This window comes from Nicotiana tabacum, chromosome 7 (assembly GCF_000715075.1).
Source record: "Nicotiana tabacum cultivar K326 chromosome 7, ASM71507v2, whole genome shotgun sequence".
In the NCBI taxonomy this organism is placed as follows: Eukaryota; Viridiplantae; Streptophyta; class Magnoliopsida; order Solanales; family Solanaceae; genus Nicotiana; species Nicotiana tabacum.
Window position 1 is genome coordinate 96,268,228 of NC_134086.1, and position 72,089 is coordinate 96,340,316.

The window sequence follows — 72,089 nt, forward strand, 5'->3', positions numbered from 1 at the left end:
TTTAACTCTCCTTGCTTCATTCATCGGCTCTTCGATTTGCTCAACGTCTTTGCTCTACTAGGGACGAGAGTCACACTAAGGTAATATTCAACATGACATTCTTTCGCTTTTAACTCTCCTTGCTTCATTCATCGGCTCTTCGGTTTGCTCAACGTCCTTGCTCTACTAGGGACGAGAGTCATATGAGGTAATATTTATCCCATCCAGGCTTTCAGTGCCTATCTTCTGATTTTTTTCATGCTAGTATTCACATCTAATTGTAATATTAATATTGCGCCATCTGGGTGTCTCACAAAAAGATCTATTGGCACATTTGTAATACCCTTCGGAAATGTAAACTAACACAAACAATCCATTCACCATTTTGGGTTACTCTAACCCCAACCGGATCTTGATGTTCCGTCCTTTTCTTAAACTACACCTGTTAGCCCCCATAGGGCATAATTGATATGGGTATGACTAATTATACGTGCCTCTGTTACTGTTGAATATAACTCAAAAAGCTTATATTCCTCTACTAGAATTATAAATGTTGTTAACCTTCATTAATTGGGCGCCTCGTACTCTTCATCATCTTGTTTCTTTTGCTTGTTGAAACTTGTATTTATCTTATGAATCACTCATTGTCTTTCACCATTAATGTGGATAGGTATTCTTGCCTTAAGGCTTCTTATCATTAAGCTTACACCTTTCAGTACACCCATGATCTGCGAAAGACCTCACATTTATTTATCGTAAGCATCATACAAAAATCCAATTCCTTTGACTTAGCTCTTCCACAACTATCTCTCTTTCCAACCTTTTTTTCGAAGGTAGGTATTGTCTTTTATGAATAAAATAGAATTTCGGAATTTGAATTCTTATAAGTGAGCTCTACTACACGATCTAGAGTAAGAAGAAAGAGTGACAACCCTAAATGCCTTGTAGCCTCCTGCTTATAAGTGTGGTGCACGACACACCCATAAACAAGACTCTACTAGACACGGCTTGTAGATTCCCTAGGATAGAACTACTCTGATACCACTTTTAATCACGACCCAAATCGATGGACCGCGATGCGCACCTGATACCTTACTCAACCGAGTACAACACATAACGTATCTTTTCATTTCATAATATCATGAATAACTGAGCTAGAGAGGTTGCCGTGAAATAGGTATAATACAACAGGTAATGCCAACTTATACATAAGACATATAGGCCTCTAAGACCAAAATAACCACTTAAACACTAAACATAGGCTGACAAGGCCATACGATCTTTTACGTACATGACATCTATCTACAAGTCTCTAAGAATACATAATTTTCATAAAGATCAGGACAGAGTCCCGCCATACCAAACATTACATATCTAATTCATACTAACCAAACAAGTAACTCCAAAACAAATGGAGCACACCAACATCTTCCGCTGAGCTTATGGCCTACTTGGAGGGCTCTCGACCTGTCTATCGGGACCTACGGGCATGAAACGCAGCGTCACCAGGCAAAAAGGACGTCAGTACGAATAATGTACTGAGAATGTAAGGTACATAAATAAGTACATAACAGACATGGAGGAGATATAGAGTAAATAACTTCGCCTGTAAGTCTGGATAACTTTGTAAATCATGAAATAATTATAGTGTCATGCATATGCGTATGAATGTCATGTCATGCATCGGTACATGTTTCATAACATCATCAGCCTCTAAGGGCATCCCATCATATCATCTCAGCTGTTGTGGGCAAATTCATCAACGTATACCAGTTGATCAGGAGGTGGTGCGTATATAACACCATAACCTTTTTCATATCCCATATACATATATATACATACATATATATGCGTATATAGCAGCATTTGGTCATGGGTCAATGTACACGAATGCAATTCATGAAAAGTATGTTAATAAAATCTTTCGGAATGTCATAAGACCATTTTGCCTTTGAGTAATATCGTAAAGTAAACTCTTTTTAACTTTCATATTCTTCTGAAACCCATGAACATATGATTGAATATTATGACCTATGGAAACTCAAGAACATAGATCTCTAATACTTTTATGAATAGAGTCATTTATGAAATTTGTGCATTTGCTCGTTTCGTTTGTGTCATATAGATCATGCCAAAAAGAAAGAAGGGATAGCCTTAACATACCTGGGGTAGGGAAAAATCCGTCTAATATTCTTGGAAAAGGTTGCATCGTACTCCTTTAGAATCGCAAAATTTTACGTTGCTACAGTTCTAACAATTCTCGTTGGAATTGTTTGGTTGCAAGAAGTTTGGTTGAAATCTTGTAAGAATTGCTTGAAAGAATCACGTTGTTAAGGTAATGTTTTAGAATCTCATTGTAGAGTTTTGGTAAGGAATTTTATAGGAATCTGATGTATTGTTTTTAGAATGAAAATATTGTTTTTGTTATTCAAAATCCAAAAACTTTGCTGAAGCTTTCCTTGTGATTGTAGAGGTTTAAAATGATTTTAGATAGTCTTTTTAAGTCCTTGGATATGGGTCCCACTTATGTGGTGACTAAGCCATCATTCTTTCTTCATTTTCCATCTTATAACACAAATTTAAGAGTCATCAAATGGACTTTGATGTGCTGCCACATTGAGAGATTTAACTCCTTATCCAAAATGTCTTAATTTACTCAATTAGCTTAGTTACATAATTAATCTCCCACTAAAAATCCATAATTACCTAATTTTCCATTAATTAAGAATTATCGCAAATTACTTAAAATACTACTCACTTTAAATACACCTTATACACCTTACTATCATGGTCATGTACTACCTTGTATGACACTAGTCCATAAATATTGGGTATTTTATCTCGAGTCGTATTTTATACAACATGTCAAACTTGGATGAAAATTCATTTTCCTTGACTTGCTTCCCATCTCACCTTCACGAATTTACTCATCACTTGCTTGAAATAGCATAATCCTTATAATCTCCAAATAATCTTTTACTTGGACTGATGTCAATTACCTTATGACAAAGTCAACGTACAATACTATAGGGTGCAACATCATCATAACTTAATACTGCGAGCGTAACATTACCGTAATGTAATACTGCAGTGTACAACATTGTCGTAACTTAATACGGCGAAGCGTAACAACATCGTAATGTAATATTGCAAAGCGTAACATCAACGTAATATGATACTGCAGGACATAACATCATCGTAATATTACGGGGTGTTACACTAACCATTCAGGATATTTTACTTCCTGAATGGACCCTATTTTGAGAAGTTTGGTTACCTCGTCCTTGATTTTTGTATGCTTCACCTTGGACCGGGGTCTTCTCTGTTGCTTTACTGGATGGAACTTCGGGTCCAAGTTAGTCGATGGGTGGTGATCTCTGGTGAGATCCCTGTCATATCTCAAGATGGGACTAAGCAATAAAATCTATGTTATCTAAAAGGAATTGAATAAGTTTTTCCTAAGCTCAGGAGTTAACCATGCGCCCAGGTATAACTTTCAATCGGGCAGATGCTCAATCAATATGATTTGTTCCAGCTCTTCGACCATTAACTTCGTTTCGTCAGAATCAACAGGGATTATGAAGGTTCAAGGTACCATATAAACATCATCCTCAAAATTTTCCTGCTCTTCCGATCGAGTCGAGGCTGGTAACTGTGATTGCTATTTGATTTCCTGTTTTCCCTTCGACTCTAATCCATTTGTTGATAAAAGTGCCGATATCGGTATTACTTTTTTGATTGCAAGCATTTCTTTGGCTGCAGGTTGCTCCCCGTATATTGTTTTAATTCCCTCCGATGTTGGGAACTTCAAAACTTGGTGAAGGGTCGAGGGTACTGCTATCATGTTATGGATCCAATGCCTTCTGAGCAGGGCGTTGTACCTCATATCACCTTCAATTACATGAAACTTAGTTTCCTGTAGTCCCAACCACGTTCACTGGAAAAATAATCTCACATTTGGTGGTTTCGCTTGCCATGTTAAAGTCATTAAGTACTCGGGTTGCGGGCATAATTTGATCTTGTAGGCCGAGTTTTTCTATGACCCTTGATCGAATAATGTTGGCCGAGCTACCTGGATCAATCAACACGCGTTCAACTTGAATTTTATTCATAAGGATATATATTACCAGTGCGTCACTGTGAGGTTTTTTTATCCCTTCTGCATCCCCATCGTTGAAAGACAAGGTCTCTTCCAGTAAGTAGTCTTGAGTCCATTTTTCTCTTGTGATTGTCACCTTGGTGCATTTGAATACTGGTCCTTGGGGAATATCGACCCCTCGAACAATCATGTGAATCACGTATTGTGGCTCTTCTTGCTCGTTCTATCTGTTTGAATCTCTATTTTTGAAGTGGTTCTTGGCCCGATCACTTAAGAATTCTTGAAGATTCCCCTCGTTGAACAATCGAGCTACTTCCTCTCTTAGTTGTCTGCAATCTTCTGTTTTATGGCAATGGGTGCCGTGATACTTGCATATTTCGTTTGGGTTTCTCTGGGCCGGATCTGTCTGCAGAGGCCGAGGTCACCTGGTATCTTTGATACGCCCAATGGCCGATACTATGGCGGATGCATCTATACTAAAGTTATATTCTGACAATCAAGGTGCTTTTTTGGACCGGTGTCCCTATCGAACCCACTCTTTCTCGTGAGCCCTCGGGAGCTTTATCCCCAATCATCCATTCTATCATTCCGAACGGGGTTTCGTCCAGGCCCGTTATTTCTTTGATCTCCACCATATGGCTGATATCGGTCTCTGTTCGATCGTGATTCCTGATCGACATCCTTTTAACTCTGTCCACGGGCCTGTTGGGATAAATCAAACCAATTGGAGCCCCTAGTTGATCGTTTTTAACCCTAATCTTTGACTGATATCGATTATGTACATCGAACCAAGTGACGGCTGGATATTCGATCAAATTCTGCTTTAATTGTTGCGAAGCTATGGAACTCCATTTGTTGAGACCTTGAGTGGAAAATTGAACATCCCAATCATCGGTGACCGGTGGCAAATCCATCTGTTCCATTTAAAATTGAGATACAAATTCTCTGAGCATCTCGTTATCTTTTTTCCTTACCTTGAATAGGTCCCACTTTCTTGTTGCAACCTTAATGGCTACAGAATGTGCCTTTACAAAGGAATCTGCAAGCATAGCAAAATGAATCAATATAATTAGGTGGTAAATTATGGTACCATATCATGACACCCTTTGATAGAGTTTCTCCAAATTTCTTCAGCAACACGGATTCAATCTCGTCATCTTCTAAGTCGTGTCCCTTAATGGCGCACGTATATGAGGTGACATGTTCGTTTGGATATGTCATCCCATTATACTTTGGAATCTCAGGCATATCGGCTTTGGGGCCGCACTCGGGGGGAAATATTTTTGGACAAACTTTTTGGAATCAACTCCTTTCAATACCGGTGGTGCCACTAGGATTTGGTCGATGATGTCTCTTAAACTCACACCACAAATATAGGTAGTGAGGCACTCGAAGCAATAATAAAAAATCAACGCAAGTCGGGGTCGAATCCACATGGAGTTAGAATTGGGATTAGGTATATATTTAGAGCAATGGTATGATGTGCCTCAAATTGCACTTCCACATTCTTGTTTGTTATTTCTACTTCTACTTTAAGTTATTGATTGCAATTATCAAACTAGAAAGCAATACTTTTGGCTTTGGTTGTTTTTAAAATGATAAAAGATCTAGGTTCGTGGCTTCCACCTAGGTGGTTACCTAACGGGTTGTAAACTCTAGGGAAAGTTTGATTAGTTGGGGTTATAATATAGCAATCACACACAATTAGCCACTCTATACCTCTTGGTAGTTGAGTGATTTTACCAGTTTGGATTTCTCAAATCCAAATGGGTATTGCACAAAATAATTGATATATACTCAAGTCGGGTCTTACTATCTCTAGATTTGACCCTTTAATTGGGGCTATCAATTTCTTGAGTTCACCCCAATTTCTTGTTAGCCAAGTTTTCCTAGACTTAGCCTTTCTTTCTCATGTACAGACTAAGTCAATTAGGCATAAATCAATGTTTGCAACCATTAATTCTTGAATTCAAGCAAGAACTAGGCTAAATATCACTAACCCAATAACAAACAAGCCCTAAATCAAACATCCATTAAGTACCCACACTAGGATTGGGCCACAACCCTAGCAAGAAATTTAGCTACTTATGAAAAATGAAGAAAGTAAAGAAGAAATTAAGATAGAATGCATAAAAATTGATTAGGGAAAGAAAATCTAATGTTTAGACCCTAATCTAGTACAATATTACTCAAAGAAGTAAAGAAAAACGACTCAGGTGCTCTCCCAAAACAAAACTTAACCTAACAATGATAAAAAGTTCTATTTATACTAAGCTGAAAATATTTAACAAAAATGCCCCTGTGGAGGTTGTGCAGCCGCACAATAATGTGTGTGGTCCCCACAAATAGACTTGGCTTGATAGGTCCATCTCTGCGGCCGTATAATTTTGGGTTGCAACCGCACTCCTTCTTCTTGTGCGGACCGCGCATTTATGAGTGCGGCCGCACTCTTGCTTCTGTACAATTATAGTACGGTCCGTACTCCTTGACTTTGTACTTGAACCCAGCTCTCTGATTCTTCTCTTTGCGGACCGCATAATTGTGAGTGCGTCCGCACTTGTCATCCTGCGGCCGCACAATTATGGTACGGTCCGCATATCTTCAACTTGCCCAAAACCAACTCTTTGAATCTCCTCTTCTGCGGCTACACAATATTTGTGCGATCCGCATACTCTGAAGAAAACCTGACATGGCTCTTTCCTTGTTTTGCGATCTCACAGTATTGTGCGGTCTGCACTGTGGGCCTTTTTTCCTTGTTTTGGTCCTTGTCCACTTTTGACTCTTTTATGAGTTGATTTTCATTTCTTTGGCTTATATTGCAACACTCCTGCAAGCAAGCACATTTCATTAGTTTTCGGAAATACCTTTAAGCATTTTTGAACTAAAACGCAAGTAAAAAAGAGCAAATAAGCGGTCAAAAACCCTACTTATCAGCCGACCCTAGAGTTATAAGTTTCCACCTTCTTATCATTTTCCTCGATCTTTTTTTCCCCTGTCTCGATTCGCTTCGTCAGTTCCTTGAACATTTTTGCGATAGCGGGATTAGTCTCCGATTCTCCTTTATTTGATCACTTAGGCACCGATTCGGCTCTATGAACAACTTCTTGTGATGGCTCGAGCTCGATCGTTCTTGGTGCACGATTCTAAATTTTGGAGTTGTGCTATTGCAGCTTATTGAGTCTACGACATCTCAAATATTATTCGAAGGCTAATTCTGCCTTCTTCCCCGCTCTATGAGTTATGATCTGCTGTTCGAGCGTCTCTGCGGATGCTATTCTCAGGGTCGACGCCCAAATTCCTGTTAATGGCAATATGGGAGCTGACATCGATTGGTCCACGGCCGGATCTCCATCGGGGTTAGCTGGAGGTACTCCGTTCCCAGGGGCGGCTATGTTTTCGTTCTCCCCGTGAAGACCAAGGTTGTTGTCTCTGTGTGTGGGTGCTGCTTGGGAGTTTGACATGTTGATCCTGAAATCAAAGACACTTTAAAGAACAAGCGTAAAATAATGTGTGTTACGAAGATTATACCAGGCAATCACTATTATCCTTAGCTTCACTGTGGGCGTCAAACTGTTTACCCTTAAAATCGGATAATAATTAAACTTATAAGTGGTTTTAGGGATCTGTGATTTCACTTGGCACAAACTGGTAAATATAAGAATTAATGCTAGGAATTACAGTAAAACAAAGCAAACCAATATGATGAACAATTATGGCCCTTGAGCTAATTGCCCTTGAACCAGCTGAACTAGCTATTGGAAGTATGGGCTGGATAACAGAGCATGCAAAAGATAAAAGTGTGATATATTGCTTTGATATGCGTGAATGTTAGATGCCTAAAAATGATTAGAACCCCTCCCTCTCCCCTCCCCCTCCCCTCCCTTATATAGTAGATGAATTCCAATTATGGTACAATTCTAATTACAGAAGGAAATCACATGATCAACTAAATAACCGTGCTTGATTTGATCCGTTCCGGGATTTTCGCCATGATTCTCGACCAGTCACGGATATTTCGTCTTTCTGTTATTATGCTATCTTCAGCCTTGTTTGATGTCTATCTTGTTTGGTCTTAATCATTTTCGGTCTCGATCTTCATAGATACTTCGAATTCCGAAGTTAATACCTTATCCTCATGTCTCGGTCTGATATACTATGGGGCCGATCTTCAATTCATCCCCCTAATCTCGAATAATCAATAAAATCGGATGGGCTTACTTATTCTAGCTTTTCTATTTTCCTATATCTTGTTGCATCTTATATGATCTACAACTACTACCAAACAGCTCAGAGGAGGGGTTAGTAAAGGCGGGGGGGTTATTAAAGGCTCCTGAGCCATAGCAAATTAAACTGTCCTTTTCCGTTGTAGGTCGGCATAAAATATTAGTACTACCAAAAAGTAAAGCAACAATTTTTTAAAATATCTCTCTTCGATCCAACAGCTGGCAGCTCGAGAAACTAAAATGTGAAGAAAAATCACTTATTCCTTACAACAATATGCACACAAAAATTAGCTGCTCATAAACATTAAAAGGAACAAAAATAACAGCTGAACCCCACCAATAGTAATAATAGGCAAACTAAGAAAGGAATAAAATTAACAATAATAATACAAAGCACTGCCTCTCGCCTAGCAGATGAACGCAAACACAGCTCCCAACACAACTGAAAATCCGACCATAGTTTTGCCCATAACTCCGGCTGCTCCATTAGGCGTTACCGGTGTCGACTTGGACGGCGTGTTACCAACCTCAGGGGTGGGTGTGGTGGGTGAGTCTGAAGGAGTTGAAGGAGTGGTTGATGGAGTTGAAGGAGTGGTTGAAGGAGTTGACGGAGTGGAGGAGCTATCTTTGACATCGACGGCTAACTTCATGCCAGATTGACAGTGACCAAATGCGGAACAAGTGAAGTACATTGGACCGGCCTTGGAAAGTTTGATGGTTGTCTTGCCGTCGCTGTAAGACTCGAGGGCGTTTCCGGTGTTGCAATTGTCGTAGTCATCTTTGCTTATTACATCCACGCTGTGGCTTGCACCATAGTTGAACTCTGATAATCACCATGCAATTTCAAATTACTATTTTGGTTTAGTCTAAAGAAAGACTTATAACAATAATAATTAAGAACTCAAACCCTTGAGTTTCTTTGTTAATTATAATTCTCTAAGCTAAAGATATATAACATGTTAAAAAAGAAACTATATCTTGTCAATTTTAATTATATAACTAGTTTATCTCCTCTCAAGTCTACTTTTGATGTTTCCTGGTATATATAGACACAAAAATCTAGTCATCACGATATAGTGTGGTAGAATGGTTGGAATCTTTTCATCAATTAATCAAAAGTTTAGGTTCAAGTCTCAGGAATGAAGTAATTTATAATCCCTTAGCGAATCTATTCATGCGAATTAATCTGAATTAATAAGGGCAATTGGGATAGATCATCTAGCATTCTAGCCGGGGGGGGGGGGAATTAATATTTCATCCTGCACATATTTAGTTGACTTTTCTTGGTAAAAAATTTTAATTACTGACTCTGGTCCTGAGATTATGTGCCACATGATACAATATTTGGGATGTTGCAATTACCCAATGGTCCCTATTTTGCTTTTGGATTTTACATTATTATCATAATAAAATTACATTGTAACTTTTGATTGTATATCAACCTAAAAGTATCTAGTTCAACTTCTATGAATGGAAAACATTTTGGTAAAGAAAATTATATTTTCTTAGTGAGTCTACCTAACGCATATTCAAATTAGTCGGACCAATAACTTTGGAATACTGAATAACTAAAGAATAAAAAAATGATAGAAATTGAAAGACGAACCAAGTGTGTCACCAACGTTGAAGGTTTCACCAGCTGCCCAAGTGGAGTAATCTCCGGCGGTCTGGCTCCACCCGCCGCTGCCTCCAACGACGTGGTTTGCGGCAAAAGCCACCGGAGAAGCAACAAGAAGAAATAGGAGAGTTGCTACAGCTGACACTGCCATTACTTAATTTGATTTCTTTTCAAAGTTAATAAAATTGAGTTGAAGAGTAAATGGAAGAAAGCAATTATGGTACACATTTAGCAAATGATGCTAGCCCTACTTATATAGAGAGTTCAAGATTATGAAAACTTGGAATGTCATGTAGTTCAATGCTAGAAATTACCTTTTAAAAAATTAAAAAACTCCAGACTTTTATTGCTTGTGATAATATTAAACTGGAGATTTGGTGCCTCTACTTTCCCATGTCTACCTAATTTATTAGGATATATTTGAATGTCTTTCTCTATCCTTTCGCTGACTTTGTGGCGTCTAAGTGTCGTGGCATTACCCCTTCTTTTATCTTAACCTTGGAATTTAAGTTTTGCAACTTACTTGGCTTTCTCGCTACAAAATTGGCTTGTTTTAGTCATGAATCAAATATTTGACTAACATAAGATTTTGGCTTAAGATTATTCTCTAGGACGAATCAAATCACAAAAGAATGCAGCAAATATGCTTAAGGGACTTTGTTTTTCAAAAGTATGTATGTATAATTAAAGAATAATTCAAGTTTTCTTTTCACATAATTAATATGGGAGTAAATGTGTTATCGGACAACATAAAGGGGTCACAATGCAAATCAAACGAGCTGGGAGTTTAAATCTCAGTGGTCCCTTTCTGTCAATATATATTTGATGCCAAAATAAAAATACATATATGCTTAAATTGTACTCCCTCCGTTCACTTTTTAATATCCAGTATTTTAAAATAGGTTTTCATTTTTACTTATCACCTTTTAACATATCAAAAGACAACAATTTTTTTCCTATTATACTCACAGTATTAATTATTCATTTCAATCAATTTTCTCAAATTCATTAAAAGTACGCATCAATTAATATGGGTATCAAGGTAAATTATGCACTTTATTTATTATTTCTTAAGGGGTGTGCAAAGTCCATAGTGGACAAGTAAAAGTGAACGGAGAGAGTATATTACATTTTAAAGTTTTTTATAATTTCAAAATGTCTCATAAGTTATCTCTCAATATTTTTCATAAAGGAAGAAGTTAATTATCATCTATAGCAAACCAGTAATTTGAAAGAAATTAATCTTCTGTTAGATCAAGTTGAATTATGTGCTACTACAAGTTTAAGGTTACATGAAGTTGTTGGTAAATTTTACTAAGGTGAATTCCTTAAATATGAAGGGTTGATGGGAAAAAATTCTTTAAATCATGAAGCTATCCCACTAACAAGCCAATAGCTAGTTGTGGGTATTATTCACATCTCAGAGACTTTTCATAATTTGGGACGACGACGACAACAACAACGACCCAGTATAAATCCTACAAGTGGGGTCTGGAGAGGATAATATGTACGCAGACCTTACCCCTACCCCGAAAGGTAGAGAGGCTGTTTCCAGGAGACCCTCGGCTCAAAAAAAAGCAACAGGAGCCGATATATTAGTACCATAAAAAATGCATAATACAATAACAGCAATATAAGAGATATGAAATACAAAATACGAAATACGAAATAGATGGCTGGTATAGTAAAACTAGCAGGTAAAGCCCTGCATCAATAGACGACCAATGACATTCTTAGTCTAACTCCTAACTAGCTAGTCTCACTCTATTGTGCTGTAGAAATATTCACAACTTTCCCCTAACCTACAACCTTAATGCTCGACCTCCATAATTCCCTGTCAAGGGCCATGTCCTCAGTAATCCTAAGTCGCGTCATGTCCTGTCTGATCACCTCTCCCCAATACTTCTTAGGTCGCTCTCTACCTCTCCACGTGCCCATTACAGCCAGTCGCTCACACCTCCTCACAGGTGCATCGTGCTCCTCCTCTGAATGTGCCCGAACCATCTGAGTCTTACTTCCCGCATCTTGTCCTCCATGGGGGCCACACCCACCTTCTCTCGAATATCTTCATTCCTAATCTTATCCATCCTTGTATGCCCGCACATCCACCTCAACATCCTCATCTCTGCTACTTTCATCTTCTGGGTGTGTGAGTTCTTTACCGGCCAACATTCAGTTCCATATGACATGGCAGGCCTAACCACTGCTCTATAAAACTTATCTTTTAGTAACGGTGGCACTTTCTTGTCACACAAGACTCCCGACGCTAACCTCCACTTCATCCACCCCACCCCCATACGGTGTGTGACATCCTCGTCAATCTCCCCGATCCCCTGAATAACCGATCCAAGGTACTTGAAACTACCCCTATTGGGAATGACATGAGAGTCTCAAATTTCATAATTTGAGAATTTACTTGAAAAGGCGCCACCTAATTTGTAATAAAATTATCATCATGTAGAGAGTAGGTTTAGCACTATGAATAAGATGCACATGATAAATATTCTCTTATAATATTTGATAACTATTAATGTGAGAAAATGATTGTCACGTATATATTTGACTTGGACCAATCAATTATATTCCATTGTGTTGGTTGGGTTTGTTACTTGTTAGGCCATGCGTTAGTTGTCCTCTAATCCAATCAGAGCTAAATGCAGATTAATTAGCCAAAGGAACAGTTTGCATTTTCACGTCTTTTTTTTAAAGTTTCTAATAATTAATTTTGTATTTTTCTTCCCCGGTTAATACCAACCTCTAGCGAAACACACGACGAATAATACGTTGTTTGGGTCAACCTATGTTAATTTTAAGCCAGCTTCCAGAATCTGAGTTAGTTATAAATAGTAAACTAGACGTCAAATTAAGTTTCGTGTATAACTTGTGCTAAGTATAAAATAATCAATCTAGTTGATCTAACAATTCAACAAACGTTAGTTAAGAGATTTTGATATATTAACTCTAAAAAGAATAAGAAAATATTTAGAGTAGTGAAATTCTTTACTTAATACTTTTGACTTTATCTATCAGTTAAAGCCAAACCAATGAAAAGGAAATCTCATATTATTTCATAGGAAAACTACAATGCCGAAATTATTGCACGTCCGATATTGTTAGTTGTTCACATTAAAAGAACTAAGACATTTCGATTGTTAGTTTAATATAGACATCACAGAAGAACATGGAAATGAGTTGGTTTCGATTTGAAACTTTTCTGATTGGAACAGTTGAGAAAGTTCGTTTTTCTTTTCCTTTTTTTTTTTTTTTTTTTTTTTTTTTTTTTTTTTTAACTATTGATGATGATTCAAGGCACAACGAGGAGATCAATTAATACAAGTTGAATAGTTGATCCAGGTAAAAATCATATAATGGCATGTCATTAAATTAAAGGTGAAATTAGTGGTAAAGTTAAAAGAGCTTCCAAATATTAAAATATATTACTACTCTTTTTGGAACAAATAAAAAAAGAAAAAAAAAAAGATTTTGAGAAAAGGAATATCTTGAGTGCAAATTCAGTGCCGAGCCGAGGGAAGCGGGCATGGACGTGAGGTAGAGGGCGGCCCAAAAAGTATTGGGAAGAGGTGATCAGGCGGGATATGGCGAGGTTTCAGATCTCCGAGGACATGGCAGTGTTGTGTTTACACTACTCTTCCGTTTTTATAGTGTCGGACCTTATTTACTGGTTATTATTTTGCTTTCTATCTATTCTCTGGTTCTTGTGATGTTATTATTTCTGTAGTTTTTTGTTGATGGTATTGATATATTGTCTCTTTTCGTCTTTTCGTCTTTTTGAGCCGAGAGTTTATCGGAAACAATCTCTTTATCCCATCGGGGTAGAGGTAAGATCTGCCTAAACAGTATCCTCACCAAATCTCACTTATGTGATTTTACTGGTCATTAATGTTGTTGTTGTTGAATCCTTAAAAACGTGATGCCAAGTCTTTTGACCTGCGGCATGAAATCTGAGAAAATCTTTATCTCTAAGGATTTGACTGCTAAACATGCATATTGTGAATAATGAAAACATTTTAAAAAAATGTGCATCTTTTTTAAACAGACGTTTTGATCTTTCTTTGATACTCTATTTTTGTTTTTTGTTTTTTTGGGTGTTGAGATGCACTTCTAAAATGTAATTAGCTGACGGAGATACCATTCCATTCTCTGGGTAGCTGCTATACGACGGAGATAACGTAAAGCTTTGAATGATTTGATTTTTTTTTTAATTTTTAGAAAATAATTTTAGAGATTAAAAGCAGAAGATTGGATAAAATATAGGTGCAGATTATTATTATTATGTATTTATAATTATTTTATTCTTTATAAAACAAGAATATTAGTTTCTGGAAGAAGTATTGTTTCTTATAGCTTGTTTTACGGAGAAATTGAAAAATAGTCGGATTTACAAGTGGTAATTGAAAAATAGCCACAATTTTAAAAGTAATCGAAATTTAGTCACTTTTCATGTAAAATAAAATTTGAAACAAAACATTGTTCAATATCCGGAAAATACTCCAGTATAATATACTAGAATTCCAGTATATTATACTGGGGCATAATAGCCTTTTTGGCCAAGCTTTTTTTTGGGGCCAAAAGTACTTTTGGCCAAAAATTGAGGTATTTGCCCAAGCTTTTGGAAGGAAAAAAAGTGTTTTGGGGGAGAAAGAGAAGCATTTTTTGAGAAGCAGAAAAAAGTAATTTCCCTCCAAAAGCACTTTTCTGAGAAGCACTTTTGAGAAAAATACACTTAAAGCTTGTTTGGCCAAGCTGCCAAAATCTGCTTATTGTAAAAAGTATTTTTTTCAGAAGTACTTTTTCCGAAAGTACTTTTGAAAAAAAAAAATAATTTGTATTTAGCCAATTCATTTAAGAAGTATTTTTTATAACATTTGATAAACAAATTGTGTTTGGCAAATCTTTCTAAAAAGTGCTTTTGAGTGTCAAATTACCAAAAAAGACAGTATAAAGGTCTTATAATTATTTTAAAGAGAAAAATAAACTTAATATTGATTGTAAGATACTTTTATTACTTTATTTTATTTAATTAAAATATGAAACATAACGTAAACATACATATTAAAGATTTAAATTAATTTTACATATATAGTTATACCAAAGTATATAATATTATCTTGTATAATTACTTATTGTTACATGATGACTTGAATAATCAAAATACATCATTCAGTATGAATTAGAAGTCTATTCCACAAATTACTATATATTGATAATCCACCATGAAATAATAAATAAAGTCACTTACATATGATAACATTTCTCAATAATTTCATCTCTTCTTCTATCGCACAACGCCTCCATATTAGTAGAAGACTTGCCTTGCATTTCTAAAGGAACAACAAAAGGCTCTGCAGTAATGTCTTTATTAGCATAATAGTTGAATTTTTTATCGGTAGAAGACTATTGTCGGATGAAATTACGTATAGCCGTGGAAGTTATAACTAGATGATTCTGAGTGTCAAAGTTGAAAGATGACATTAAGCGTTAAATAAAAATATAATTTTAAATATATTTTTAAAAAAATTGTTTTCGTAAAAAAAATGGTTTAATTCAAATTCAAAAAGAGTAACTAATTATTAACAATACATAATGTATAATTTCGTTTTTTAAGAATTTAAATTCAAAAAGAAATTAATTATTACTTAACCTAACTAACTTTGTACTAAATTGATTGTCGGATGAAATTACGTATAGCCGTGGAAGTTATAACTAGATGATTCTGAGTGTCAAAGTTGAAAGATGACATTAAGCGTTAAATAGAAATATAATTTTAAATATATTTTAAAAAAATTGTTTTCGTAAAAAAAATGGTTTAATTCAAATTCAAAAAGAGTAACTAATTATTAACAATACATAATGTATAATTTCGTTTTTTAAGAATTTAAATTCAAAAAGAAATTAATTATTACTTAACCTAACTAACTTTGTACTAAATTGCCAAATGGCCTATTGTGAGGCTATCGGTTGGCTTAACATGGATGTTTCTTCCTCTTCTTTTAATAATAATAAAGATAGATTATGCGATGCTATTATAAATTTGTTACCTATTTGTAGGTAATCTTTACAAATTAGATTTGATAAATGTTTTAAAGATTCGGGAACTAATAGCATATAATAGAAGAATTATAAATGATTATTTGTAGGAAGAGAATTGATAATCCAAAGAAGGATGTAGATAATTTGCTTTAGTATGAAAAAAGAATAAGATAAATTGGAAAGTTACAAGACATTACACAAATAAAAAATCAAAAACAAGAAAAGTCAATAAAGAATTTGGAAAGTTATAATATGATTCATGTATATGATATCTTTAGTTTTAAAAGAATGGTAAAAACTAGAAACAAAAATGAAAAGAAAAACTTAAATCAGTAAGAGATAATTTGGACAATATATATTTATGGTGAGGCTAGTTTTGTTTTGAATAAATTAATTCTCTGCTTCTCGGAAGAAGCTAGAATTTTCTGCTTCTTTCCAAAAGCAGAAAAACTGCTTCTGCTGCTGGCCAAAAGTACTTCTCCGTCTTGGCCAAACGGATTAAATTTTTTGAATAGTACTTTTTTGAGAGAAAAAAAGTTCTTCTCGCCTCCAACAAGCTTGGCCAAACAGAATCTTAGAAGCAATTTTTAAAAGTTTGGCCAAACACTAGTTACTGCTCAAAAGTGTTTTTCAAATTAATTAGCCAAATACAAACTACTTCTCACCAAAATCACTTTTTTGAAAAGTACTTTTGAAAAAAACACTTCTCAAAATAAGCTGATTTTAGAAGCTTGGCCAAACAGGCTATAAGTATGGCAAATACTGCTATAACGTAATGCCATTCGGATATAATATACCGAAGCCCCAATATATTATACCGGTTCAGTATAATATGCCGGAAGTTCATACACAGATGCACCAATTTCCAGTATATTATGCTGGAACTTTCCATGTTGTAGCAAAATAGTGGCTATTTTTCAATGAATTTGCAAAACACTGATTATTTTTCAATTGTCAGTCTGAAAACTGGTTAGCTCGTGCTATTTTTACCTTAGTTTTATGGCGAATGGAATAACTTTTGTATATTTTATAAATGCATCTTTTTAAACTTTTTTCAAGAATGAAGTTTGTAAGAAAAGATAGTAGATCTTATGAGGGTTGGTTTGGATAATTATATTTGAGTTCCTCAACAATTATTTGCACATATCGCCACTTTTAGACATGTTATTTAAAGCATCTAAAAGCATAGTCAATCTTTATAATAGTTTTAAATTTTAGCCAGATGAAGGCAAACTTCAGACCGCGTGCTTGTCCTCCTTATTCTTCACAACAACGTAGACAAAAATAATTGTTCTTTTTCTCCATAACAACAAAGACAAGAAGAATTATTACCTGGATTCCCTTTATAGCTATATATAACAAATTCCATAACAACATAGATAAGAAAAATTATAATCTGGCTTCTTTTATACCTATACGCCAAAAGAAAAATTGGGTTCTTGGAATGAAAGATTTGTTACATCCTATTACCCTGAATATCAGGAATCTAAAATTTAAATCAGAAGTTTGAACTTCAGACATTTAAAACAGCTATTTGTATGGGCTGATATTGGCCAGTTAAGAGTTCACATATTCAGAAGATGAAAGTACCAGAGATGAGGATGTTAAGGTGGATGTGCGGGCACACTAGGATAATGAATAAGATTAGGAATGAAAATATTCGGGAAAAGGTGGGTGTGACTCCTACTGATGACAAGACGGGGGAAGCGAGGTTCAGATGGTTTGGGCACGTACAGAGGAGGAGCTTGGATGCTCCGGTAAGGAGGTGCGAGCGGTTGGCGTTGGTGGGTACAAGAAGAGGTAGAGCGCGGCCTAAGAAGTATTGGGAGAGGTGATCAGGCGGGATATGACGAGGCTTCAGATCCCCGAGGACATTACAGTGTTGTGTTTACACTACTCTTCTGTTTTCATAGTGTCGGGCCTTATTTACTAGTTATTATTTCTGTTTTCCATCTATTCACTGGTTCTTGTGATATTGTTATTATTTCTATAGTTTTTGTTGATGATATTGATATATTGTCTCTTTTCGTCTTTTCGTCTTTTCGAGCCGAGGGTCTGTCACACCTCCTTTATCACCTACACCCCGGAAAGGGGTATATATGGGAGTTTTTTCAATTAAAGGACAATCGAAACGGGATTTATTATTTAATTCAGAGTCGCCACTTGGGAGATTTATGGTGTCCCAAGTCACCAGTTGAATCCCGAGTCGAGGAAAAGATTAACTCTATATTACAGTCCGCGAACCAGAAATCTGGATAAGGAATTTTGTTAACCCGGGAGAAGGTGTTAGGCATTCCCGAGTTCCGTGGTTCTAGCACGGTCGCTCAATTGTCATATTCGGTTTATTTATCTGATTTTAATTCATATTGAACCTATGTGCAAATTTAAACTTTTTACCGCTTTTATTATTATTTTTTTTAACGAGAATTGCAACTTCGTGAAAACACATCTCGAACCACGTCACATCAATGCACCCGTGGTTATTGACACATTTCGACTCCGTTGAGATTTGGATTTGGTTCACGTAAATGTGCACCCGAGTTTAGGGAGGTAATGTTATTAAAAGCGCGCCTAAAATGACTAACGTGTTATTATGTTGGGGAAGGCCATGAAATTTGCTAAACGGCTCATCCCGAATTCTATATATTCATTATAACGATTTAAGAAGACCCCACAATTTATGTATTTGTTTTGACTGGCGAGGCCCATCTCATGTGTTTTTAAGAGGGCAAACCTAAAAGCAACTATGATTCTCTACTTTATTCGTCTTTAAAAAAAAATCCTAATTTATTCACTGAGATTATCCAGATTATTCAAACGTGCTTAACAATTAGAATCAAGGAGAAACCGTATTTACTTATTAGAAATTAATGAAATAGTGATCCCTAGAATCCTAGTTTAAGACTCAGAATACTTATGTATTAGCTACTGGAAATACGATCGTAAAAACCCGGTTATTTTTAGGTTGATCCGAACTAATATTACTAATTGGCATTAATGAACCTGCTATTGAAATAGAGAACACGATTATCATATGGATTCAACTTATGCTACCTACATCAAATTGACCAACTTATTGACCAAAACTTAACAGACTTGACCATTGCTTCACTGACTTATACTCAAACACTAATATTAATTTGGGAGGACCATTTGAGTTCACATGCCAATCAAAATAAAAGAAACTTACTCATGAGAAATGGTTTAAGCCCTGAACTAATATTAACCATTATGTCAAAATTTCAACTACTGAAGCACGTTTGGCTTAGAAATGAACTTGATGTGGTCAGTGCCTCCTGCTTTCAACTTGGTTGCAATTTTAAACTGCTTTTGGTTCTTAAATTTTAAACAGCCAAATGATCAACTAAATAAATACTAACCATACTAAGTCTAAAGCTAGAATAACTATAAAATAACAGTCCAGCAACCTACATAATTCAACTTAATCAGTCCAGTTATACACCCCAATTAATTACAGCATACAGCAAACCAAACTACATTAGTTATATAAAAACATAATGAAACTATGAGGAACAGATCTACGGCAGAAACTTCAGTTTCATTTTCGCTATTCCGACAGGAGACAATACATTGAAACAGTCTGAGATGTGTACCTGGAAATCGAATCAAATAGAAAAGGAGAGGTCAGGAGCAGGTAGTCAACTGGTATTCAACAATCAACAAGCAGCAGTAATGGGCAGAAATCAAGAACAGCCCAGAGCTTAACTCGACCAAACCAGGAATAGTATGAACCCAGTAGAAACCCAAAAAAAACACCCAAATACAACCTTGACCAAACCAACTGGTATTGAATTTTGATTCAAACAAACAGATCCAAACCTATAAACGACTCCAAGTATAGAGCAGAAGTAAAAGGAAGAAAGGTTCTAGCTATTTCAGATCCTAAGCGAGGCAATGAAACAATAGCTATTCTTTTTCAACTCCCAAAACTCTCCAAAATAAATTCTGCCCCAGTATATCCAGTGTATCCAGAGTGTATATCGAATGTATACTGCTCTCTCCGCCCCCTCTATTTTTTGAACCCCCTTCTTCCTATATTTTCTCTTCTATTTATAGCAAAATTTTCGAAATTTTTCAGATTTTTTTTTATTTGTTTATTTTTTTAATTAAAAGAAATCCCACTTACAAATTGCTTTTATTTTTTTTTGAAAAAGAAATCTCACCTTTATTTACTTTATTTTTAAAATTCCAACTTTAATTACTTTTATCTTATTTAAAATCTCACTTTTTATTTTTTTAAAAGAGAATCTCACTTTATTTAACTTTTCTTTAAAAAAACAAACCACTTTCTTTTCCTTTTTCTTTTAAAAATGCTACTTTCATTTACTTTAAATTTTTTAAATTTTCAGATACCTTTATATTTATTTTTTAATTCCAACCTTCTTTTACATTTTAATTTTTTAAAATTTCCACAAAACTTTTTATTTTTTTTAATTTTCTACATTCTTTTACTTTTTTTATAAAAGAGAATTCTACCTATTTTTACTTTTATATTTTTTTTATTCAATACTTCCCTTTTTCTTATTTTTTAAATCATTCCCTATTTTTTTTAAAAATAATATTTTCGAATTTTTTTTATATAAAAAAACAAAAAATAATAAAAAAATATTAATAGTGATAATTCACCTTTTAATTTTTTTTTGTATTTTTATCCTATAATAAAAAGTGTAATAAAGCTAAAATAATAGTAGGTTAAAACCCCCTAAAATATTTACATAAAAGAAGTGATAAAAAATTAAATGTTGTCAAAAATTAGGTGTTCACAGCTGCCCCTTTTTGCTCGAAAACACGAAGAGCTTTCGGGCAAAGATAAAGTGAACAATGCGACTAATTTTTGATCATATCGTTATTCAAAAGAGGAAGAAAATAAAAAGGAAAGGCACAACCGAGTCCTGATTTTGGACAGCCTACATATCCCTGGTTATAAGGGAATCAGGTCGCGTGTAGTTCAGAAAGTTTTGGTAGCTGGGACTACCATGAAGCTGCGGTTTTGCTGTTATTGCTGCTGCTGCTATTGATACTGCCTACTGACTTCCTTATTACACCATGAAAAAAAATGAAGAAGCTAGACTAAGCTATAATCTATGTTTTACAAAGATTTATTTCCAAACTTGATCTTGTGACTGATGTTGCCTTGTCGATTTGTGCTTCCTCCGCTGTTTCTTTACTTCTGGCTCGACTTGTGGTCTTCCTTCTGATTTCTGCTGGGGATTTTTGTTGTAACCCTCCGCTTTACTGACTTCAAACTTCAATGTATTCCTCTGTTATATGGGCGGGCTCCCGACTTCAAAACTTGAAACGTAAAGACTGAAATGTATTCCTCTGTTATATGGGCGGGCTCCCAACTTCAAAACTTGAAATGTAAAGACTGAAATGTATTCCTCTGTTATATGGGCGGGCTCCCAACTTCAAGACTGGAAAATAAAACGTCATTCCTCTCTTCAGGCGGGCTCCTGACTTCAACAACAACTTAAAAATAAAACGCCATTCCTCTCTTCAGGCGGGCTCCTGACTTCAACCAACAACTTAGAAAATAAAATGCCATTCCTCTCTTCAGGCGGGCTCCTGACTTCAACAACAACTTAAAAATATAACGCCATCCCGATCTCCAGGCGGGCTCCTGACTTCAACAACAACTTAGAACTGCATTCGTATTGCCATTGTTCCCTCTTGCCTCCGGCTCCTGACTTCAACAACAACTTAAAATAAAACGCCATTCCTCTCGTCAGGCGGGCTCCTGACTTCGACTATAACTTAAAAATATAACACCTCCATTCTCCAGGCGGGCTCCTGACTTCAACTACTTTTTAAAATATAACACCTTCATTCTCCAGGCGGGCTCCTGACTTCAATAACTTCTTAAAGATAACACCTCTATTCTCCAGGCGGGCTCCTGACTTCAACCACTTCCTAAAATATAACACCTCCATTCTCCATGCGGGCTCCTGACTTCAACAACTTCTTAAAAATACAACACCTCTATTCTCCAGGCGGGCTCCTGACTTCAACAACTTCTTAAAAATATAACACCTATATTCTCAAGGCGGGCTCCTGACTTCAACAATTTTTTAAAAATATAACAACCTCCATTCTACAGGCGGGCTCCTAACTTCTTCGACTTAAAATTAACAACCTCCATTCTACAGGCGGGCTCCTGACCTCAACTACGACTCAAAACGTAATACCTCCATTCTCCGGGCGGGCTCCTGACCTCAACTACTCTTAAAAATATAGCACCTCCATTCTTCAGGCGGGCTCCTGACTTTGATAAACAATTTAAGATAATATCTTCATTCTCCAGGCGGGCTCCTGACTTCAACTAACTTTAAAATGTAACACCTCCGTTCTTCAGGCGGGCTCCTGACTTTAACAACTTCTTAAAATTATAACACCTCCGTTCTCTAGGCGGGCTCCTGACTTCAATAAACTTTAAAATATAATACCTCCATTCTCCAGGCGGGCTCCTGACTTCAACTATTTCGTAAAATGTAATACCTCCATTCTCCAGGCGGGTTCCTGACTCCAACTACTTCTTAATTTATTGCTATTGTTCCTTCCTGCCTCCCAAACCATTTTCCTTCTAACTTGAATCATCCTCTTTCAGAACTGCTTCCCTCAAAACTGGTGTTTTATTCCTCTGAAAACTGCTGGGGATAACACCGATATTTTATTCACAAATATGTTATTTTTCTTCTTCAAAGACTACTTCCTTTAAAGCTGGTGCTTTCACTTCTCTGAAACCTGTCGGGGATAACACTACTGGGGAATTATCTTTCTTCTTTAAGACTAGTTACTTTACTCCTTTTAACAATGGTGGGGATGGTACTGATTCAAAGACCACTACCCTTAAAACTCGGGTTATCTTGCTTCTCCCAAGATTGCTTTCTTTAAAATTTGTATTGCCTTCTCCCGTATACTGCTGGGGATTCCACTTCCTTCAAAACTTGTGTTATCTTCCATGTTCCCCAAGTGGGTATCTGATTTCAAGAAAAATTTCGCAATGAGAGAAAATTTTCTGCCCCAGTTTGATAATCTTCTTTGTGGCCATGTCTTCCCGCTGTCAATAACATTTTCTTTCTCTGCTTCAAATCAAAGAAAAATTTGTTAGTTTAAAACGTGGTGAGTGGTCGTGCCACTCCTGCTGGGGACGATTTTTCCCTTCTTCCTTTCCTTGCTTTGCGCTTTACTACAAAACTTGCTAGGGATGATATTCCTACCGGGGATGGTTTTTCTTTTCTCTTCCTTCCCCGCTCTGTGTTGTCCGACCATCGCGGAACTTGATCGATAATCTGTCGGAGTTGTTCCTGCATCTCGCAAATCTGCTGGGGATCCTCTTGGAATTTGATCCAGAACCTTTCAACTGTTGTTTTTTCTATTTTTCTCCAATTTCCCCTGGAAATTCGGTCCTCCTAGAATCTAGACCCATTCATCATTTGGTCTTGCGACAAACTTCTTTTCGCTTTGTTGCCTTAACTTTGGCCTGTCATATTCGCATTTTGCTTTGCACCGTTTTGGCAGCTAGTAGTAAGCTCTGAAAAATCTTTCTCAAAACAAACTGTTAGGGAGATAAAGTCTCAAAACAAAAGAAATGAAAAGTGATGATTTCAAAAGATGGAAAAGAAGAAGTCTTTCCGAATGAATGCTGGGGAGAAGAAAAGGAAAAGGACTTATCTGAATGATATAACCGATCCCAATGATCATGTCGTGCATTCTGGATTAATCAACCCAGTCCACTTGTATCAATCAATGTTTCTGGTGGCCCCATTTCGCTGGGGATAAACATGCACTCAACTCTTTGCCAACTGCGGATCCTTTCCGCCAATCTTGTCTTGTCGCCTCTTAGTGCCCTTCGAGGGGTTTTCACTAACAAGACTCTCTCATTTCTCTCAACTCCTGTCGCCTTATGGTGCCTGTGAAGGTTTTCACCAATAAGACCCTCTCATTTTATTTCTCTTTCTCAGTTGGGGATTGGAGTGTTGCCGATGAAATTCTCTCTACTGGGGATTCTTTCGGCTATCAATTCATTTCCAGCTTATGATCCTCTTCTCTACTGGGGATCAGAGTGTTATTCCCGACTTCCATTTGCATGACTTGGCACTTCTCGGATACTGATCGGGAGGTCTTTTTGGACATCAATATGGGTTTTTGTGTATGGCTAAAAGAAAAAGGGTAAAAGGTTCAAAATAATTTTGATGGGGAAAATATTACAACTCTTCGAATCAACTTTCTTTCCCAAAATTATAAATACAACTTCTGCCCCAGTTTTTCTTGCTTGGGGATTTTTTCGTTTTTTGTTACACTATGATCGAGCTGTGAGGCGCCTACGTATCCTTTTTTGAGGAATCAGGTCAAACGTAGTTCCCAATTCCTTTGTTTTTCTTGTGACTTTCTTTTGTCTTTATTATCATTATTTTCTCTTCTCTTTTTCTTTCATTTTCATTACTGATTCCAAAAGAGGGGTATGAAAGAAATAAATAAGTCTCAAAAGGGGAAGCAAAGGTTAAAGTATTTGGATAGAAGAAAGAATTGCCTCCGTCATTTCATTCTCCAATAAATGCCAAGTACAAACAGACAAACATCAATTGCAATCAAAGGAATTACACATAATATCTCTTAACTACGTCAGAATTGATAGCCATGTCGATGCATTTCCCTTCGATATCTGTTAAACATAAAGCGCCAATGGACAACACTCTAGTTACAATGAATGGCCCTTGCCTATTCGGGGCGAACTTGCCCTTTGCCTCGGCCTGATGTGGCAGGATGCGTTTCAGCACTTGCTGGCCCACTTCAAATTTCCTGGGACGCACCTTCTTATTCTATGCTCTTGCCATCCTCTTTTGATACAACTGGCCATGACATACTGCTACCAATCTCTTTTCATCAATCAAGCTCAACTGCTCCATTCGGGCTTTGACCCATTTATCATCATCAATCCCAGCCTCAGCGATAATCCAAAGGGATGGAATTTCTACTTCTGCCGGTATCACTGCTTCAGTTCCGTATACCAATAAATAAGAAGTTGCACCTACTGAGGTGCAGAATATCCCAACAATGCAAATGGCAACTTTTCGTTCCATTGCCTGGACCCTTCTACCATCTTCCTTAATATCTTCTTTATGTTCTTGTTGGCTGCCTCAACCGCGCCATTCACCTTGGGACGATACGGGGTGGAAGTACAGTGTGTAATCTTGAACTGTTGACATACTTCTTTCATCAAACTGCTGTTAAGATTAGCGCCATTGTCCGTGATGATCACTTTGGGGATCCCAAATCTACAGATGATATGGGAATGAACGAAATCCACCACTGCCTTCTTGGTTACCGACTTGAAAGTTTTAGCCTCAACCCAATTGTTGAAATAATCGATGGTGACCAGAATGAACCTATGACTATTGGAAACTGCTGCTCAATCGGTCCAATGACATCCATGCCCCATGCAACAAATGGCCATGGTGCTGACATTGTATGCAATTCTGTTGGCGGACAATGAATCAAATCTCCGTGTACCTGACACTGATGGCATTTTCGCACGAAATTGATACAATCACGCTCCATAGTGAGCCAATAATACCCTGCTCGAAGAATCTTCTTCGCCAATACATATCCGCTCATATGTGGCCCACAAACTCCCGCATGTACCTCTGTCATCACTGTCGTGGCTTGACCAGCATCTATACATCTCAGCAATCCCAAATCTGGTGTTCTTTTGTATAACACTCCTCCACTGAAGAAAAAACCATTTGTCAATCGCCGAATGACTCTCCTTTGATCTCCAGTGGCCTGCTTTGGGTATATCCCCATCTTTAGGTATTCCTTGACATCATAAAACCATGGCTCACCATCCATTTCTTCCTCTATCATGTTGCAATAAGATGCTAATCACGAACCTGGATATGCAACGGGTCAACATGAATTTTGTCTGGGTGGTGCAACACGATGCTAAAGTGGCCAAAGCATCGGCAACCTCATTGTGAACTCTTGGGATGTGTCTGAACTCCACTGATCGAAATCGCTTGCTCAGATCATGCAAACATTGTCGATATGGTATAAGCTTCAAATCTCGTGTTTCCCATTCACCCTGGATTTGATGCACCAGGAGGTCCGAGTCTCCCAAGACCAAGACATCCTGGACATCCATGTCTGTAGCTAACCGTAAGCCCAAAATGCATGCCTCATATTCAGCCATGTTATTGGTACAATAGAAACGTAGCTTTGCCATAACAGGATAATGATGTCCTGTTTCAGAAATAAGTACCGCTCCTATTCCAACTCCTTTCGCATTTGCGGCTCCATCAAAGAAGAGCTTCCAACCTGGTTCCTTAGATAATTCCAACTCATCTATATGCATCACTTCTTCATTAGGAAAATACGTCCTCAATGGCTCGTATTCTTCATCAACAGGATTCTCATCCAAGTGATCGTCCAATGATTGGGCTTTCATGATCGTCCTCGTCACATAGACGATGTAGAACTCCGTGAGTAATATTTGTCATTTCGCTAACCTCCCTGTGGGCATAGGCTTCTGGAAAATATACTTCAATAGATCCAAGCGTGAAATGAGATAAGTAGTATATGATGACAGATAATGTTTAAACTTCTGTGCCACCCAAGTTAGAGCGCAACACGTCTTCTCAAGTTGAGTGTACTTAACCTCATAGACTGTAAACTTCTTACTGAGATAATAGATGGCTTGCTCCTTACTTCCTATGATATCATGTTGCCCCAGTACGCAACCAAATGAATTCTCCAGTACCGTCAGATAAAGAATCAACGGTCTTCCTGGTTCAGGTGGGACCAACACAAGTGGGTTTGATAGATACCCCTTGATTTGATCGAAGGCTTCCTGACATTCTGCCGTCCATTCTACCGCAGCATCTTTCTTCAGTAGCCGAAAAATGGGTTCACAAGTCATCGTGAGTTGAGCGATGAACCTGCTGATATAATTCAACCTTCCCAACAGACTCATTACTTCTGTTTTGTTCTTCGGCGGTGGCAATTCCTGGATGGATTTGATTTTTGACGGGTCCAACTCAATGTCTCACCGACTGACGATAAATCCCAATAGCTTTCCAGATGGAACACCAAATGCACATTTGGCCGGGTTGAGCTTAATATCGTACCTTCGAAGTCTTTGGAAAAACTTCCTTAGGTCTGCCACGTAGTCTTCCTGACGCTTAGATTTTATGATCACATCATCTACGTACACCTCAATCTCTTTGTGTATCATGTCATGAAACACCATAGTCATTGCTCTCATGTACGTTGCCCCAGCGTTCTTCAAGCCAAAAGGCATTACACGGTAGCAATAAGTCCCTCACGGCGTAATGAATGTCGTCTTTTCCGCATCTTCTTCATCCATCAGAATCTGATGATACTCAGCATAGCAATCTACAAAAGACCCGATCTCACGTCCGGCACAATTATCGATCAAGATATGGATATTGGGTAATGGAAAGTTGTCCTTGGGGCTTGCCCTATTCAAATTGCGGTAATCGACACACACTCTGATCTTCCCATCTTTCTTCGGCACTGGCACCACATTAGCCAACCAATCAGGATATCAAGTGACCCGAATAACCTTTGCCTGCAACTGCTTGGTTACTTCTTCTTTAATCTTCACACTCATATTTGTCTTGAAATTCCTCAATTTCTGCTTGACGGGAGGGCACGCCGGGTCAGTGGGCAATTTGTGAATCACTAAATCGGTGATTAAGCCCGGCATGTCATCGTACGACCATGCAAAAATATCTTTGAATTCAATGAGTGCTTTGATTAGTTCCTTCCTGATGTTCGGCTCAATGTGGATGCTTATTTTGGTTTCCCTGACATCGTCTGCATCCCCTAAATTGACAGCTTCAGTGTCGTTCAAATTGGGCTTGGGTTTCTCTTCGAACTGGCTTAATTCTCTGTTTATCTCTTCAAAGGCTTCATCCTCATCGTATTCCGATTCATCATCATAATCGACCTCTTGTACAATTAGTTCGGAATCAGATTGATTTTTTAGACTAGGTTGAAGATCCGTTGTGCATGCCATGTCATTAGAACCAGTATAAAGAGAACTGTTCAGAAAGAGAAAAGAAGAAAACAGAATTAAAACAAAATAAAGAGAGAAAATTTTCACTTTATTAAAAGCGGGATAATAGAGTTTCACGCTTTTGTCGAATACAAAAATAAAACAAAACTGGATTACAACTCTGGAATAATCCAGAAAACAAGAAAGAAAATCCAGAGCCTACTACCAAGACTCCCTCCGGGTAGGAAGAGGAGTAGCTGTCTAATTGTTGATATTGGCCCTAGGCCCGACAAACTGTATATCTGCCCTACTGGAACCTTCTCCAGCTTCTATCACGTTGACGTCGGCGAACAACCTTTTAAAACCCTGATTCAAATCTCCATCTGACCCAATCAGAGGTCCAAAAATTTTGGGGACTGACAACCTTTTGATACCTGCTCTGACAAAGGATATGAAAAGACATGGAACTGGCTTGGGAAGAACCCAAACTTTCTTCTTCAACTTTCGGGCCCGCCTTACATATGCTGCCGTAGGCTTCAATCCTAGCCCAAAAATGTCCAGGTTCTTGGGCAAAGAAACTGGCTGGACCATACCTTGCAGATCAACCCCCAAACCTTTCCCTGGTACAAACCCACTGTTTAGCATTTCCGAGGCTACCATGAAGGTCGCAGCTGTGATCCTGGGAAGTGTAAGGTCCTTGCCTTCAGAAATTTTATCCACTGAAACCGCATCGAAAACCTGGTACACCCATGGACCTTTGTCGTCATCAGTTTCTATGAATGGCACAACGGCATCACTCACAATGCCTGTACCATCATCCCCGTGCACCACTATCTCCTGCCTGTCCCATTCAAATTTCACCATCTGGTGCAATATAGAAGGCACTGCTTTGGCGGCATGGATCCAGGGTCACCCCAATAGAAGATTGTATGATACTGCCACGTCTACCACTTGGAATTCCATGGTGAATTCCACTGGACCAATGGTCAATCCCAGTATGATATCACCCACCGTGTCGGTACCACCTCCATCGAAACCTCGGACGCAGACGTTGTTCCTGTGAATCCGGTCATGATCAACTTTCAGCTTGTTCAAAGTAGTCAAAGTACAGATGTTGGCGCTTGATCCATTATCAATCAATACTTGGGTGACCACCGAGTCTTCGCATTTCACGGTCAAGTATAGGGCTTTGTTGTGTTCTGTACCCTCTGCTGGCAATTCATCATCAGAAAACGTCACTCGGTTTACCTCGAAGATTTTGTGCACTATCCTCTCCAAGTGATTTACAGAGATTTTATCTGGAACATGGGCCTCGTTCAGGATTTTCATCAGTGCTTGGCAATGATCGCTGGAATGGATCAACAATGATAGTAACAAAATCTGCGCTGGGGTCTTTCTTAACTGCTCCACAATGGAGTAGTCTTGTGCCTTAATTTTCTTCAAAAACTCCTCAGCCTCTTCCTCCATCACTGACTTCTTTACCACCGCTGGGTTGGACCTTCTTAACTCTACGGGAGCAAAACACCTTCCCGAACGAGTTAAGCCCTGGGCCTCACATACTTCTTTCACAACCTCCTTCCCTTTGTACATTACCATCGCTTTACTGTAGCTCCATGGCACGGCTTTCTCGCTGGTTATCGGCATCTGCATTACTGGCCTGATGACAACTGGCCCTATGCATGCTGGCTTGCTTGGTACCCCTCGCACTGTTACTTTGACCGGCTCTGGATTCTTTGCAACAACAGGCGAACTCTTCCCCATCACCACTACTGGCTTGACGTCTACCTTTTCCAACTGTACCACCTCTTCTCCACCTGTCGACTTTTCTTTTGGACTGACACGGATCATTATCACCGTCTGTGAGGGTTTCTTTAGCTCCCCTCCTTCGTGCACAAGCTCGATCATGTGGGTTTCGTGGTGTGCTGGCAACGGGTTATGATTGATGTTGGGTGCCTCCGGTGTCTGAACCTCGATCTTGTTGGTGTCAATAAGATCTTGCACTACACGTTTCAACTTCCAGCACTTCTCGATATCATGTCTGGGAGCCCCCGAACAATACTCACAGCTTACCGAGTGGTCCATATTTTGGGGAAGGGGATTCGGCAATCAGGGCTCAACAGGACTCAACAAACCTAACGGCCTTAATTTGTGGAACAAAGCAGTATAGGTTTCTCCCAACTCAGTGAATGTTCTTTGTATCTACACCCTTTCATTTCTGAAAGCTTGATTCCCCCGGAAACCTGGCCCTACGGGATTCCTGTAGGCCCTTGGTGGTGGATATATATTTTGTGGAGGTGGATATATATTCTGTGGAGGTAGATAAGTATTTTGGGGAGCCGGCGTGCGCCACTGTGGGCGAGCCGGAGGCTGGGTATATGTCTGGGCTTGATGGACGGTGAAATGTGGTTCTTGTGGTGGGTAGTAGGGCTGTGGGGGGTAATTTGGAGTGTATGGGTAATTTGGGTGATGGGGTCTGGCTTGGTAGCGGGGGAAAGGACCTCTCGATCTGGACCAATTACCTGCCTCTATTGTTGCGACCTCTTCTCTTTTCTTCTTCCCGAGCGCACCTCCCGTGCCGCTCTGAATGGCCTGAGTTGTTGCTTTGATTGCCGAATAGCTTAGGATTTTGTTGGACTTAAGTCCCTCTTCAATCATACCGCCCATTTTCACCACCTCGTTGAAAGATTTGCCAACTAACGTCACCAAGTGATCAAAGTAAGTTGGCTCTAGAGTCTGCAGAAAGTAGTCCACCATTTCCCCCTCTCTCATCGGAGGATCAACTCTTGCTGCCTGTTCTCTCCACCAGAACCTAAATTATCTAAAGTTCTCTCCCGGCTTCTTCTCAAGTTTCAGCAATGTGAGACGGTCAGGGACGATCTCAAGGTTGTACTGGAAGTGACCTGCGAATGCTTGTGCTAGATCGTCCCAGGTATACCACCTGCGAGGATCCTGCCTCGTGTACCATTCCAGTGCGGACCCGCTTAAACTTTGACCAAAATAAGTTATCAGCAGCTCATCCTTTCCACCTGCCCCTCTCATCTTACTACAGAAACCTCGTAGATGTGCCATGGGATCACCATGTCCCTCATATAGATCAAACTTTGGCATCTTAAAACCTGCCGGCAATTGAACATCGGGGAAGGGGCACAGATATTTGTAGGCCACACTAACTTGGCTGCCCAATCCATGCATATTCCTGAAGGACTGCTCCAGGCTTTTCACTTTGCGAAGCACTTCGTCTTGCTCCGGATTCTTTTTCGGCCTCTCAGTTTCCGCCGGGAGCTCAAGGTGAGGGGTGTAAGTGTATGGCTCGGGTGCTTTGAAGGGGAGTCCGGGAGGATAGTATTGGTTGTCGTGAACCTGAAACACTGGTTTATCAGATGATTTTTGCAATGCGGTTGGTAGAGGTTCTACGAAAATAGGAACAGTTGGTGGAGGAGGGTTCTGTTTGGGTGGTAAAGTTTGGGGATTATAGGAAGTTTCCCCCTGATAGTATTGGGCAATGGGGAAGCTCGTTGATGGACCAGTGAGAGGGTGTTCCGGAGTCCGAGTCGGTGAGAGGGTAGGAGTAGGAGGAGGTATTGGTGATGTTTGTCCCCTAGCCCAGGCTAGGTGCATCCCAGCTATCTCTTGTCTCAACCTGTCTACTTCCTCCTTCATCATTTGCATCTCTGTCTTTTCCTCCTCAACACTTTTGTCCGAACCAGACATGCTTTTCGGAATGGGCCCTTTAGATCTTGTGTGGCAATGGTAATCTGCCAGAACGTTCTAACGAGCTAACTGTTTCGAAATCTCTGGATAAACAACAAACTTGTTAGCGTTAGAGTTTAACACATATTGCAATTTCACGTTGGGGGATGCAATGTTCCTAGGCAGTTTAACCAATTCTAACATGTCTTTGCTTCGACCGCATGCGTCATTCCGGCTTACTTTGTTTGTGCCTCGTTTAAGTGTTTCTGAAGCTTTCTTTATCTCTCTTTTTATTTCTTTCTTTTCCTTTCTTTTATTCACTTTGCCTTTTCCTCCTTTTCTTCTTAGTGGTGGTCGAATCTTATGTGGATTACCTACGTATTATGTCCCCGCATGAATCAGACCGGGCGTAGTTCTGCCACAAATAAAGACACCAATTTTTGGAAAATTTATTTCATTACTAAAACTTCTATTACAAACTACCCATTTGGAAAAGGAAAACAAAATACGGACTCCGAAGTACTAATCATAATTTGATGCTAAAAGGAAACACACGGACAGACAACAAATTTTTGAAAATAGAAAAATACATATTTGAACTAGGAGTACACTAACGCTTTGAATTTTGGTGCCCACGGGGCATCATTCGGCCTTTCCGCGGGCTTTGGTGCAAGGCCCCTTTGCAAGCTTTTCAATTCTTCCATGATTCGGTGGACGTAACCCATGACTGAGGCAAAAAGGGTATCACAGGGTATTTCCTCACATGCTAGGAACCTCATGGTGATGTAATGCCCAATCTCCTCAATTCTACCCCTGATTCTATCCCTTTCCATGAACAGTTGCTCTATTTGTTGATTCCGCGTCCCCAGCATTTGCGCATTGTAAAGGAGTTGATCCTGAAACGCATTTATCTGTTTCTCCATTCGAGCCACTAGATCATAGTAGCGCTTCCTATCTGCTCTGGCATCTCGGGCTTGTCTGAAGATCCCCTCTTCGAGAGTGGATATTGTTTCTCTCAATATAGCGATGTTCCTTTCGTAGTCCCTCTTCATTTGTTTCATAGACCGTGCTCGCTCTTCTGCCTTCTTTATCCATTTCAATTGGATCCTTGCTAGACCAGCTTTAGATTTTTCCAGGTCTTCTTAATACTCGAGGACTTTCTTCTTCAGACCGTTTATGAGCTTTTCATCAGCCCGGCTTCTCTTCGGGTTTCTGGTCACTATTTTCATTTCCCGGATTTGAGCTTTGAGGACCTCATTTTCCTGAGCTAGTTTTCTCTTTTCTCCCTCATCTGCAGCGATATGTAAATCTCTCTCAAATTTCAAATCTAAAACTTGCTTCTCCAACTTGCCTATTGTAACCCTATACTCGTGCTCCTTAGCCAACCAATCCCATTGTTCTTGCGATGCCTTGACGAATTCATGGAGATGGGGTCTTTTAGCCGGCCTTTCGTGCTCAAGTTCTCTTCTGTACCAAGCAAGGTATCCCGGCGCCACTACGCCCTTGGCCCGATCCTGCACGCATGTATCTGCTTTTAAATATTGGCATTCACTCCAGATCTGACGGACTCTTGCTTCAGGGAACTGTCCGTCAAGGCTAATCTCAATTACTTGAGCACTAAGATCTTCCTCCCGTGGCACTGTTTGGCATCTCCCGAGTTGTCTCAAAACTCGATATGGCGCGTAAGGCTGAATGCTCTTGAGCCCCATCAATAGAAAGTGGGTCCTAGCTGCCGGCATATGGATGACCTCGTCAATGAGCGACCATCCTAGTGTCCACTGTATTTGGCTGGCGGTGAGGGTCCTAAAGAATGATGTCCATGCCGTAACTCCCTCGGGTAGACTGACCCCCTTGATTCTTGTGTAGAACTCCTCTATGCAAGTTTTCTTCGAGGAGCCATAACTCAAAAGCTGGGAACGGTGGCAGAAATGCTCAGTCATCCACATTTGTAGCAACAAGTTACACCCCTCGAAAACGTTCCCTCTGGCTTTGCAGGTTGTGAGAGCTCGGAAGATATCAGATATTATCATAGGCGCAAGAGTGCTTTCATTTTGAATGAGCAAGGTACTGACGACCCCGGCTATTTTCAGATTAATGTTTCCGTCTTTCCTTGGAAATACCAAAAGGCCCAAAAAGGTTATCATAAAAGCCACTCGTCTATGCTCGTCCCATTTTTTACGGTTACTTTTGCTGCATAACTTGTTACCCGGGTTGTTGAATCCTCCGACATGACCGTATCTGTCGTATATGAAGTGCGGATTACAAAAACCTGCGGTCAAATCTGGGTTATGGATCGTCCTAGGTAACTTTAACGAATCTAAAAACCGATGTACAGTGACAACTCTTGGAGCAACCCGGTATTTTTGCCTCAACGGAACTTCAGCATTTTCGATGTACCCGGCTATTCCTCCAAAGTCGGAGTGAGTTCGAAATCGGAGAAGTGGAAGACATTGTGTGCCGGGTCCCAGCAGGTGACCAAAGCTCTTATGATATCCCCCCGAGGCTGGATTTCCAATAAACCCGTAAGACCCTTTAGATATTTCTTGACCTCTTCTTGCCCTTCACCACCTAAATCATCCCACCATAGCCGCAACTTGAAAGGGATTTTAGTCATTATTGAAAAAGGTTCATTTTGCATCGTGCTCATCCTACACATTTATTAAGGTGATTAAGAAATAAAATTTATTTGACTCAACAAATTGACTATTTTAAATTTTTCATAGATTAAAAGGAAGATCCGGCTCCGCACACGGCTTTTCAACACTTCGGGAACGAAGATTTTAAAACTGGGCGAGTCAACCGGCATCCAAAAATGACTACAAGTGGTCGTTTATGCAAAGTCAGCCTTCTGGCGTCCCTTTTGGGAACATTCGACTATTTTGACAAAAGCGGCGTCACCCGACTTATTTATGACGAAACTAAAAATTTTGACATTTTTTGGGTATTTTTGCAAAAAAGGGGAAGTTGGACCCGATGAGGGTTGCCTACGTATCTCACATCCAGTGAGAATCAAACCGGCGTAGTTCGGGTAGATAAAACAAACTTCTTTTGAAAACAAGACTCTTTTCAATGAAAAACCATTTTTCATAAACAAAACCCCCTTTTTTCATTTTTTTTTTCAAAAATTCGACAGAGTTTCGACGCTATTTGGACATTGATTTTCATTTTTTTAATTTTTTTTTTCAAAACAGGTGATTAACTACTTCTATCTCTCTTTCCTCAAAGTATTCAAAAGCCGGTCAGCCTGCAAGTCCGAACCAAACAAATGCACATGTAGCAAGTAGGATGCATCAGGATGGTCTTTTGTGGTTTTGGTACACCTGTCCTAGACAGACCCAACCCCTGTGTTGAGCCTCCAAAGTCAAATGCACATGATGCAAATAAACGTTCCTACTAGGGATCCGACATGAAGCTGAGTTAATCTAGGTTCGTAACCTAGGTATTTGTTCTAGACTGTGTACCCGAGCGGACAACTCGAATCGAGGAGGGGGCTACGTACCGGGGACCCGCGGGATCGTCCGGCTTTGTAACTTGTCCGGCCTCTTTCTTATTTCAGGGTATAACACTAACAGAATATGGAGTCTCAACCAGTAAGCAACATCCCTGGAGGTAAGAAGAGAAGGGTTTCGGCACAGTTTATATACAGTTCAGATAAAGCGGTAAAAGCAGCATTTAGCACATTAGTCCCAAACATGCAAAAAAAATCAGATAAAGCCAAATATAACAATTTATCTAAGCTCGAATTCTGAACCCTGAACCAGAGATTCTGGGTTCGGTTCCCCAGCAGAGTCGCCAGAGCTGTCACACCTCCTTTATCACCTACACCCCGGAAAAGGGTATATATGAGAGTTTTTCCAATTAAAGGACAATCGAAACGAGATTTATTATTTAATTCAGAGTCGCCACTTGGGAGATTTATGGTGTCCCAAGTCACCGGTTGAATCCCGAGTCGAGGAAAAGATTAACTCTATATTACAGTCCGCGAACCAGAAATCTGGATAAGGAATTTTGTTAACCTGGGAGAAAGTGTTAGGCATTCCCGAGTTCCGTGGTTCTAGCATGGTTGCTCAACTGTCATATTCGGCTTATTTATCTGATTTTAATTCATATTGAACATATGTGCAAATTTAAACTTTTTACCGCTTTTATTATTATTATTTTTTAACGAGAATTGCAACGTCGTGAAAACACATCTCGAACCACGTCACATCAATGCACCCGTGGTTATTGACATTTCAACTCCGTTGAGATTTGGATTTGGGTCACGTAAATGTGCACCCGAGTTTAGGGAGGTAATGTTACTAAAAGCGCGCCTAAAGTGACTAACGCGTTATTATGTTGGGGAAGGCCATGAAATTTGCTAAACGGCCCATCCCGAATTCTATATATTCATTATAACGATTTAAGAGGACCCCACAATTTATGCATTTGTTTTGATCGGCGAGGCCCATCTCATGTGTTTTTAAGAGGGCAAACCTAAAAGCAACTATGATTCTCTACTTTATTCGTCTTTAAAAAAAATCCTAATTTATTCACTGAGATTATCCAGATTATTCAAACGTGCTTAACAATTAGAATCAAGGAGAAGCCGTATTTACTTATTAGAAATTAATGAAATAGTGATCCCTAGAATCCTAGTTTAAGACTTAGAATACTTATGTATTAGCTACTGGAAACACGATCGTGAAAACCCGGTTATTTTTAGGTTGATCCGAACTAATATTACTAATTGGCATTAATGAACCTGCTATTGAAATAGAGAACACGATTATCATATGGATTCAACTTATGCTACCTAAATCAAATTGACCAACTTATTGACCAAAACTTAACAGACTTGACCATTGCTTCACTGACTTATACTCAAACACTAATATTAATTTGGGAGGACCATTTGAGTTCACATGCCAATCAAAATAAAAGAAACTTACTCATGAGAAATGGTTTAAGCCCTGAACTAATATTAACCATTATGTCAAAATTCCAACTACTGAAGCACGTTTGGCTTAGAAATGAACTTGATGTGGTCAGTGCCTCCTGCTTTCAACTTGGTTGTAATTTTAAACTGCTTTTGGTTCTTAAATTTTAAACAGCCAAATGCTCAACTAAATAAATACTAACCATACTAAGTCTAAAGCTAGAATAACCATAAATAACAGTCCAGCAGCCTACATAATTCAACTTAATCAGTCCAGTTATACACCCCAATTAATTACAGCATACAACAAACCAAACTACATAAGTTATATAAAAACATAATGAAACTATGATGACAACAGATCTACGGCAGAAAACTTCAGTTTCATTTTCGCTATTCCGACAGGAGACAATACATTGAAACAGTCTGAGATGTGTACCTGGAAATCGAATCAAATAGAAAAGGAGAGGTCAGCAGCAGGTGGTCAACTGGTATTCAACAATCAACAAACAGCAGTAATGGGCAGAAATCAACAACAGTCCAAAGCTTAACTAGACCAAACCAAGAATAGTATGAACCCAGTAGAAACCAAAAAAAAAACACCCAAACACAACCTTGACCAAACCAACTGGTATTGAATTTTAACTCAAATAAATAGATCCAAACCTATAAACGACTCCAAGTATAGAGCAGAAGTAAAAGGAAGAAAGGTTCTAGCTATTTCAGATCCTAAGCGAGGCAATGAAACAGTAGCTATTCTTTTTCAACTCCCAAAACTCTCCAAAATTAATTCTGCCCCTGTATATCCAGTATATCCAGAGTGTATATCGAGTGTATACTACTCTCTCCGCCCCCTTCTTTTTTTCTTCTCCTCTAATTTTTTTTCCTCTTTTTTGAACCCCCTTCTTCCTAAATTTTCTCTTCTATTTATATCAAAATTTTCGAAATTTTTCAGATTTTTTTTATTTGTTTATTTTTTAATTAAAAGAAATCCCACTTACAAATTGCTTTTATTTTTTTAGAAAAAGAAATCCCACCTTTATTTTCTTTTATTTTTAAAATTCCAACTTTAATTACTTTTATCTTATTTAAAATCTCACTTTTTATATTTCTTAAAAAGAGAATCTCACTTTGTTTAACTTTTCTTTAAAAAAACAAACCACTTTCTTTTCCTTTTTCTTTTAAAAATGCTACTTTCATTTACTTTAAATTTTTTAAATTTTCAGATACCTTTATATTTATTTTTTAATTCCAACCTTCTTTTACTTTTTAATTTTTTAAAATTTCCACAAAACTTTTTATTTTTTTTAATTTTCTACATTCTTTTACTTTTAAAAAAAAAAGAGAATTCTACCTATTTTTACTTTTATATATATTTTTTTATTCAATACTTCCCTTTTTTTTTATTTTTTAAATCATTCCCGAAATTTTATTTTTTTTATAAAAAAATAATATTTTCGGATTTTTTTATATAAAAAAAACAAAAAATAATTAAAAAAATATTAATTGTGATAATTCACTTTTAATTTTTTTTGTATTTTTATCCTATAATAAAAAGTATAATAAAGCTAAAATAATAGTAGGTTAAAACCCCCTAAAATATTTACATAAAAGAAGTGATAAAAAATTAAATGTTGTCAAAAATTAGGGGTTCACAGGGTCTATCGGAAATATTCTCTCTACTCCAAGGGTAAGGTCTGCATAGACACTATCCTCGTCAGACCCCACTAGTGTGATTTTACTAGGTCATTAGTGTTGATGTTGTTGTTGATCCTTAAAAACGTGATGCCAAGTCTTTTGACCTGCGGCATAAAATCTGAGAAAATCTTTATCTCTAAGGATTTGACTGCTAAACATGCATATTGTGAATAATGAAAAACTTTTTAAAAAATGTGCATCTTTTTTAAACAAAAGTTTTGATCTTTCTTTAATACTCTATTTTTGTTTTTTGTTTTTTTGGGTGTTCAGATGCACTTCTAAAATGTAATTAGCTGACGGAGATACCATTCCATTCTCTGGGTAGCTGCTATACGACGGAGATAACGTAAAGCTTTGAATGATTTGATTTTTTTTAAAATTTGTAGAAAATAATTTTAGAGATTAAAAGCCGAAGATTGGATAAAATATAGGTGCAAATTATTATTATTATTATGTATTTATAATTATTTTATTCTTTATAAAACAAGAACATTATTTTCTGGAAGAAGTATTGTTTCTTATAGCTTGTTTTACGGAGAAATTGAAAAATAGCCAGATTTACATGTGGTAATTGAAAAATAACCACAATTTCAAAAGTAATCGAATTCTAGCCACTTTTCATGTAAAGATAAATCTGAAAGAAAACACTGTTTAAAATCTGGAAAATACTCCAGTATAATATACTGGAATTTCAGTATATTATACTGGGGCATAATAGCCTCTTTGGCCAAGCTTTTTTGAGGGCCAAAAGTGTTTTTTTTTGGCCAAAAGCACTTTTGGACAAAATTTGAAGTGTTTGCCCAAGCTTTTTGAACGAAAAAAGTGCTTTTGGGGAGAAGCATAAAAGCCTGTTTGGCCAAGCTTCTTTTGAGGCAAAAGCACTTTTTTTTGGTCAAAATTACTTTTTTTCTAAAATTAATGTGTTTGGCCAATCTTTTGAAGAAAAAAAAAGTGTTTTTGAGGTTTTAGAGAAGCAGAAAAAAGTAGCTTCTCTCCAAAAGCACTTTTCTGTAAAGCACTTTTGAGAAAAATACACTTAGAAGCAGTTTTTTAAAGCTTGGCCAAATACTAATTGCTGATCAGAAGTGCTTTTCAAATTAATTAGTCAAACACAAACTGCTTCTCACCAAAAGTACTTTTGAGAAAAGCACTTTTGAGAAAAAGTACTTCACAAAATAAGCTGATTTTTACAGTTTGGCCAAACGGGCTATAAGTAGTTTTTGAGAAGTACTTTTCTGAGAAGCACTTTTGAGAAAAATACACTTAGAAGCAATTTTCAAAAGCTTGGCCAAATACTAATTATTGTTCAAAAGTGCTTTTCAAATTAATTAGCCAAACACAAACTGCTTCTCATCAAAAACACTTTTTTGAAAAGTACTTTTGAAAAAAGTACTTTTCAAATTAAGCTGATTTTAAAAGCTTGACCAAACAGGCTATAAGTACACTGGAAGTTCCAGTATAATATACTGGAATTCCAACATAATATACTGAAGCTCCAGTATAATATACCTGTTCAATATAATATGTTGGAAGTTCATACACAGATGCACCAATCTCCAGTATGTTATGCTGAAACTTTCCGTGTTGTAGCAAAATAGTAGCTATTTTTCAATTACCAATCCGAAAACTGTCTAGCTCGTGCTATTTTTACCTTGTTTTACAGCGAACGGAATAATTTTTGTATATTTTATAAATGCATCTTTTTAAACTTTTTCAAGATGAAGTTGAGTTTTTGGCAAAAATCATCCTTAAACTATGGCCCAAACCAAGGGTACATCCTTGTGTTACCCTAGTGAACAAAAATCATCCCTGTACTCTTTAAAGAGCTGCAAGAATCATTCTTCCGTTAATTTTATCACAAAAATTAACGGCATCAACAAAAGAGCATGCCTAGCACGTGCCTTTCCCCCTAAATTTTCCAAGATTGTCCCTCCCGCCCGATCGTCTTCCACCTTCGCCAAAAAAGACTTCAAACCTTCAAAACTAAAAGTTTCTTTCCACATGAACTTTCAGAGAATTATCTAGGCAAAGTCCTCAGCAAAAAGGGAAGCTTGCCTTATTTCTCCACGCCTCACAAGGTAAAGAATCAATAACCACCGGAAAAGTTAGAGATTTTCCAATTGTATTTCAATATTTTGATATTTCTCAAACTAATTTTCTTCATTCTTAAAAACACCAGATATTGTAGGTCGAAGCAAAAGAAACAATAAAAAGAATGTTGGTTCGATTTTTAACTTTTAAGTGGTCAATCATCCACACCCAACTATGGTATTGTTGATATTCAAGACCTTTAAGCCTCGTTATTGAATATTTTATCTGTTAGTGATTATTTAGTACTATATGCATAATAACTTTCACATTAAATTATGCAAATACTACAGATTTTGCAAAGTTGTAATAACTTTTTGTTTGATATAAAAGTCTACTATTTTAATATTTCTTTGTTAGCTTTATATATTCATATTTATGTGCAGATCCTATCTCTGAGGCCTCGCTTTTCATAATTGAAGTACACCATGGTGGATCATTTGTGCGAACTCCGACAAGAGGCTACATAGGTGAAAAAGTTGAATACTTTGACCATGTAAATGAGACAACGATAAAGCTATTAGATTTTAAGAATATGGCCGAGCAATGTGGTTATGACAAGGAGTAAGTGGTATTTTGGCACAAATATGATTTAGACCTTTATAAGGTTCGATTAGTTGGGAGCAACACTGAAGCTGCTAGAGTTGCTACTTGCATTCCAAAGGAGAGAGTAGTTGAGATATATTTTGAACATTTGAATTTCAATGGTGATAAAAATCAATATCACGAGGAAATGGGAATGAATTCTTTGCCAACAGTTGATGTAGGAGAAAACATTGATGATTCTCATGATGATGATTTTGAAGATTCTGATATACCTTGGAGGATGATGATATATTATTCTCCAAAATTGTTGATCCTTCAGCTGAATCTTTTGGGATCAGTATACATGGAAAAATAAAAAATAAATAATGAAAAACAAGACTATGTAAGTGAAGAGATGCAAAGAAAGATGCAGAATGAGGAAGGTGACTCGGATTGTGTATATTCTGATGATTTAAAAAGTTTGAATAGTGACTGCGATTCTGAAAATGAAGATTGTGACTTCCCCAAACACAACCCAAAAACTAATGCTCTGAATCACAAAATAGTGTTGGGAATGATATTTGGTAACAAAAAAGAGTTTAAGAAAGCTATGATTGCAAATCAAGCCACAATAGAAAAGTCAATCGAGTGGATTAAAGATGACCGAGAAAGAGCTAGGGCTAAATGCAGAAAGCCTGGATGTAAGTGGAAGATATTGGGCTTACTAATGCAAAGGGACACTATATCTTTCCAAATAAAGACGTTTGAGTCCGAACATACTTGTTTTGGATGGAATTACAACAATGAAATTGTCAATGTTAGCTAGATTGCAATGAGGTATGTTGATAGAATTAAATCAAATAAGACTTGAAAAGTACCAGAATTCAGATATACGATGAGTAGAGAATTACAATTGCATGTGAGTATGCATCAAGCAAGCAATGTTTGATGGACATATAAATGATCAGTTTAGTATATTATGGGATTATTGCAATGAAATTGTTAGAAGCAATCCCGGGACTTCTGTTTTCATGAAACTAACTCCAAATGAAACTCCTAACAAGCCGATGAGATTTCAAAAATTTTATGTTTGCTTTGCAGCTTGTAAATCTGGTTTCAAGGCTGGTTGTAGGAAAATTGTTGGGGTCGATGGGTGTTGGCTTAAGGGTACTATGTATGAGGACAATTACGAGTCAATTACTCAAATGGTCACTCAACTATCCCAAATTATCTCCTAAAGTCACTTTACTTTCGTTTATAACAACAAAGTCACTGAACTATGCCTATTGTACTAAGAATGTCACTCAACTAGATTTTCCAATTTTGGATTGCCAAATACCTATTTTACCCTCTAAATTATAAATATTTATCTTCTTAACCTATTTGATGAATGATCTTGAAATTGAAGAGCAATACTTGTGGACTTTTATGTCAGATAAACAAAAAGGATTCCTTGAAGCTTTTGAAATAGTGTTGCCCGATGTTTCTCATAGATTTTGTGTGCGACATTTGCATACCAATTTCAAGAGAGCTGGGTATAATGGCATGGCTTTAAAAAATGCTCTTTGGAAGGCAGCTTCAGCAACAACTATTGACAGGTTTGATGCTTGTATGACTGATTTATTTGAATTGGATAAAATGTATATGAATGACTTTCTACTAAATTGCCTAGTGAATGGTCAAGATCACATTTCTCTTCGCTTCCCAAGTGTGATATTCTGTTGAATAACTTGTGTGAGGTATTTAATAAGTTTATTCTTGATGCGAGAGATAAACCAATTCTAAAACTTTTAGAGACCATTAGGCACTTGCTCATGGCCAGAATTAATTCAAATAGAGAGAAAGCTGAAAAATGGAATTTGGGGGACATATGTCCTACTATCAAGAAGGCGTTGGCCAAAACTATGAAGGATGCTGCTAGTTATATTCCTAAAAAGTCAAACACATGGAATTATGAAGTCATTGGACCTATGGAAGGTGACACATGGGTTGTTGACTTATATAACAAAACATGCGGCCGTAAGAAATGGGAACTTTCAGGAATTCCTTGTAAGCATGCTATATCAGCTATTTGGTTGAAAAAGGATGAGGTTCTAGACTATGTTGATGATTGCTACAAGGTCGAAACATATAGAAAAATTTATGAAGTTTCCATATTGCCTATGAATGGCCCTGATTTATGGCCTAAGTCACAGAATTCTTCACCATTGCCACCTTCTTACTTGAAGAAGAAGAAGAAAGAGAGAAAACAAAAAACTAAGAAGGAAAGAAGAAGATGAGCCGGGAGCTAGTAGGACGAAGTTAAAAAAGAGACAAAAATCAGTTGATTGTAAGAAATGTGGCAGACCTGGCCACAACAGCATAACTTGCACTTCTTCCTTAAATACTGTTGAAATTCATCCATCGGACTACCCTTGTAGTTTGGACTCCATTATGACCGAGGGAGCATCAAGTTCTCATAATATTGAAAAACTACCGGTAAAAGTTTATTTAAATTATTTTCATTATAATTTACAAATACAGAGAGTCATATTTTGCGTTTAACTTATTCTTTCAGGTTAGAAGAGGTACATCGCAGGTTATCCAACAGGTTAGAATTGTGCCTCCTTATTATATTGAAGAAATACTGATATTTTCTTGTCTTTAATTCGTGTTGTTGGTGTTTGGATCTTTTGATTTTCTGATTTCTGTGTTAATATAATGCTGCTGGTTTTATCTTTAATTAATCAATGCTATTGCAGTAAATGGATATTGTTTTTTGCTGATTTCTTGTTGTTCTTTTTTCTGTTTTTCACTTCAGTGTTTAACTTTTAACCTGTCGAACGCCAGTCCATAAATGAAATATCCAAGTACAAACAGAGAAGTGCCTGGAAAAGGAATGTGAGATGGCCAACTTAGAGCCATTTTAATGGTAAAGAAAACTTCTGCCACCAAATTGTTGGCAGCTAGAACCTCCTATGTAATAAAGATAAATAAAAGAGAGAATGCTATGTAAGAAAAGATACCATTATATTTTATTTCTCCAATCTTAGAAATATATTAAAAGAAAATCAGCTGACACATGAAGCATACGCTTCAGCCAAAACAATTGGGCATCTACCAACAACAACCAAAACTGGAAACTACATACAAGAACAATAGTTCATCTACAATCATGTCACAAAACTTTATCAACTATCTTGTGCTGTTAGTTAAGCTTGTTAACTTTAAAGAAACAGAATGAACTGAACAATAGTCAACCACTTTTCCTGGGAGTGCTTTAAATTTTGCTTCGTGATCAACCACTTTTTTCGAGAGTTCTTGAATCACATGAAGGATCTTACATTAGATTCCACGATTGCTGCAAAAAACAAAAAAAGAAGAAGTACATATCTCCGCGAATGCAATGGCCCTTGATGTAAACTTGTAACTAAACGAACATGCTAATTTTTTTCTTTTGTGCAGAAAATGTAGTTATCTATCGTAACTAACATCTTCGTCTCCAATATTTTTGGGGCATTATGAGTGCAATATTGGAATTACTCTAATTCAGAACGAGAAAAGAAATAAAATTAAAATGTTTCCGGCATTTCATCAAACAGGTAAGGGACACATTGACTTAGCAAACTTGGTTACTTCTAATTGTCCTTTGAAAATGCAGTAATCTCTTTCAAATTAAAATGATGAAGAAATCCTTACAGTGAGAAGCCAGATACATTAAGAATGAAGAAATTTAGTTTAAGAAATATCAAAAATCGAAATACAATTGGAAAATCTCTAACTTTTCCGGTGGTTATTGATTCTTTACCTTGTTTGAGGTGTGGAAAAATAGCTCTAACTTCTCTTTTTGCTCAGGTTTGAAGTCTTTTTTGGCGAAGGTGAAAGACGATCGGGCGGGAGGGACAATCTTGGAAAATTCAGGGGAAAAGGCATGTGCTGGGCATGCTCGTTCATTGCTACCGTTATTTTTTGTGATTAAATTTAACAGAAGAATGTTTCTTGCAGCTCTTTAAATAGTACAGGATAATTTTTGTTCACCAGGTAATACAAGGACTTGGTCTAGGACTATAGTTTAAGGATAATTTTTACAAAACTCAATGAACTTTGTAAGAAAAGATGGTAGATCTTATGAGGGTTGGTTTGGATAATTATATTTGAGTTCCAGTTTTAAAATTTAGCCAGATGAAGGCAAACTTCAGACCGCGTGCTTGTCCTCCTTATTCTTCACAACAACGTAGATAAAAATAATTATTCTTTTTCTCCGTAACAACAAAGACAAGAAGAATTATTACCTGGATTCCCTTTATAGGTATATATAACAAATTCCATAACAACATAGATAAGAAAAATTATAATCTGGCTTCTTTTATATCTATATGCCAAAAGAAAAATTGGGTTCTTGGAATGAAAAATTTGTTACATCCTAAAACCCTGAATATCAGGAATCTAAAATTTAAATCAGAAGTTTGAACTTCAGACCTTTAAAACGGCTATTTGTGCACTTCTTCCGTCTTTAAGCCCTTCTTTTGAATTGAATTTGTAACTTAAGGCTGAAGCTGATAAAATGGATTGGGCTATTAGTAAATGAAACCCGAAATAACATCCATTTTAGCATTATTATTATTATTAAAACAAATTCTATGACATTTTCCCCACCTTGATAAATGAAAATTGCTTCAAAGATTTCCTGAACAAATGGATTTGTTGTAATGGCAGGCACATAGGAACTATTCTATTGGATGCTTCCAAATCTCTTGGAAAATTTTAAAATATAACTTGGAAAGTTCTGACATTAATGTCTAAACCTGGTGTTAGAAAAAAAATTGTAAATTGTTTGCAGCATATATAATTGTCACAGTATTTTCAAGAGAAGGTTTAAATAGGGATCTTTACACAAATACCTGTTATATCTAGAAAATATGTTGTGTAATATTTCTTTTATACACGAGAGAAATAGATTCTTAAAAGCACATTATATAATATGCTATAGAAATTGTAACACAGTTTTCCTTTAAAATAGATGTTCTTTAATATAGTGCGTCCGTTAAAGCAACAATAGGGCTGAAATTTGCTCTCCACTACATTGTCTTCTTCATCTCACTGCTTCCTATCTTCCAAGATCCTCTTCTTTTTCACTAAATACTCTAAGCCATGAATCCGTCAAACCCAAACCCAGATTCCACGCACTCTTCAGATCTCCCAGATTCACCAGACATGCAAGTAGATCTGCCAACTCACACTCCACAAAAATCCTCCTTTCTCCAAACCTTACTCACAAATTCACCACATGATTTGTTACCCCCTCACATTCAACCCACCCCACTTGATCTCGACTTGATCGATGAATCAGACAACCCAGATGAATCAGCTGATTTCATCCCACTCTCTGCGGATGACAAGGCTAGGCTATATTCCTCTTGGAAATTCTCCATTATCATTAAGCTATTTGGAAAGTCCATTGGGCATCAGTTGCTAAAAGCTAAATTACAATCTCTGTGGAAACCAACTGAACTATTGCATCTGATTGATCTAGGCTCTGCTTTTTTTCTCATTAAATTCACACAGAAAAACAACATGCTGCATGCTTTACACGATGGACCATGGTTTATCCTGGGCCACTTTTTATCTGTGCGTCGATGGGAGCCTAAATTTGTCGCATCAACTGCTCAACTTACGTACTCTGCTATATGGGCTCGACTGCCAGAATTGCCCACTGAATATTATGATCTAACAATTCTACAAAAAGTTGGCAATAAATTGGAGCAATTATTAAAAATAGATACTTGTACCTCCTCTGTTGTCAGAGGACGATATGCCCGAATTTCTATTGAAGTCCCACTCGAAAAGCCTTTGAAAATCCATATTTATATAGACAGCCACAAACGAGTTATTCTCTATGAGGGATTAAATATACTCTGCATTAAATGTGGGTGCTTTGGCCACAATGCACGAGTTTGTCCCAACCACGTTCTCAGTATTACACTAGATAATCCTACTACCTCTTCCACCTCCCACACCACAGATTCTTCGCCCAAATCCACCCAACCACCCACAACAGATTCGCCATGGAAAATAGTGAAATTCCCTCGAAGAACAAAAAAACACACCACAATCATAGACAAAACACCGGTAGCTGATCAATAATTCCCACACTCCTCCAAGAAACAGCAAGCTTCTGGCGAAAGTGTCGCCCACTCCAATATCGTAGAGGCAAACACGCGTGGCTCAGGTAAGTCCGCTAACCTCCCCCACTAATCACCGCCTCTTCTAATCCCTGTTTCTTTAATTCTAATACTCTCTATATACTCCATATTAATGAGGCATTAACAGAAATAAATCACCTCCATAATTTATCTATTAATACTCCTACTCCTCTACAAAATACCTCTTCTAATTTAATTAAAAATACTCCTAAGGCTACTTCAGACACTGCCCCTATCCATCAAACCTAAAACCTTATTGGGCTGGCCCAATCTCCAACCCCACCTAACCCAATAACTAATTCGGCCCCTTCCAGCACTAACCGACCAAACTCATCCTCTATTACCCACAACCCATATCACACCCCTCAAACTATTGAAACGCCTCCACATGACAACCGTTGTTCCAACCAACCCCCATTAAACACGTCTCTCTCTATAAATCCTAATGATTTCACACCAGCAGTAAAATCTAAATTACTAACTCCTCTCAAGTTAATTCCATGCACTCTTCAACTTGCCCCTCCTTTTTAAATTCAAAAACACGTCACTTCCCCTGCTGACTCATCCTGCCCACCCCTGCTACTCACACCTATATAGCCGATACACACAACCAATTACCACGTATCCCTTTAATAGATAATCATACAGAATACTTCAAACCATACACTATCAAAAACTAGCACCTATGGACAATCTCCCACCCACTTACCCGCCACCGTATGTTACCCAAGTGAACCCAGGCCTTCCACCACAGTCATGGCTGGAACAGGGTCTCCAAGGTCAAGCTCTCCTATTTCGTCTCTCAATCAACGATCATGAGGTAATACTAGTCTTACAAAATCCATCTTACCTAGCAGAGATAGTTTCGGAGGGAATGCGTCTGGGGATGGATGCATTTGGACGCTCCCACTGGGCAATGAATTCTCCACCTCCTCATACCCTTCTTCCGCTGCTGGAAATCCCTTTCTACCACCCTCTACTCTTAGGACAAATATTCACACCCTGGACCCCTTATCAGAATCTGACATTCCAATCGAATTCTTGCCTCCAACACCCAACCTCACGACCCCTCTATTACTCCCTCCCAGTCCAGCAACTCCACTGCACCATTACCACTAGAACTAGACATTGCAGCATAACAACAAGACTTAGCAGCAACTCTAATGGAACTGCGAGAAACGAGAACCTCCCAAGCAACACTAGACACTCTTCAAAGCTTTGTTATAAATGAGCCATATGCAAAAAAAATTCGTCTCAAATGTCTCAAACACATGATCGAATGTTCCCTTACTATATGCCTCACTCTGAATCCGGCCATAGGGAAATACTCGATAGTTCTTATACCCACTTTCCTGCCAAAGACAACCCATCCGCAGAGCTGGCCAATACCTTTCCTTCAGGATGTAGTCAACCAAGCTCCCCCTGAATCTTCAGAGGACCCTACCCCAACACAAGCATAGATGAATTTTATGCTTTGGAATTGTCGTGGGGCAAATAACAATGATTTTCGTCGTAATTTTCGCTCATTATTGGACTATCATGGCCCGACTTTAGTTGTCTTGTTTGAAACTCATATGCATGATCATACTGTGTTACGTGATGATTTCAATTTCACTAACTTTTATGAATTTCCGGCTACGGGTCAAGCAGGAGGCATTGTGCTCCTCTGGCACGATGATTTACTAGCTGTTGAAAACCTTACTATGACTGAACAAGAGGTACATGTCATGATCCAGGTATTTCCTAACCCTGAAAATGGCTTTTTTCAGCAATTTATGCTAGTCCACACTATCACACACGACAATTATTGTGGCGTAATCTCATGTATTTAGCTGATACTTATAAAGGTCCTTGGCTCGTTGGGGGAGATTTCAATGAAATCTTACGCTCTACAGAAAAATTTGGGGGCCGCCAAATTAGTAATCCTCGTTCAAATAGGTTTGCTAATTGTTTAAATTATTGTTATTTAGTTGATCTTGGCTACACTGGTAGCAAATATACGTGGACAAATAAGCGTCACTGTGGTAGCAATATCTTAGAGAGACTCGACAGAATACTTCCTACTTATGATTGGTTAACTCTATTTCCTGAAGCTTCTGTTCGCCACTTACCCCGCACACATTCCGACCTCAATCCTCTACTTCTCAATTTCCACTCCCCGCACACACCAATAAATAAACCATTTCATTTTGAAACTATCTGGACCTCTCACCCTGACTTTATCCATATTCTTCGTAATAGTTGGTGTGAGCACGTGATTTTTGCCCTATGAGAACTACTCCCAAATTCAAAATAAAATGGTTTTGTATTGTTGGTGATTTATTTGTATTTTGTCTGTGCATGTTTATTTCTTGTTTTAATTAATTAAAAATACCAAAAATACATTTTGCATGCATATTTAGGATTTAATTGTGCATTTTTGAGTTAATTGAACCATGTCCTATCTTAAAGAATGAAAATCACAAAATATGGATTTTGGTAGCTTTGTCATTTTATTGTTTAATTGTGTGATTTTATTTTTGTTTGATCTTGTGTGTTAATTGTTGTTAAGGGTTAATTAATATCGTTTCAAAATAATCTTGGTTTTACAATTTAATTTAGGAATTTTGGTTTTTAGGAATTAAAAGAAAATGAAAGGGAAAAAGAAAAGAGTGAAATCGGATTGGGCCATTATTTTGGACAAAACAAAATCGGGCCCAAATTTCACCCCAAACCCGGTCCAGGCAGCTCCTCTCGCAGGATGGTGAAACGACGTAGTATAGGTACCAAGCTACGTCGTCTCAATGGCAAAAAATCCCAGCCATCCAATCAAGACATATCCAACGGTCACAGATCAATGCCCACATCCAAGGACCAAGCCCGACCCGTTACTCGGTTCAAACCGACCTCCTACTTAAACCAAACAATGTCGTATGGGTTAATCTCCTTGATCCTGGCCATTGATCATGCTTGATCCAACGACCAGGATTAAAACACCCCCTCCGTATAAGTCCAATCCCTTACCCCACGCCCCAAAGCCATACCCCCCCTCACCTCTTCGTCTCTGAGCTTCAGAGACCAAATAGATCCGCCGCCTTCAACCACCGTGCTCCGCCCACCGGAAATCGCCTCACGGCGGTTCCGGTGGTCCAAATGACCTTATCTTTTCACCACTGATTCCCCTCGACCTCCCCATTCCGAATCCCTAACTCTTATCCCTTGAATCCCAGCCGTGTGCTTCGAATGTTAGATCGAAAGTCAAGCTGGAACCCTATCTCCTCCAATTTCACACCACAACTTCCCCAAGACTTCCTCGTTCCAATCCCGCTCTTAGTTTTCTTCGAATCACCCCCGAGCTCCTCGAATCTTAGATCAAAGGAATCAACCCAAACCCTAATCCGTTCAAATGCCACCAAACTCACACCCTGTGATCTCCTGGACCCCCTCACCATGAATCCCTGATCAACTCTTTTCAAATCATCGTGGGGTAGCTCGGATTCCAGATCGAAGTTAGGCAGGCCAGGTTCCATGAATTTCGAGCCAGAGACTGACTTTGGCCATGTTGTTTTCCTTCGAAAACACATGGTTAAAGTCCGTCTTGGCTTGAAAATGGGAAGAGCCTCGAGTTTTTTTTTATCGAGTTGTGATTCGGGTAAGTCTTTTACATCCAGTTTGATTGTCACTCTTGCAGTTCCGTTTACTTTGTCCTTCCCCTTCTATAAACTGGCATGAATCTCCCGTTTGAGTTATGATCAGTAGTCTAAGGTCCAAGCTTGGGCCAGTTTGCGAGTTTGTGTCTGTTTATTTTCATTAGTCTAAGGTCCAAACGGGTTGAATTTGTGTCTGCTTAGTTTGATCAAGTTCAAGGTACTAATTATGTTGTCATGGTGATCCCTTAATCAGCAATGTTAGCCTATACAATAACCTAATGACTTAGGAAATGGTTCATGATTGTCTGAGCCTAAACTCGTGTTATTAATTAGGTTTCATTTCATGACACTTGCTTTGCCTCATCTCTAATTGCAGTCACATGTTGATAGTAGTTGGGTTTAGCCAAATTGTTGTGAATTAAAACCTATTTTATAGTGTGTGATTCCCCTTGCTTGCAATTCATGCTGTTGATTACTTGTCTAGTTGGTTATCAGGGAGTCTATTAGTTTTTCAAATCTGAAGTTTTGTCCAGTTGGGTTAGGAGTCAGTTGTTAGGAATTTGATAGTTTGAATTGGTTATAGCTGTTAGGGGTTGTTACCAATTAAAGGGATTGGGTAGGACAGTAATTTCAGGGGCTTTAGGAGGGTAATTTGGGGTTTAAAAGGTCTGAAAATGGCTTAAGATGAGTGGGCTGACAGTAGGGTACTCAACTGACCATTAAACTAATACTTTGTCTAGTAGTAGTGGCTTGGGAAACATAATAGCATGGGGGATTAATTGAATATTATAAGTTGCCCATGCCTTTGGACACAAGACACTGGATAATGGGCTGTAAGAGAATATCATGGGCAGAAAATATTTTCTTAATGAGCCAGGCCTGCTTTGGGAGGTTATATATAGAGTCATTTTTAGACTGAACTGGTAGTGTTCGTGGCTATTTGAACTCCAAGTCTGATGTTATGCCTGCTGCTTGCTACTACTGATTGCTCCTCCTTCATTGTTTTAAATTCCAGTTTTGAACTAGAATTCAGCTCCTGTATCTATTTGCTTCGAGTCTGTTGGTTCGAGTTAGTGGATAGATCAGTTGACTGCTTAGACTTCAGTCCCTGATTCATTCGTGGGTTTTGGCATTGTTTGAGGTTGTTCTATCAACTCTGTTTGGTTTTTCAAAATTTTCTGGGCGTCCAGCTTGGGTTGACTTGCTGCTGTTTGTGTTGTTGTTGGTATTGCTGGAATTCTACTGGTTCCTTTTAAATCTGTTACTAGGTTATTTCTATTGGTTGTTGTTGTTGCTGGGTTACATACTACTCTGCTGATCTTCTTCTTCTTATATTGCCATTTCCAGGTACACAGCTGTAACCCTGGTCATTTGTAAGCTGAAAAACATAAGCATGAATATACATGAAGATTTGAAGCTTTAAGTTGATCTAGCCTTTCTACTGATTTGTATATTAGGATATCTCACTCACTAATATCATGTAAATGCCTGCGGGATGTATAACTGGACAGTTTTTGTAATGATTTAATTTGTGAACTTTCAAATGAACTTTATATCATGTATCTGCTCTTGTCTATTTCGAATGTATAGCTGTAGTCAATAATATTTGGTTTGCTTTAGCTTGATTATTAGGTAGTGTATTTCGAATGCATGTCCGTTAGATTCCGACCTAATAGACTATTTAATCAATACAACAATCTAATTGTAACATCAATGGCTTGAGTTTAGGATTAGGAATAGACATCTAAATTACCTCTTTTTAACTATTGCTCTTCTAAAACCTGTAGTAATATACTTAATTAGATATAATCATTTCACCTTTCCGCGTAGCAAATTGTTGAATATGTGTAGAATAACTTAAGTAAGTTTCATTAAGTGTTTAGTTCGTTTAAAATCGGAAGAGTGATGTGTTTTGTCGAAAAGAGATCGATTGCCCGTATTTAGGCGGATTGGGCCTCAGCACTTGAATAAGATGGCCCAGGTCCTGTTTTTAACACTACATTTGTTTGGACCTGGGCCCAGGTTGGTGAATAGCCATGCCCGTCTGCGTACTTAGGTTCTGATTTTAAACGGGTGGTGTTCATGACCCAATTATAATAGCTCTTAAACCATATAATTAGCTGGGACTCCTCCTTTTATTTTTAGAAACGAACTAAGTAGAACACTATAGATTACTTTAGGTTTGCCCTTTAAAGATAGTAAAAATGAGATGAGCCTCGCTGAATAAACACATAAATGACGAGGCCCTCACGATTATATATATTAATTACTTAGAACTCGGGATCAGTCGCTTAGCGAATTTCACGGCCTTCTTCCCAAAATAACAACGCGTTAGTCTCTTTAGGCGCGTACTTTAAATAATATTACCTTCTTAAACCCGGGTGCACATTTATGTGACCCAAATTCAAATCTCAACGAAGTCGAAATATGTCGATAATCACGGGTACATTGATTGTGACGTGGTTCGAGATGCATTTCCATGACGTTGCAATTCTCGGTAAAAATAATAATAATAAAAGCGATACACAGTTAAAATTTGCACATAGGTTAAACCTGTATTAAAATCAGATATTTAAGCCAAATATGGCAGTTGAGCGGCCGTACTAGAACCACAGTACTCTGGAATGCCTAACACATTCTCCCGAATTAACAGAATTCCTTACTTGGATTTCTGGTTCGCAGACCGTAATACAGAGTCAATCTTTTCCTCGATTCGGGATTCAACCGGTGACTTGGGACACCATAAATCTCCCAAGTGGCGACTCTGAATTAAATAATAAATCCCATTTATTGTCCTTTAATTGGAAAAACTCCTTCTGCGCCCCTGCGGGCGCATGCCAAAAGGAGGTGTGACAGCTTTGGCGACTCTGCTGGGGAACGAACCCAGAATCTCTGGTTCAGGATTCAGAATTCGAGCTTAGATAAATTGTTGTATTTGGCTTTATCTGATTTTGTTACATGTTTGGGCCTAATGTGCTAAGTGATGCTTTTACCGCTTTGATATTATCTGAACTGTATATAAACTGTGCTGAAACCCTTCTGTTCTTACCTCCGGGGATGTGCTTACTGGTTGAGACTCCCTATTCTGTTAGTGTCATACCCTGAAATAAGAAAGAGGCCGGACAAGTTACTAAGCCGGATGGCCTTTTGGTTCCCGGTACGTAGCCCCCTCCTCGACTCGAGTTGTCTGCTCGGGTACACAGTTTAGAACAAATACCCAGGTTACGAACCTAGAATAACTCAGGTTCATTCTGGATCCCTAGTAGGAACGTTTGTTTGCATCATATGCATTTGACTTTGGAGGTTCAACACAGGGGTTGGGTCTGTCTAGGAAAGGTGTACCAAAAATGAAAATGATCATCCTAATGCATTTTACTTGCTTCTACTTGTGCATTTATTTGCTTCGGACTTGCATGCTGACCGACTTTTGAGGAAAGCGAAATAGCAATATGAGGGTTAAGGAGAGTTAATCGTCTGTTTTGAAAAAAACTAATGTCCAAATAGTGTCGAAACTCTGCCGATTTTTTTTTGAGGAAGTGGAAAAAAGAAAAAAAGAGAAATATGAATTTTATTTGCCAATGAAAAGAGTCTAGTTTTCAAAAAGAAGTTTGTTTTATCGATCCGAACTACGTCGGTTTGATTCCCACCGGATGTGAGATACGTAGGCAACCCTCATCGGGTCCAACTTCCTCTTTTTGCAAAATACCCAGAAAATGTCAAAAAATTTTAAGTTTCGTCATAAATAAGTCGGGTGTCGCCGTTTTTGTCAACATAGCCGAATGTTCCCGAAAGGGACGTCGGAAGGACAACTTTGCATAAACGGCCACTTTTAGTCATTTTTTGGATTTTTGACCGGTTGACTCACCCAGCTTTAAAATCTTCGTTTTCGAAGTGCTGAAAAGCCGTGTGCAGAGCCGGATCTTCCTTTTAATCTGTGAAAAATTAAAAATAGTCAATTTGTTGAGTCAAATAAATTTTATTTTTCGCTTAGTCATCTTAATAAATGTGCAGGATGAACACGATGCAAAATGAACCTTTTTCAATAAGGACTAAAATCCCTTTCAAGTTGCGGCTATGGTGGGATGATTTAGGAGGAGAAGGGCAAGATGAGGTCAAGAAGTATATAAAAGGTCTTACGGGTTTATTGAAAATTCAGCCTCGGGGGGATATCATAAGAGCTTTGGTCACCTGCGGGACGCGGAATCAACAAATAGAGCGATTGCTTATGGAAAGGGACAGAATCAAGGGAAGAATTGACGATATCAGGCAATACATCACCCTAAAGTGCCTAGCTTGTGAGGATATGTCCCGCACCACCTTCTTTGCTTCAATAATGATTTATGTCCACCAGATCATGGAAGATTTGAAAGATCTGCAAAGGGGTCTTGCACCAAAGCCCGCGGCGAGGCCGAACGACGCCCCGCGGGCGCCAAAATTCAAAACTCTGAAACATTCATAGTTTGAGTCTGTATTTTCCTTGTCTTCAGAGTCTGTTGTCCGTCGGAGTTTGTATTTCCCTTTTTGGCATAAGGTCTGTAGTCTGTATCAAGTCTGTCAATTTCCTTTCAAAAATGTTTTGCCTTGTAATAGAACGTTTGCTAGTAAAGGTTGAAAAATCCAAAAAATGGTGTCTTTATTTTCCGCACTTGTGGCAGAATTATGCCCGGTCTGATTCATGCGGGGACATGATACGTAGGGAATCCACATAAGATTCGACCACCACTAAAAAGAAAAAAGAAAGGCAAAGTGAATAAAAGAAAGGAAAAAAAAGAAATAAAAAAGAGATAAATAAAGTTTCAAAAACACTTAAACGAGGCATAAATAAAGTAAGCCGAGATGACGCATGCGGTCAAAGCAAAGACATGTTAGAAATGGTTAAACTGCCTAGGAGCATTGCATCCCCCAACGTGAAATTGCAATATGTGTTAAACTCTAACGCTAAAAAGTTTGTTGTCTTTCCAGAGATTTCGAACCAGTTAGTTTGTTAGAACGTTCTGGCAGATTACCATTACCAAACAAGATCCAAAGGGCCCGTACTAAAAAGCATGACTAGTTCAAACCAAAGTGTCGAGGATGAAAGGACGGGGAATCAAATGCTGAAGGAGGAAATGGATAAAATGAGACGGGAGATGAAAGAAATGCAGCTGGCCTTAACTAGGGTACAAAAGGTGCCTAACCCTCCTGTTATTCCCACTCTCCCACCAGGACACACGCTGGAATACCCTCCCTCCGGCCCTTCGACAAGCTTCCCCAGTCACCAATACTATCAGGAAAGAAATGCCTATGATCCCCAAGCTTCACAACCTAATCAGAACCCTCCTCCACCAAATGTTCCTATTTTCGTGGCACCCCCACCAGCCACGCTGCAAAGATCATCCAGCGAGCTGTTGTTTCAGGCTCACGATAACCAATATTACCCCCCTTGAACCAACCTTCAAAGCACCCTAGCCTCAAACTTATAATACTCACTTCGAGATCCCGGTAGAGACTGAAAAGCCGACTAAGAGCCCAGAGCAAGACGAAGTGCTTCGAAAGTTTAAAAGCCTGGAGCAGTCCTTCAGGAATATCCATGGGTTAGGCAACCAAGTCAGTGTGGCCTACAAAAATCTATACCCTTTCCCTGATGTTCAATTGCCGGCGGGGTTCAAGATGCCAAAGTTTGATCTATACGAGGGGCACAGTGATCCAATGGCACATCTACGAGGGTTTTGCAGCAAGATGAGAGGAGCAGGTGTTAAAGATGAGTTGGTAATAGCTTACTTTGGTCAAAGTCTAAGTGGGTCTGCACTGGAATGGTACACAAGACAGGATCCGAGCAGGTGGTACACCTGGGACGATCTAGCACAAGCATTCGCAAGTCACTTCCAGTACAACCTTGAGATCGTCCCTGACCGTCTCATATTGCTAAAACTTGAGAAGAATCCCGGGGAGAGCTTTAGAGAATTTGGGCTCCGCTGGAAAGAGCAGGCGGCGAGAGTTGATCCTCCGATGAGAGAGGGGGAAATGGTAGACTACTTTCTGCAGACTCAGTTGGCAAATCTTTCAACAAAGTAGTAAAAATGGGTGGTATGATTGAAGAGGGACTTAAGTCAAACAAAATCCTGAGCTATTCAGTGATTAAAGCAACCACTCAGGCCATCTAGAGTGGCACGAGAGGTGCACTCGGAAAGAAGAAAAGGGAAGACGTCGCAACAGTCGAGGCAGGTGCTTGGTCCAGATCCAGAGATCCCCCACCTCACTACCAACCTAGACCACATCACTCAAATTACCCACACATCCCATACGGCCCTCCACAACCCTACTATCCACCACAAGAGCCGCATTTCTCTGTCCATCACGCCCAAACTTACACCCAGCCCCCGGTTTGTCCGCAATGGCATGCGCTGGCTCCCCAAAATGCATATCCACCTCCATAAAATACATATCCACCTCAAAAAAACACATATCCACCACCAAGGGCCTACAAGAATCCTTCGGGACCAGGTTTCCGTGGGAATCAAACTTTCAGGAACGAAAGGGTACAGAGGCCGAGGACGTTCACTCCGCTGGGAGAAACCTATACTATTTTGTTCCACAAATTGAGGCAGTTAGGCCTATTGAGTCCTGTGGAGCCCAAATTGCCAAATCCCCTTCCCAAAAATCTAGACCACTCGATAAGTTGTGAATATTGTTCGGGGGCTCCCGGGCATGATACTGAGAAGTGTTGGAAGTTGAAGACTGCCGTACAAGATCTTATTGACACAAATAGGATCGAGGTCCAGGAGCCAGAGGCACCTAACATCAATCAGAACCCATTGCCGGCACACCATGAAGTCCACATGATCGAACTAGTGCATGAAGGAGGGAAGCTCAAGAAGCCCTCACAAACGGTAATGATGATCCGTGCCAGTCTGAAAGAAAAGTTGATCAGTGGAAAAGCGATAGTACAGTTAGAAAGGGTAGAAGACAAGCCAATGGTGGCGATGGGGAAGAGTTCGTCTGATGTTGCCAAAAATCTAGAGCCAGTCAAAGTAACGGTGCAAGGGATATAAAGCAAGCCAGTAGCCATAAAGTGGGAATGCATAGGACCAATTGTTATCAGTCCAGTAATACAGTTGCCGATAATCAACGAGAAAGTTGTGTCGTGGAGCTACAGTCAAGTAATGGTAATGCATAAGGGGAAGGAAGTTGTGGAAGAAATATGTGAGGCACAGGGGTTAACTCGTTCGGGAAGGTGTTTTGCTCCCGCAGAGTTAAGAAGGGCCAATACAATAGCGACAAAGAATCCAGTTACCGAGGAAGAGGCGGAAGAATTTTTAAAGAAAATGAAGGCGCAAGATTACTCCATTGTGGAGCAGTTGAGGAAGACCCTGGCACAAATTTCATTGTTGTCGTTGTTGATCCATTCAGATGAGCATCGCCAGGTATTGATGAAAATTCTGAACGAAGCCCATGTTCCGGATAAGATCTCTGTGAATCATCTGGAGAAAATAGCAAATAAGATTTTCGAGGTCAACAGGGTCACTTTTTAAGACGACGAGTTGCCCATGGAGGGTACCGAACATAATAGAGCCCTTTATTTGACCGTGAAGTGCGAAGACTTGGTAGTCACTCGAGTACTGATTGATAATGGGTCCAGTGCCAATATCTGTCCTTTGGCCACATTGAACAAACTGAAGGTCGATGGTGACAGGATTCACAAGAACAATATCTATGTTCGAGGGTTTGATGGTGGTGGTACATACACAGTGGGTGACATCATACTTGAATTTACAATTGGTCCAGTCGAGTTCACCATGGAGTTTCAAGTGTTAGACGTGGTAGTGTCATATAATCTTCTGTTGGGGAGACCCTGGATCCATATCGCCAAAGCAGTGCCTTCTACATTACATCAGATGGTCAAATTCGAGTAGGATAGGCAAGAGATCGTAGTACATGGGAAAGACAATGCAAGCGCCGTAAGTGATGTCATCGTGCCATTTATAGAGACTGATGATGATAAGGGACCGTGGGTTTACCATGTTTTCGATACGGTTTCAGTGGATAAAATTTCTGAAGGCGAGGACCTTCCACTTCCCAGGATCGCAGCTGCGACTGTCATGGTAGCCTCGGAGATGTTGAAAAACGGGTTTGTGCCAGGCAAAGGTTTAGGGGCTGATCTTCAGGGTATTGTTCAGCCGGTTTCTTTGCCTAAAAATCTGGATACCTTTGGGTTGGGGTTCAAGCCTACAACGGTGGATGTAAGGCGGGCTCGAAAGTTGAAGAAGAAAGTTTGGGTTCTTCCCAAGCCAGTTCCACGTCTGTCCAGATCCTTTATCAGAGCAGGTATCAGAAAGTTGTCGGTCCCGAAAGTTCTCGGACCACTGATTGGGCCAGATGGAGATTTAAATGAGGGCTTTGAAAGCCTGTTCGCCGATGTCAACATGGTAGAAGCTGGAGAAGGGTCCAGTAGGTTAGATGTACAGTTTGTGGGTCCTAGGGCAAATATCAACAATTGGATGGCTACTCCCCTTTCTACCCGGAGGGAAACTTGGTAGTGGGCTCTGATTTTTCTTTCTTGTCTTTTTGGATTATTCCAGGGTTGTAATCCAGTTTTGTTTTGTATTTGGCAAAGTGTGAAACTCTGTTATCCCGTATTTTAATAAAGTGAAAGCTTTTGTTCTTCTTATTTTGTTTTAACTTTGTTTTCTTCTTTTCTCTTTCTGAACAGTTCTCTTTATATTGGTTCTAATGACATGGCATGCACAATGAATATTCAACCCAGTCTAAGAAATCAATCTAATTCTGGACTAATTGTACAAGAGGTCGATTATGATGATGAATAGGAATACGATGAGGATGAAGCCTTTGAAGAGATAAACAGAGAGTTAAGCTAGTTTGAGGAGAAATCCAAACCCAACTTAAATGACACAGAAGCCATCAATTTAGGGGATGCAGATGATATCTGGGAAACTAAAATAAGCATCCACATTGCACCAAATATCAGGGAAGAACTAATCAAAGCACTTATTGAGTTCAAAGACGTTTTTGCATGGTCGTATGATGACATGCCGGGGTTAAGCACGGATTTAGTGGTTCACAAATTGGCCACTGACCCGGCGTGCCCTCCCGTCAAGCAGAAATTGAGGAAGTTCAAAACAGACATGTGTAGACACCGGATTTTTGACCCTCCCCAAGGATTTTCACATTTTTTAGCATAAATATGTAATTTAGGTCTAATATGCCTATTTTAACTATTTTTACTTTATTTCGTTGCAAAAAGAAAAAATCACAAAAATACATATATAAATTTTAGTTTATGTATGTCTCATAAACTTGAAAAAAATACAAAAATTGTACTTTATTTTGGTACTTTATATAAATTCGAAAATTACAGAAAAAATATAATTCTATTAATGTTTTGTAGTCATTTTAATTTTGAAAAATACAAAAAATATTACTTTATATTTTATCCTTATTTAAAAACGAAAATTACAAAAAAAATAGTTTTATTAATGCTTTGTAGCTATTTTAAATCTCGAAAAATATTAAGAAAATAATAATATAGTTTTGTTTTAAATATTAGTCTTATTTTTGTTAGTTATTTTGCTTACATAGGACTAGTTGAGCAACGTCGTGTGCCTATTTCTCGGGTCCGGGCAAAAGAATAATATTCGGGTTCAAACTACCCGGTTTTAAGCCTAATTTTCGGACCTAGCCCATAATAAACCGAGTCCATGACACATGGGGAACCCCACCACGCGTGGGGGACACAAGCCTCGAACCCCACCACGCGTGGGGCTCATTCCCTTGGGCAAAACCATACAAAGACATGGACTGGGGAACTTTTGAAAAATTGGAGAAGGGGTACGGTAGATCATCTTCTTCCTAAAGAAGAAGAAGAGAAAAACCCTACTCCAAAAACTACCCTCGCACCCCCCAGCTAAACCACCTCCTTCCTCACCCAAACCAGTCGAAAACCCTATTCCAAACACCAACACCAAACAAGCCCGTTCGTCGCCCCAGCTGCCGGAACCACCGGAGCCCCGTCGAGACCCACCACTGTTTCTGTCTCCTGTTGTCCACCGTCGCCATCGACTTCCTACCAGTCCAACCCAACCACCCACCATCGTCTCACAGAACCCTACACCCAAAACCACCACTCCCTCGCGTCCAAAACCACCGGCAGCCCCCACGCACCAGCCCCGTCGAGCTGCTGCTCGCTGCATCGTCACTGCCCCCTCCTCGACCCTACTGTCGCTACCAGCCCCTTCACATCCACCGTCCACTCCCTCACGTTCGTTGATCACAACCAGTCTCCTTCGCTGCTCCTTCGTCATCCAGCCTCATCGTTCCATCTCGTCACTCACCGGCGACCACCAGCAGTCCCCCATTGCTGTTGCACCATCTTCCCCAACCTCATCATCTCACACCGCCAAACCACCCTATTCCCCCAGCCAGCGAGCTCCTGCTCGTCGTCATTTTCCAGCCGACGACCAAACAACCCAGCTCAACGCCACCACCAAGTGCCACTGCCCAAACGACCCCTCCCTCCTTGCCACGACTGACCGAAAAAAAAACACACGCACACGCCAGCTGAAACTTAACCGAAAACATTCGAAAAAGTAGCCCAGAAGTTATGTCCGGGGTGAGGTCGTTGAGGTCGTCTTTGGTTCGTCGAGGTCCGGTACGTCAAGGTTGTTGTCCGAGATTTCATCGCAGGTCCAACGCATCGGACGTTAATCTCAAGTAGGTTATCTCTGCCCGTGTTCTTCATGTTTGTTGTTTAGTAATACGTATAGGTGTTTGTTGAAATATAATCCTAGTTCATGCGGATAGTACGCGAAATTGCGCGAGACATATATACATGATGATTGCGAATTGCTATTTTTGATAATTAACACCGTATGGTATTGAAATTTGGCCGTGAATGTCTTTTCCGCTGTTTCGTTATTTTAAGTAGCTATTTGCCATTTTGTTTCTTCGTGTTAAATTGTTGTTACCCAAATATTTGTCATAATAGGGGTTTGCACATATTCTGAAAGGTGTTAATTATTCAGTTTGTCTTAATAGTTGTTTATACATGTGGTAGTAATGTTGAAATTATAGTAGCAATTTTAATTTCGCGGAAAAATACTCGCTTCATCAAATAAGTTCAATTTATAACCTATGATCTCGCGAAGTAGCAAAAAACATAGTTATTTTAGCCTTGTCCTATTTCTAAAAGAAAAAAAAAGAAAAAAAAATAAATAAAAATAAGACGAGCCTCGCCAAATAGAAAATACAAGCTGCGGGGCCCTCTAAATGTATATATTAAATACTTAGATTCCGGGACGGTTTGTTTAGCAAATTTTACGGCCCCACCCAAAATAATAATGCGCTAGTTGCTTTAGGCGCGCCTTTAATAATTTATTCTCCCTAACTCGGGTGCACATTTATGTGGCCCAAATCCAAATCTCAGCGGAGTTGAAATGTGTCTCTAAAATTGCGGGTACATTGATTGTAACGTGGTTTGAGATGCATGTCCACGACGTTGCAAATTCCTCTAAAAAATAAGAATGAGATGAGCCTCGCCGAATAAAAATACAAATTGCGGGGCCCTCAGTAAATACTTGTTTAAAATTACTTAGAATTCAGGAGGGTCGTTTAGCGAATTTCACGGCTTCCCCAAAATAACAACGCGATAGTCTCTTTAGGCGCGTGTTTAATATTTTACTTTCTTAAGCCTGGGTGTGCATTTCATGCGACCCGTATCCAAATCCCAAAACATCAAATAAAACGTGTTCCGGATTGTGGGTGCATTTCATGTGACGCAGTCCAAAGACGTGTTTTAAGCGATGTTCACATTTCTTTTAAAAACAATAATAATAAAGCGGTTGAAAGATAAAATTTGCACATAAGTTCATATTGTATTAAAAATCAGATAAATAAGCCAAATATAACAGTTGAGCGACCGTGCTAGAACCACGGAACTCGGGAATGCCTAACACCTTCTCCCGGGTTAACAGAATTCCTTATCCGGATTTCTGGTACGCAGACTACAAGATAGAGTCATCCTTTTCCTCGATTCGGGATCAAAATTGGTGACTTGGGACACCCTAAATCTCCCAAGTGGCGACTCTGAAGTAAATAAACCAATCCCGTTTCGATTGTCCTTTAATTGGAAAAAAACTCCCTTGCGCCCTCGCGGGTGCCGAAAAAGGAGGTGTGACAGCTCTGGCGACTCTGCTGGGGATGATAAATGAGTGTCCATTTCGTTGCGAATGTGGTCGCTTTTTGTTGAGCTGTCCTGTCGCCTCATAGTGCCCTTCGAGGGGTTTTCGCTAATGAGACTCTCTCTTTTCTCTCAGCTCCCGGCGCCTTATGGTGCCTATGAAGGTTTTCACCAATAAGACTTTCTCATTTTACATTTCTCATCTTACGTCGCCTTTCGGTGCCTGTGAAGGTTTTCACCGATAAGACTCTCTCATTTTATATCTCTCATCTTACATTGCCTTTCGGTGCCTGTGAAGGTTTTCACCGATAAGACTCTCTCATTTTATTTCTTTCGAGGAACCGGGGTGTTGTTGATACGACCCTCTCTTCTGGAGATTCCTTTGACCATCAATTCATTCCCAGTCTTATGATCCTCTTCTTTGCTGGGGCTCGGTGTATTATTCTCGGCCTTATTTGCCTGACTTGGCATCTCTTGGATATTGATCGGGAGGTCTTTTGAATGTCGATGTTGGTTTTGGTGTGGGGCTAAAGAAAGTCTATCAAAAATGAAAAAATAGTTTTGACGTGTGATCTGCTACAACTTTTGGAATCAAACCTTTGTTGGAACTTAAAACATAACCTCTGCCCCAGTTTTCTTGCTTGTCGAATTTATTTTTTTACACTTATGTTGTGCTGTGTGCGTTACGCACACTGTGCCTATTATGCACACTATGTACATTATGCATCCTATATTCACTATGATGTATACTATGAACGAGCCGTGAGGTGCCTACGTATCCTCTTTGAGGAATCAGGTCAAACGTAGTTCCCAGCGGAGTTCGAGACATCGAAAGGCCTTAAAAAGCTTCGTCCGCGAGACGTCGAAAGGCCGTGTTTGCAACACAAGGTTTTTATCGTAATTTAAAAAAACAAAACAAAGAGTCAACGGTCAGGTGAATGCCGTTTGGATGTTTAAAAAAAATGGAAAAAATAAAATAAGCCGAGCCAGCTTCGGCCGCGTCTTAAACCGTTCTTGCCGAAATAGCCTTAGAGTATCTGTCAGTTGTCGAAAGGTTATTTTCATAAAAGAACAGACAAGTTTGTAAAAGTGTCATAAAATAATCCTCCCCGGCCTCAAAATTCATGTGAAATTCGGAAGGGGCCACATTTGCAAAAATAACCATTTGGTTGCATTTGTCGAACAGAGAAAGGGAGTTAGCCTTTTTGTTTTTGAGTTTATAAATCTCTTGATTAAGATATATGAGTTATTTGATTTTCGAGTTTGTAGGTCATCTTCAAACCTTCGAAACCCAGTTTGTTTTAATATGAAAATTGAAAAATTGTTTGTTATTGTTTATCTCTTATTGGTCCGAACTATGCAAGGTCTGATTCACGCGGGGACGTGATACATAGGCAATCCACATAAGATTCGACCGCCATTAATAAAGAAAAAGAAAATACAAAATAGAATAAAATACAGGGGTTCCCAAAGTACTTCAAAGGGGCAAATAAGCAAGCCGGGATGACGCATGTTGTTTGAAGCAAAGCATGTTAGAAACGGTTAACTGCCTAGGGGCATTGCATCCTCAATGTGTTGTTATCAAATCTTTTAAACTCTAAACGCTAACAAGTTTGTTGTTTTCCGAATCTCAAACAGTTAGTTGTTAAAGAATTCTGGCAATACACCCTTACCAAACTAGATCCAAAGGACCGATAACAACAAGCATGACTACTTCAGAGAATAGTACCGAGGAAGAAAGGCCGATGAGCCAGTTGTTAAAGGAAGCGATGGGAAAGATAGAAAGTATGGGACTAGAGATGAATGCAATGCAGCTAGCTCTAGCCAAAGCACAAAAGAGCCCTGAGCCATTGGGGCACATGCCGGAATACCCTCACTCTGGCCCTTCAACAAGCCTCCCAAATCCCCGTTACCATCAAGAAAGAAGCCCTCATGATTCCCAGGCTCCACCACCCCATCAACCTCTCCCCACACCCGATATTCCCACTTTTGTGGGACCCACACCAGCCCCTTTGCACAGAACGACCAGTGAGCCATTGTTTCAGGCTCACGATACGCAATACTATCCCCCTGAGCCTACATTTCATGCCCTCGAACCACATGCTTACAATCCACACTTGGAGGTACCGGCAGAGATCAAAAAGCCGGTTAAAGCCCCTGATCAGGATGAGGTGTTGAGAAAGTTCAAAAGCCTGGAGCAGTCCTTCAGGAACCTGCACGGTTTGGGCAACCAGGTCAGCGTAGCATACAAAGATCTATGCCCTTTCCCAGACGTCCAACTCCCGGCTGGGTTCAAGATGCCTAAGTTTGATTTATATGAAGGGCACGGTGATCCCATAGCACATTTGCGGGGATTTTGTAGCAAAATGAGAGGGGCAGGCGGCAAGGATGAGCTGCTAATAGCTTATTTCGGCCAGAGTCTGAGCGGATCTGCACTAGAATGGTATACCAGGCAGGATTCCAGTATGTGGTATACTTGGGATGATCTGGCGCAGGCTTTCGCAGGTCATTTCCAGTACAATCTCGAGATAGTCCCTGACCGTCTCACATTGCTGAGGACTGGAAAGAAGCCTGGGGAAAGTTTTCGTGAGTTTGGTTTCCGCTGGAGAGAACAAGCGGCCAGAGTTGATCCTCCCATGAAAGAGGGAGAAATGGTGGACTACTTCTTGCAAACACTTGATCCAACTTACTTTGGTCACTTGGTGACAACGGTTGGGAAATCCTTCAATGAAGTGGTAAAGATAGGGGTCATGATAGAGGAAGGCCTAAGGTCTGACAAAATCCTAAATTACTCAGCGCTCAAGGCGACGACCCAGGCTATTCAGAGCGGCGCGGGAGGTGCGCTCGAGGTCGCATCAGTCGAAGCAGGTACTGGGTCCAAATTCAGAGGTCCTTCCCCTCACTACCAGCCTAGGCCCAGTCATCCAAATTATCCACACACTCCATACAACCTTCCACAACCCTACTACCCACCATCAGAGCCACTCTTTTCAGACCATCATGCCCAAGCCTGCCCCCGAGCTCCATATAATCCACCTCAGTATTATCCTCCGAACAAGGTCCGGTCGCGAGGTCCACCATCAGGTCACCCCCGCTGGCGAGAGCAAGCACCATGTAATGCATTCTTGCCTTCACAACGTTTTCAAGCACCCAACGACTCTAGAAAACAGGGGCATGGGGGAAAACAAAGGCAAGGAAACAATTTCACGCCAATTGGGGAGTCCTACGCAAGTTTGTTTGAAAAGCTAAAGCTTTCAGGACTGATTGAGCCGCTCCTTGGCTATACTCCAGACCCATATGCAAAAGGATTTGATCCTGCTGTACGATGCATGTATCACTCTAATGTCCAAGGACATAGCATTGAAGACTGTCATTCTTTGAAAAAGGAAATAGAAAGAATGATTCAGGAAGGGGCAATTGTGATCGATGACAGTGACAGGGAGCACGCGAATCCTCTTGATAACTTGTTGACCGATGTTGATGATATTGAAGCTGGTAATGGTCTTGGCAGTATCGATGCAAAGCTCAGTGGCTAAGATGCCAGTCTTGATAAAGTGGAAGGATGCTTTGTTCCTTGGTTAACAAGAAAGAAGCATTTGGTGGCTTATTTTGTTGTCATTTCTGTTGTCCGGATTATTAAGGTTGTAATTTGGATTTTGTCCTGTGTCAAACCTTCTTATCTTTCCATTTTGTCATAGCAGTTTGTTTTAAATTTTGTCCAGTTTGTGTTAGGATTTTATTCTGGTTGTTTTGTTTGTTTTATTATTCAAACCATTTCGCCGGTAGTCTAATACAAAGCCGGTCTTTTGTTAGTTCCAGTCGTCTTTTTGTTTAGTCCTTTTATCATTTCGTTCAATGCCAATTCTAGTGACATGACATGCGCGCACAGTTTGGGCCTAGCATTTAAAGTTAATCATAAAACCCCGAAAAGGTTATCAGACCATTTAAAGGAAATAAGAACGGTTTGAGATTATTCAGAGCACGAGTCATGTGGAACTGGGGCAAGTGAAACACAAAGAAAAACCGTTAAAAGCAAGATTCGCCAAATTGGCATGAGGGCCGTTCAAGATAATGAGGGTGAGAGTGTCACCCAACGGTGCTTTTGAAATGACAAGGAAAAATAAAATGTTTAACATAATTGTCAAGTCCGGCACCATCAGAAGAGACTATAAATCTATGTTCAAAATTGTGTTGTTTGCACTTGGCATGTTTTGAAGACTGGAATGACGAAGGTATTTTGTTCTGCTACCTAAACACTTTATCCTTCGTTACCCCTTTTGAGCCTTATTTATTTTCTTTCATACCCCTCGTTCGGAATCAGTAAAAACGACTAGAAAATGCAAGCATATGGCATGAGAAAAAAAAACAACAACAAAACGAAAAAAGAGAAAAATGAAGGAAGAAAAAAAAAAGAAAGAAAAATGATAACAAAAAAAGAAAAAAAAACAACAAAAGAAAGTCGGAATGAAAAGAGGAATTGGGAACTACGTTTGACCTGATTCCTCAAAGAGGATACGTAGGCGCTTCACGGCTCGGTCATAGTTTTGTAAAATGAAAAAAATCAGTTACAATATCCCCAAGCAAGAAACTGGGGCAAAAGTTGCGTTTGTTGTAAATAAATCTGGTTCCGAAAGTTGTAATTAATAACCCAGAATCGATGCACTTTTGAGCCTTTAATACCCTTTCTTTCTAGCCCTATCCAAAACCCACATTACGGTCCAAAGAAAGACCTTCTGATCAGTCTTCAAAAGATGCCAAGTCAGGCAAATGAAGAGTCTTACCGGCGAACATAACATTCTGTTCCACAGCAGAAAGGACTCTAATCTCCAACAGAAAGAGTCATACCATAAACACTCCAAAATCCCCAGCTGGAGAGAGATATAAAACGAGAGAGTCTTATTGGTGAAAACCTTCACAGGCACCATAAGGCGATGAAAGCTGAGAGAGGAACAAAAAATGAGAGAGACTTGATAGCGAAAACCCGTCGGGCACTACAAGTCGAATAAGATTAAGAATCCGATGGGGAATCGCCAATTGAAGATCTTGAAAGATGATTGACGATAAAGGATAGGCCACATGCGCATGTCATGGCCATTAGAGCCGGTATCTGCATTTGATAGGTTTTATTTATAGTTTCTTTTGTTAAAGAGTTGTCTTTCCCTTGGTCTTTTTATTCTGTTCCTTTTTATCTTTTTCCTTTCATAGAAAATTCCCAATAGAGTCTGTCTGGTCAGAACAAGTGTGAATTGACTTCAAAATATGCCATCAGCTTTCCAATTATGCCAGATGAGATCTGACTAGTGCACCCAAATGGTATAGTCGTCAAGGAACAAGCGCGAGGCCAGTGTCAAAAAGATATCCCCAAAAGGGAGTTGACAAAAAGATTGACAAGTGTCAAGAGGGATACCATCGCCTTTACCAAAAGTTATAAACCTCAAGGCCAAGGCCCATGAACAAAGCAAGGAAAGCAGTGTGCATGATTTGGGGAAATTCATGCTAGACTAAAAGGTCGGGGAAATGCCAGTTTCCGAGCTATGCCACGAAAGAAGAGGGATATCCCCAGCAGGAAGGGATTATCCCCAGCACATAATATCATCCCCAACAAGTTGTGGAGCACAGAGCAAGGAAGAGAGAAAGGGAAAGCCATCCCAGTAGGAGTATCACAACAAACCACCATGTTTTAAACTAACAATTTTGTTTGATTTAAAACAGGTAAAGGAAATGGCATTGATGCAGAAACGCATGCCACAAGGGATATTATCAAACTGGGGCAGAAAATTTTCCTTCTATTTAGAAAATTTTCTGGAAGTCAGGTACCCCCAGCTGATAAAATTTTATCCCCCAGCAGGTAAGTAAATAATCCCCCAGCAAGTGTTGAGGTAAGACATTTTCAAGTTTTAAGGATATTTTGGGTTCATCCGCCCTCGAATAGGATATTTTGGGTTCATCCGCCCTCGAACAGGATATTTTGGGTTCATCCGCCCTCGAATAGGATATTTTGGGTTCATCCGCCCTCGAACAGGATATTTTGGGTTCATCCGCCCTCAAACAGGATATGTTGGGTCCATCCGCCCTCAAACAGGATATGTTGGGTCCATCCGCCCTCAAACAGGATATGTCGGGTTCATCCGCCCTCGAATAGGATATGTCGGGTTCACCCGCATTCAAATAGGATATTTTGGGTTCAGCCGCTCTCGAATAGGATATTTTGGGTTCATCCGCCCTCGAATAGGATATTTTGGGTTCATCCGCCCTCGAACAGGATATTTTGGGTTCATCCGCCCTCGAACAGGATATGTTGGGTCCATCCGCCCTCAAACAGGATATGTTGGGTCCATCCACCCTCAAACATGATATGTCGGGTTCATCCGCCCTCGAATAGGATATGTCGGGTTCATCCGCCCTCAAATAGGATATTTTGGGTTCATCCGCCCTCGAATAGGATATTTTGGGTTCATCCGCCCTCGAACAGGATATTTTAGGTTCATCCACCCTCAAATAGGATATTTTGGGTTCATCCGCCCTCAAATAGGATATGTTTGGGTTCATCCGCCCTCAAATAGGATCTTATTTTCAAAGTTATTGTCTTACCAGGCGCCCACCTGTATAACGAGAGGAATACATTTTAGTCTTTAAATTTCTTGACAGGCGCCCACCTGAATAACGAGAGGAATACTTTTGTCTGTGCATTTCATATTTTAGGCGCCCACCTGTATAACAAGGGAATACATTTTGTGTCTTTGCCATTAGGCGCCCACCTGTATAACAATGGAATACATTCCACGTCTTTACCCATAGGAGATGCATTTCCTCCTAAGTTTGTTTTACTTTCATCCATAGGAGATGCATTTCCTCCTAAGTTTGTTTTAGTTGCACGCATAGGAGATGCATTTCCTCCTAAGTTAATTTCACCAGTAGGAGACGCACTTACTAAGGAGACGCACTTCCTAAGTTCATTTTACCCAATAGGAGACGCACTTCCTAAGTTTATTTCACCAATAGGAGACGCACATCCTAAGAATAGTTTCATCAATAGGAGACGCACATCCTAAGATAAGTTTCACCAATAGGAGACGCACATCCTAAGTTAAGTTCACCGATAGGAGACGCACTTCCTAAAAAAGTTTCACCGATAGGAGACGCACTTCCTAAGTTAAGTTTTACCAATAGGAGACGCACTTCCTAGATCCATTGTACCAATAGGAGACGCACTTCCTAAGTTAAGTTTTACCAATAGGAGACGCACTTCCTAGATCCATTGTACCAATAGGAGACGCACTTCCTAAGTTAAGTTTTACCAATAGGAAACGCACTTCCTAGATCCATTGTACCAATAGGAGACGCACTTCCTAGATCCATTGTACCAATAGGAGACGCACTTCCTAGATCCATTGTACCAATAGGAGACGCACTTCCTAGATCCATTGTACCAATAGGAGACGCACTTCCTAGATCCATTGTACCAATAGGAGACGCACTTCCTAGATCCATTGTACCAATAGGAGACGCACTTCCTAGATCCATTGTACCAATAGGAGACGCACTTCCTAAGTTCAGTTTTACCATAGGAGACGCACTTCCTAAGTTCATTTTACCCAATAGGAGACGCACTTCCTAAGCTTATTTCACCCAATAGGAGACGCACTTCCTAAGAAGTTTCACCAATAGGAGACGCACTTCCTAAGAATAGTTGTACCAATAGGAGACGCACTTCCTAAGATAAGTTTCACCATAGGAGACGCACTTCCTAAGTTAGTTTCACCAACAGGAGACGCACTTCCTAAGCAAGTTTCACCAGTAGGAGACGCACTTCCTAAGCAAGTTTCGCCAGTAGGAGACGCACTTCCTAAGATAAGTTTCACCAGTAGGAGACGTACTTCCTAAGATAAGTTTCACCAGTAGGAGACGCATTTCCTAAGTTCAGTTTCACCAATAGGAGACGCACTTCCTAAAAATATTTCACCGATAGGAGACGCACTTCCTAAGTTCAGTTTCACCAATAGGAGACGCACTTCCTAAGGAGACGCACATCCTAAGCAAGTTTTACCCAGTAGGAGACGCACTTCCTAAGAACAGTTTTTCCTAATAGGAGACGCACTTCCTAAGTTCATTGTACCCATAGGAGACGCACTTCATAAGTTTATTGTACCCACAGGAGACGCACTTCCTAAGTCTATTGTACCCAATAGGAGACGCACTTCCTTAAAGTTTAGTTTTGCCCAGTAGGAGACGCACTTCCTAAGAACAGTTTTTCCCAATAGGAGACGCACTTCCTAAGTTCATTGTACCCATAGGAGACGCACTTCCTAAGTTTATTGTACCCACAGGAGACGCACTTCCTAAGTCTATTGTACCCAATAGGAGACGCACTTCCTTAAAGTTTAGTTTTGCCCATAGGATACGCACTTCCTAAGTTTACTCTTACCCCATAGGAGACGCACTTCCTAAATTAAGATTTCACGCATAGGAGACGCACTTCCTAAATTACTTTCATTCATAGGAGACGCACTTCCTAGTTCAAAATCATTAAGGTTTCGCCCATAGGAGACGCACTTCCTAAGACTATTTTACCCCTAGGAGACGCACTTCCTAAGTTTAATTCCATGCATAGGAAACGCATTTCCTGAATTAAGTTTTCATTATTAGGAGACACACTTCCTAGTCTGGTTCGCTCAGGTTATACTTTTGCTTCAGGAGATGCACTTCCTAGTTTGATTCATTTTAAGTTCGACCATAGGAGATGCACTTCTTAGTCTAGTTTTTTGAAGTCTACCCGTAGGAGACGCACTTCCTAATCGAGGTCTTTTAAGGTTTTAGGAGACGCACTTCCTAGTTTCGCTCATTCCGATTCAACCATAGAAGAAGCACTTTCTAGTTTGAGTCATTGAGGTTTTTATTTTAGCAGATACATTTGCTAGCAAGAGTTTTTGGTTTTACTCGTAGGAGATGCACATCCTAGTCTAGTCTTTAGTTTACTGAGTCATTCCATCAGTAGTACAAATAGGTTACAATTTTGGTAACGACTCACAAATCTTCCTAGTACAAACTGGTTAGGAAATTTTGTTTGTTTTGTTTGTTTTGATTGTCAGGGACCCGCCTGTAGAACGGAGTTTGTGGTATGTCAAAGATCGAAGAAGTCAGGAGCCCGCCTGTAGAACGGAGGAACAATTTTCAAGATCA

At 39.2% G+C, this 72,089-nt stretch overlaps 3 protein-coding genes across 4 annotated transcripts; 2 read left to right on the forward strand and 1 right to left on the reverse strand.

The window, feature by feature from the left end:
* Positions 1-8,478: 8,478 nt before the first annotated feature.
* On the reverse strand, positions 8,479-10,154 carry LOC107814170 (mavicyanin). Its single transcript, XM_016639520.2, has 2 exons — positions 9,908-10,154; positions 8,479-9,124 (listed from the first exon to the last, which is right to left on the reverse strand). Exons 1-2 carry the CDS (start codon positions 10,068-10,070, stop codon positions 8,709-8,711), a joined length of 579 nt encoding a protein of 192 aa, XP_016495006.1. The 5' UTR covers positions 10,071-10,154; the 3' UTR covers positions 8,479-8,708.
* Positions 10,155-41,341: 31,187 nt separating this feature from the next.
* On the forward strand, positions 41,342-43,762 carry LOC142162192 (uncharacterized). The gene is made up of 5 exons (XM_075218514.1): positions 41,342-41,627; positions 42,028-42,093; positions 42,335-42,524; positions 42,599-43,046; positions 43,727-43,762. Exons 1-5 carry the CDS (start codon positions 41,342-41,344, stop codon positions 43,760-43,762), a joined length of 1,026 nt encoding a protein of 341 aa, XP_075074615.1.
* A 2,084-nt stretch (positions 43,763-45,846) lies between these two features.
* LOC107778699 (uncharacterized) lies at positions 45,847-52,299 on the forward strand. Of its 2 annotated transcripts, none has more exons than XM_075217380.1 (3): positions 45,847-47,134; positions 48,759-48,844; positions 52,085-52,299. In XM_075217380.1, exon 1 carries the CDS (start codon positions 46,057-46,059, stop codon positions 47,047-47,049), a length of 993 nt encoding a protein of 330 aa, XP_075073481.1. In that variant the 5' UTR covers positions 45,847-46,056; the 3' UTR covers positions 47,050-47,134; positions 48,759-48,844; positions 52,085-52,299. The 2 variants fall into 2 exon arrangements, 1 of the variants encoding a protein (XP_075073481.1); XR_012693442.1 differs by lacking the exon at positions 45,847-47,134 and adding an exon at positions 47,144-47,928.
* The last annotated feature ends 19,790 nt before the right edge of the window (positions 52,300-72,089 follow it).

Excerpts from the sequence above, each read along its gene's own strand:
- LOC107814170 (XM_016639520.2), bottom strand. The coding sequence starts at position 10,070 with ATGGCAGTGTCAGCTGTAGCAACTCTCCTATTTCTTCTTGTTGCTTCT. Across the intron at positions 9,125-9,907 it reads CAACGTTGGTGACACACTTG|AGTTCAACTATGGTGCAAGC; the intron begins GTTCGTCTTTCA and ends GGTGATTATCAG.
- LOC142162192 (XM_075218514.1), top strand. The coding sequence starts at position 41,342 with ATGCAAAGAAAGATGCAGAATGAGGAAGGTGACTCGGATTGTGTATAT. Across the intron at positions 41,628-42,027 it reads TAAATGCAGAAAGCCTGGAT|CTTGTAAATCTGGTTTCAAG; the intron begins GTAAGTGGAAGA and ends TTTGCTTTGCAG. Across the intron at positions 42,094-42,334 it reads CGATGGGTGTTGGCTTAAGG|AGCAATACTTGTGGACTTTT; the intron begins GTACTATGTATG and ends TTGAAATTGAAG.
- LOC107778699 (XM_075217380.1), top strand. The coding sequence starts at position 46,057 with ATGAATCCGTCAAACCCAAACCCAGATTCCACGCACTCTTCAGATCTC.